At 38.6% G+C, this 71,208-nt stretch overlaps 5 protein-coding genes and 1 pseudogene across 5 annotated transcripts; 2 read left to right on the top strand and 4 right to left on the bottom strand.

Moving 5' to 3' along the window:
- The first annotated feature begins 1,112 nt into the window (after nt 1-1,112).
- Nucleotides 1,113-6,189, top strand: LOC102722148 (caffeoylshikimate esterase-like). The gene is made up of 8 exons (XM_040528378.1): nt 1,113-1,622; nt 2,498-2,527; nt 3,148-3,274; nt 3,356-3,502; nt 4,298-4,428; nt 4,528-4,665; nt 4,985-5,083; nt 5,587-6,189. Exons 1-8 carry the CDS (start codon nt 1,422-1,424, stop codon nt 5,815-5,817), a joined length of 1,104 nt encoding a protein of 367 aa, XP_040384312.1. The 5' UTR covers nt 1,113-1,421; the 3' UTR covers nt 5,818-6,189.
- A 4,212-nt stretch (nt 6,190-10,401) lies between these two features.
- On the bottom strand, nt 10,402-12,352 carry LOC102722425 (annotated as a pseudogene).
- A 4,596-nt stretch (nt 12,353-16,948) lies between these two features.
- Nucleotides 16,949-19,719, bottom strand: LOC102722705 (cysteine-rich receptor-like protein kinase 10). The gene is made up of 7 exons (XM_040528213.1): nt 18,924-19,719; nt 18,670-18,819; nt 18,370-18,548; nt 18,016-18,226; nt 17,651-17,888; nt 17,415-17,565; nt 16,949-17,346 (listed from the first exon to the last, which is right to left on the bottom strand). Exons 1-7 carry the CDS (start codon nt 19,717-19,719, stop codon nt 17,071-17,073), a joined length of 2,001 nt encoding a protein of 666 aa, XP_040384147.1. The 3' UTR covers nt 16,949-17,070.
- Nucleotides 19,720-29,282: 9,563 nt separating this feature from the next.
- LOC102716720 (cysteine-rich receptor-like protein kinase 15) lies at nt 29,283-33,341 on the top strand. Its single transcript, XM_040528217.1, has 7 exons — nt 29,283-30,057; nt 30,973-31,074; nt 31,309-31,490; nt 31,787-31,997; nt 32,190-32,430; nt 32,524-32,674; nt 32,779-33,341. Exons 1-7 carry the CDS (start codon nt 29,283-29,285, stop codon nt 33,070-33,072), a joined length of 1,956 nt encoding a protein of 651 aa, XP_040384151.1. The 3' UTR covers nt 33,073-33,341.
- Nucleotides 33,342-37,118: 3,777 nt separating this feature from the next.
- LOC102722984 lies at nt 37,119-40,160 on the bottom strand. Its single transcript, XM_006662104.2, has one exon. The coding sequence runs from the start codon at nt 40,158-40,160 to the stop codon at nt 37,119-37,121; it is 3,042 nt and encodes a 1,013-aa protein (XP_006662167.2).
- An 11,747-nt stretch (nt 40,161-51,907) lies between these two features.
- LOC102699434 lies at nt 51,908-56,198 on the bottom strand. The gene is made up of 3 exons (XM_015841437.2): nt 56,184-56,198; nt 52,676-55,753; nt 51,908-52,368 (listed from the first exon to the last, which is right to left on the bottom strand). The coding sequence occupies exons 1-2, from the start codon at nt 56,196-56,198 to the stop codon at nt 52,712-52,714; spliced, it is 3,057 nt and encodes a 1,018-aa protein (XP_015696923.2). The 3' UTR covers nt 51,908-52,368; nt 52,676-52,711.
- Nucleotides 56,199-71,208: the final 15,010 nt, after the last annotated feature.

Consider the following 71,208-nt stretch of genomic DNA (forward strand, 5'->3'; position numbering starts at 1 on the left):
ACAAAATATTATCTGACTATTTAATAATACCAATGATAATATATAGTTGAAACTCTGCTTTAGAAATATCAGATTAACTTTTCCTTTAGAAAGTAGAAATATCAGATGAACTTATCCTTTAGAAACTAGATATTTAATAGTTTGATAAACATACGTGTAAAATCGAGAATAAAAAAAATGACAATAAGATGCGTAAAAGAAAGCAGCCTTAATAAAGTACCAATGTAAGCGCATAGGTATAAGATTTCACAAACCAGGTAATTAACTTATCCTATTCCAACGTGGGCGTATTGTATGTTACTACTATATATTTGGGTAAATAATAGCCACCAACACAATCAATGGCATATGCTGTCACATACGACACGCATGTTCGGCATAGACAACACAAGTAGTTTAGTTTTATCGAGATGCATAAAAATATAATTCTCTCCGTTTCACGATATAAGATTTTTTTGTCACTCTTAAAATTAGTTAATAACAGATTTATCACTCGCTGTCTATGACATATAGACTCTCATGTGTCTATGACATGTAGGCTCAGTGACAAATTGGTTAGGACTAAATATAAGAGTGACAAAACGTTAATTATTTCAGATTCATATGGATGCTAATGAATATATATATATATATTATATACATTTATCAATTGATGAATTTAGATAAGACTAGAAAGTCTTATGATATAAAACGGAGGGAGATAGTATGGAGATCCAGTTTTGAAAAATTCAACTCAAATTCTAAGGGCAAGTACAATAGTATATGCGGTTTTTGTCTATTTGATACACACATACAGTTAAATTGACAACTTGTGCAATGACTTGTCTATTTGTTTATTTACAAAACATTTAATTTATCCTTTGACACATAAATCAAGGTAATCAATGGTGCTAGCGAATAGACGAGTGCTAACGGTATCGGTTTGGCATTGAAGCACACACCCCTGCCGTCTCTTCGTGAAGAGACGCTGTGATCGTTTGTTAGATGGGACCGTTTTTTTTTACAAATTTTATAACATATAGATGGTTTAAAGACATGTATTATACATACTCGAGAACAATTCAATTCGCCATTAGCCCCACCTTGTTGGACGAGTTCTCTACCTGTGCGTGGGTCCATGCCGTCGTAGAGAGAGACAGAGCGAGCCAGGTTCCTTGGAAACTGTATCCAAATCCATTATTATTAAAACAAATCAAAATCGAGACGAAATCTCGGCGATTTGCTTGCTTCCTTCTTCTTCTTCTTCTCCTCCCAAATTCGCCACCTCTCCTCCTCCGACGACGATCCCTTCCCCGACGCGACGGCGAGCTTCTCTCTCATTCTCGCGGTGAAAGAGGAGCGGAGATCCGTCCGGGGCTCTGACTTCTGAGGCGGTTTCGGTTTTTGGGGGGGGGGGGGGGGGGAGCGGCGACCGGGCCCCCATGCCGCACGTGCAGTCTGCCCCCGCGGCGGGGATGTCGGCGGCGTCGGCGCCCGCGCCCGCGCCGCGGAGGTGGGAGGGGGTGGACCTGGCGCTGGAGCGGATGGTGCTCAGGGCGTGCCTCGACCAGGCCCCCGACCGCCGCCGCGTCCGCGAGGCCTTCAAGGACGTGCAGCTCAGCATCGACCACTGCCTCTTCAAGGTCTCCACTTTCTCTCTCTCTCTCTCTCTCTCTCTCTCTCTTTTTACGAATACTTCTTTGCTTGCTGCCTTTCCTTGCGAACTTAGATTCGAGACACAAAGATGCAGTCTTTTTCACTTTCTTTTTACCGTGGCTTCAACAATTGCATCGATGATTAACAGCGGTTGCTATAGTCAGGATGGTAATGATGCTCATCTGCAAGATTTTGACTTGGAAAATAATGAGACATTTCTAGGCACAACCTGTTTGATGAGGACTTAAGCTTTTATTAGATTGGTCCAAACCTGGGGTCAGTATTGTGCCCACGCGAACCTGTGGTTGGTCCGGGTGGAGATGGACATATTGCACCAGACATTTTGAGTATTAATTGCACTGGCTTTTCTAGTTGATTAGGATGGTCGACTTGTGCATTGTGCAATACATTTCCAACTGATTTTGGTTTGTACTGTAGCAGACATTGTAGAAAGTGGATCTAATGTCAACCCTGCAAGTTAGGGCCTATAGTAGTGACAGATCATTACTAGGGCGTTTGATTTTAACAGCAGCATTTATGAGGTACGAGCAAACTATAGCATACATGGAATGATATTAAGAGAGGAAAAACTATAGCACAAAGATAGTTGCACTGCTTGAGTACCGCCAAAAGTTCAGATCTTAGAGAAGTCCCCTTCCTATTTTCCCTGAGCTTTTTTTGGCATTATCGGGTTGTCAATAATTTTTATCTCTTCATCAATTTCCTATGTTTTAGTGCTTTGATTTGATATGCACTCAGTCTCCTTTCCTATGCCATGATGTTTTCATTTGGCCTAACGGCACTTTAATGTTGTGAGCTGTGATGTATCATTTTTCTTACATGCATTTGTTCTATGATGCAGGGACAGTATAGCGATATTGGAACAAAGGAGGTGCTATTTCTTCGTTTAGCTATTGTTTTACAGTTTCTTCATGCGGTATATGTCTGCAGTTAAGTGGCTTAACTGCTGCAATAGATAAATTTCTGCTGCACATATGCATATAGGACTATTAGGCATATACACTGTTCATCTTCTTCACATTACTGTATGCTTCACAGCTAAGACTATGTAAAGAGAGAGGTTCCACTATGATTACTTAGCAGACATGGTTATTCATTTCATTTGGTTTATCTGCAAATGAATGTTTTGCAGAAATATTGAAGTATAGATTATAGATCCAAGGTAGGATAAATCTTTTTTTCGTGCACAGAGCATATCTGGTCTTATTTATTAATCATCCTTTGATTAAATAGAACAAGTTTTGCTTTTTATCTATACTTAACAGAAGCTTGCTATTATAATGATTATTGGTTATAATGATCATTGGTTGTGGTTTGCAAGGTAATGGCATTGTAAAATGGTATACCAAAAATGTTAGTTCTCAATAATGTTTGTAACTCCTGATTGGTGACATATCAATCAATGCTTTGCTCTTCAAAAGTTTATGCTAACTTGATGATACATGATTAGTTTCTTCATAATTGGAACGTGACACTTCCTCTCTTCGACAGTCGTATGAGAAAAACTCCAGGGGTGTGGAGATTTTCTCAAAATGTTGGTATCCAGAGAAGCATCGTATGAAAGCAATTGTTTGTCTCTGCCATGGTTATGGAGATACCTGTACCTTTTTTCTCGATGGTAGACTTTTCCTTTTGATGCAAGTTGTTTGTCTGATGCCTTGTTCTTTTGTCATATTTTTATACTTTATTTTTCGTGCAGGTATCGCTAGGAAGATTGCTTCAGCTGGATATAGGGTGTTTGCATTGGATTACCCTGGTTTTGGTCTATCAGAAGGACTTCATGGATATATACCAAGTTTTGACACTCTTGTTGATGATGTTGCAGAACATTTTACTAAGGTCAAAGGTATGATTCATTAAATCATTTCTGGTTTCTCTCTCTAATGTCTGCCGATTTTTTTTCCTGTCTTTTTTAGAAATAATTGAAAAGTGCCAATATATTTTCAGCTACTTCAGATCCGCATGTCTTTTTTTTTTATTGAAATTACCTTGGATGAAATTCATGTCAAAATTACATAGAACTCACGAAGTGACATGACACCATAATTCAGTGGCAACATTTGGCAGGCTTACCACAAGTTCTGTTTCTCTTTTACTCGGTTTTCTTAAGATCAACAAAAAGTACATATTATTTGATCTTTTAACTTGTGGAGTATAGTTTATCAATTGCACACTCTTTTAACTCGATACATTCAAAGTCATCGGTATTGATATGTAGGGGCATTATATACCATTTTATTCTCTTCCCAGTTGTGAAAGAAAATATGTAGTAGCATTTGGAGGAAAACATTGCAGTGACAGAACTAAACTGACTAGTATAGGAGTTAATCAATTGCACACTCTTTTAACTCGATACAGTCAAAGTCATTGCTATTGATAATCGTTAAAAGGAACTCGATACATTCAGTGTCATTGCTATTGATAATGGCGAAAAGGGGAAATTGATGGTAAGTTTCATAATAAATGGCTTCAATCTGAATTTAAATAGTGCATTCTGTATACAGCCTCCGCATTACTGAAACTGTAAAGGTCGTCTAATCATTTTGATATTAATGTATAGCTGGCTATAAGCTGGCATACTCCTTTTTTTAAAGCACACCGCATGTAATCTGAATATTACTAATTATTTGTATGTTAGCAGAAAATCCTGAACATAGAGCTCTTCCAAGCTTTCTGTTTGGTCAATCTATGGGTGGCGCAGTTGCGTTGAAGATTCATTTTAAGCAACCAAATGAATGGGATGGTGCAATACTAGTTGCACCCATGTGCAAGGTAGATATATCAATGAAGGACCCAGTCTCTACAAGTCATGTCTAACACATATGTGCAAACTCATGTCTAACACATATGTGCAAACTCATTTCGCTATAGATTGCAGATGATGTGATTCCACCTTGGCCTGTTCAACAAGTCCTAATTTTTATGGCTAGACTTCTTCCAAAAGAGAAGCTTGTTCCACAAAAAGATTTAGCAGAGTTGGCTTTCAAGGAGAAGAACAAACAGGAGCAGGTTAATATCTGTCTTCCACACCTGCATCTAGAAACTAATAGTTTCATTATTTTTTTTATTCATCTGACACGAACAACTGAGAAAAAAACTGATTATGTCCAATATGAATTTTAATCTGTTATCAATGAAGTACAACAAAGAACATAATGGCATATTTATGATCCTACTTTTTTTTTTGCTTCCACTATTGGGTATGAATATCCTAAAGCACGAAAGTGTAATTCCAAAGCATGCACTATTAGGAAAAATCATTGAAATATACCAAGTCTTTGCTTATGCCTTGTGAAAAAGAATGTTAACAATTGCCTGTTGGTTGCAGTGTTCTTATAATGTGATTGCCTACAAGGATAAACCACGACTCAGAACAGCTTTGGAGATGCTGAACACCACAAAGGAAATTGAGAGTCGTTTGGAGGAGGTGGGTGGATTATTTTGCTTTTAAGTGTCTCTTATACATATGCTTTTAGAGTCCTGCGTAGCTTCTTATGACATTGCCCATCCTGATATTGATAACTGAAGATATTTTGATATGGACACATTGCATGAATGGCTGTCTGTTCTTTGGGCATGTTGGTATTATGGCTAGTTTGTGCACATGGTTTCCATGGGGGAGCTTACAACTATTTCGGTAGTTCATTTTTCACAAGCTCAAGTTTTGACGTTACGCTTTGTTGTAGCTGGTGCATATATAATCTATGGTTTTATCATAAAATTGTGAAGGTTGATAGCCTTAATCAGATAGGCTTATGGCAATGGTCAACAATAAATTTTGTCCTTGATAGATGCTTATTCTCATAGGGCTTCGTAATGGTTTTTGCTATTTTATGAAACAATTTGTACAAATCGTAGATGGACACTCTACTTTTCTGTTATGTCATTTTTTTAGTTAGTTCTAAAAGCTGCTTCATCTATTGTGTTCAGGTTTCTCTGCCTATTATCATTTTGCATGGTGAGGGTGACTTGGTTACAGACCCAGCTGTGAGTAAAGAGCTCTATGATAAAGCGAAGAGCTCAGACAAGACGCTTCGCCTTTATAAAGAAGCATATCATGCTATATTGGAAGGTGAACCAGACGAGACAATTTTTCAAGTTCTCGATGATATAATTTCTTGGCTGGATCAACGTTCGACAAAGAAAGCTCCATTGTCATAAACTGGACAACCGGCATTGGAATTTCTTTTCTACTGATGTATCTGTCGTTGCCGTTGATCCTAGATCCAACAGTTGCAACCTCCATTTTGGCCCCAGCACTATCATGTTCCTTTGCTGATTGCAAACGTGTCTGTTGCTCATCAAGCTATGTACATAACTGGCCGATGTGTATTTATCCATCGCATTTTGTTTAAACTGAGATAACTAATTCGTAATAAGCTCAAATGTTTTTCTTTCTCATTATGTAATATAATTGAGATTTAATTGACATATGTTGGGTTAGAATCAGAAGTGGTATGTACTGTGCGCTGAGAACCAATTACTCTTGTCCCTCCGTCACATAATTTAACATATGATATGTCTTGATTATTGTATGTATTATCAAACATGCCAGTACGTCTTTTTAAGATTTTACAAATGTCTCACTAGAGTAGTATGCTACAAATGTCCGAGCCACCAATAAGAAGCTTGTGTAATGAACTGGACCAAATAAACATTGGAAAATCTAAAAAAATGACATTGACAAACGTCAGTCTAAGAAATATCATTGACGAATGCGAGTTCTAAGAAATGTTATCGTATAAACGAATTTGTATAAGAAATATCATCGCCGTTAGGGTTTCATTCATTTCCGCCGTTGAAAGCGCTGTTCATACTATAGCACTTAACAGAAAAAAGTTGACGGAATACTATAGCACTTAACAGAAAAAAGTTGACGGAACCCTAACGGCGATGACATTTCTTAGACAAATTCGTTTGTACAATGGTATTTCTTAGAACTTACACTTGTCAATGGCATTTCTTAGAATCAAGTGTTTGTTAATAGCATTTGTTAGATTTTCTCAATAAACATACAACTAGGTAAAATATAAAACAATTTCATAAATATGTTATTTCCAGTAGCTTGCTGTTTGTGGATGCCTTTCATTTGCACTGTCACAATTATTGTTCCTTTAATTTTTTTCGTTTAATCCTTGTAGTTTTTCGTTTAAATATTGTTCCTTTAATTTTTTTCGTTTAATCCTTGTAGTTTTTCGTTTAAATATTGTTCCTTTAATTAACTGTTTGATAACCTGCCCAAAATTTTACATGCCGTTTCTTATACTCCCACCGCTGCAAAATATATGTATCTCTGGCTATATTTTGGGACGAATAAAATATATCTAGAATTAGATGGTCTGCAGTAGAGTTATTTATATGTTTTAGAGGGTTTAACTCATTTATGCTTTCAACGTCCATAGCTTAGAAGTGAGAACCATGATTAGTCATATCAGAAACAGTAGGACTAAATTTTGGGTTTCTATTCAACTTGTCCTACGGTAGTATTTATGTGTGTATACTACATGGATAACCACACTGTTTTAGGAGCATCCATTGCATGTAACAGTCGATGTTCCCCAATCTTTGCCCTCACTTCCCCCCTCCAAGTTAACTTTAACACCTTCGTTTTTCACGCACACGCTTCCCAAACTGCTAAACGGTGTATTTTTTGCAAAATTTTCTATAGAAAAGTTGTTTTGAAAAATCGTGTTAATCTATTTTATATTTTTAATAATTAATAATTAATTAATTATGTACTAATTTATTAATACGTTTTTCGTGTTGGGTAAGTTAACTTACCCATCCCTCTACCAAACACGGCCTTAGTGTTTGGATTGTATGAGAACTATCAATGTTGCCTGCTTTGTTATGCACTTGTGCTGAAATAAATTCACTGGAATTTACAGTCGTGAAGTGTCATTTTTGGATAGCTGCATTCAACTTTGTAAACATTAGCTCTCAAATATATTTGGATATTTAGATGAAACATACGATACCTATAGTTTTTTTTTTTCTGTCAAGAGGATCATTCATAATATTATTATTCTTTAACGTTTACATGTATATAACATAGTAAAAAATTAATGTTAATGGAGGTTATATTGAAGAAGCTTGTCTTGTTGTCCAAAACGACTATTTTGTGATGGAGGTTGTACTAGAGGAATAACAAAACATCATCTTTTACCTTAAGACACGTTTTATGATTATGTAAGTGTTATCCTCAAATGGATTATTGCTTGTTGAAGTCATTAATTATGTGTATTCCCTGGTTAATGGTTAAGATGAAACAAGTCAGGGGGTTAAATTCTTTCTTACAAGGTTATTACATTAGAGTTTGTAATTGAGAAGGGAAACTTATTTATGGACTTGAAATAACCAAAATATCTAAAAGAAATGAAATTTTACGGTCCTCAAAAAATCACCTTGAGTACCAAATTTTTAGTGCAAAATTTTGATAACTCAAGGTATATAATACATAGAGGTACTAAGCTTTTATACTAGGAAATATAGTATCTCAAGGTACTATTTCAAAAATGATAAAAAAAACTCTTGCCTCTTTATATGTTTGTCTCAAAAATCTTGAATTTCACTCACAAGATGAGCCTTATCCTCGATCAACCTGAATCGGTTTCCTAGCTAGTTTTGATCTTGCAAAATCCATCTTGATTTAGCTCAAGGTGGTCATCTCCATAACACCACAAAGTTTTAGGTGACTATGTGTTTGTCAGAAAAGCGTCAACACATTCCTTAATAATCACCAGTTCAGTCTCGAGTGTCATTTCCCCCCAAAGTACAGAAATAAACAAGCCATTCTATATCTAATATGGTGGGTAATAATGAATATTAGTTTTCAGCAGGGAAAGCACATAGCTTTCAGCCAAACATAATTCGAAATGTCATGGTTATATAATTTTGGTATCAAACGTGTGCAATGAAATTTCACGTGTATTATATTAAGAGAGTATCTATAAGAGCCATCAGGCATATCTTGAGCACAATTTACAAAACATAGTGAACAAATGAAGTATGAGGAGCTAGCCTTGATTCCCATGGAACTAGGTTGAACTCACCTTTTGGTCTGAAACTAGGTTCTAGTAATAGTCCTCTAAATGTCACTTGTGGCAAGTTATTTGTTGAAACTTTTGTTGCACTACTGAAATCAGTACAAGGAATTACGTGCAACGGAGAAGCTGGAGACGAAGTTTTCAGTACGCAAAGCCAGAAATTGACATCCAACATCCCTCAAAATACATCTGCAGTAGCATTTGCTGTGACAATTAAGTGGCCCTCTCAACTGCAATTGAATGATGAATTCTTCGGCTGTTTGTACTTCCAAATGCGAGTGTCTCACAGAGGTAGCACAATTAATTCTTCATAAGAATGGTTTTCAAGTAAAATTGGCTTAACAGTTCCAAGTTCTTGTGATTCTCTAAGCAAGCCTGCTTATATATGGTTATGACCTTGCTTCCTTCATTTATTTTTGCCAGCGATGAATATAATTCCTCCCAATTGATCTCATTCACATCCGAAATAAACTCCACAGCTGTGATATTCTGACTCCGGGGCGACATTAAAAAATAACTTAAGAGCATCTGGTTGTCCTGACGAACAAACCTGCCTGAACAAGCCTGCTAATGGTTCTGGCAGACATACTGCTAATTTTTATTTTTTTACACAAGATCCTTTTTCTTTTCAGATAATGGAAATTTTATTGAATTCGATCATGAGCGCCTGGAATGTGGCCGGAGCGTTGCAGAGGCCGAACGCCATCACCAGGAACTCGTACAAGGCATCATGAGTGCGGAACGCGGTTTTGTGCACATCCTCCGGCCGCATCCGCACTCGATGGTAAGTCGAGCCTGTTGAAGAAGCGCGCGCCGTGAAGCTCGTCGAGGAGGAGGCGTGCGTCGCACACTCCACCGGCTCCGGCAAGATTTTCATTTTCCTAACATGAAACATGTGGTGCAAGACTTTGTTCAAAACTGCGTCACGTGCACCTGCACCCTGCCGGCCTCCTTCTCCCTCTGCCCGTGCCGCAGGGTGTGTGGACGGACATCGCCATCGACTTCATCGAGGCGCTCCCTCACCGTCGTGGACCGGTTCAGCAAACCCGTACTCCGCCGAGTCTGTCACCCAAGCTTTCTTCGCCGACATCGTTCGTCTTCATGGGGTGCTGCAGTCCATTGTGTCCGACCGCGACCTGGTCTTCACGTCGACGTTCTGGGGCGAGCTGCACATGACAAACTGCCTTCCACCCGCAGTCGGATGGGCAGTCCGAGGCGCCCAACAGAGTCATCATAATGTACCTTGGATGCCTAACGTGCGATCGGTCACATCACTGGCTTCCATGGGCAGAGTTCGTCTTCAACACGGGATACCAAAGCTCACTCTGGGACACCCCGTTCTGGGTCGTCTATGGGCGCGACCCTCTATCCATCCGATCCTATGAGCCGGGCGACACTCGGGTGGCCGCCGTCGCCAAGCACATGGAGGAACGCCAAGAATTCCTCGCGGACATCCGCGCTCGCCTGGAGCAAGCACAGGCGGTTCAGAAGCGTCACTACGACAAGGCCCATCGTGATGTTTCGTACAAGGTGGATGATTGGGTGCTGCTCAAACTCCGTCAAGCTCAAGCCACGCTTCGGCCCCCACCTCATCACTGAGATGATCAACGAGGTGGCTGTCCGCCTCACTCTTCCACCGCAAGTCCGTCTGCACGATGTGTTCCATGTCGGTCTCCTGAACAAGTTCCATGGCACTCCGCTAGACGCCCCTCCGCCGCTTCCACCGACCCACCACGGCGCCATTGCTCCAGAGCCAGAACGCGCTGTCCGCCGGTGCATCGCTCACGGCGTCCAGTAGGTCCTCGTCAAATGAAAGGGTCAGTCTTCTGCATCGGCTATCTAGGAAGATGTCGAGACGTTTCGGGCCCACTATCCCGCATTTCAGCTCGAGGACGAGCTGCCTCTCGAGGAGGCTAGGCGTCATCGGGCACGGGATGTGCGACGCGCGGCAGAACGTAGATCGTGCGCCAAGGAGGAAATCACGGCTAGTGGCTAAGATGGAAAATAAAGATAGCTGTCTATTATTAGTTTCGGAAACTAGAGATAGCTTTGTATTATTATTAGTTCCTTACTATTATTAGTTCCTAAATTAAAGGAGCATGCTGCTGTGATTAGGTGGGCCGATGGCCACATATATTCGTGGAACCATATGTTGAGAAATCAATCAAAAATACTATTCCCAAATCTCTCTCTGTTAAGTCTGTGGTAGAGAGGTTTAATCTCACCGGAGAAGACGGACAACGGCTACGAGCTACGTAACTGGGTCCGGCCAGTCAGGGGTTTAACGCCCTTGACACGAGGCTTCTTGTTCTCAGCTTTACAGCAATCCAATCCAGCTTGCTGTTGTCACTTGTCTGCTTCAATGCCTTCCATTGCTGCGAAAAAGATTGGATTTTGGATGTAAAATTGAAATGGAGAGGGCATGACATCATACTAAACACCATGTTACTAAAGGGCTGAACAAAAAGCCGCACTAATTGGTAGTAGACCAGTAGTAAACCGACTAGATTTCTATCCAGGTCTACGAATGAAATGCAGGCCAGCTAGATTAATTTTATCTTAATGCAACATAAAAACAAGGGACTATACCTGAAGTATAGAAATTTGTGTAGGGATGACACCGGGCGATGGTATTGCTATCAAAGAGTTTCTTGGACCGCATTGTGAGTCGGCTTGGACCATGAAGAAACTAGTATCCACCACTAAAACAAACGCATTTATAAGATCCTCAGAATACCCCATTATGTTTATATCTATTCTCTGCCACTGCACAACAGAGCTCAGCCCAAGAATGTGATGCAGATTAACAGTCTTGCGCAGCACCCATTTCGCATCCCCTCCAACGCTGGATTTCATCTCCCACATCTGGAATCCGCGGAACGACGGAACAGCGAGGCCGACATTGCCATCCTCTCCACGCATGACGCAGCAATAGGTGGCGAAATTCGACTGCGGCCAATCCGCATTGATCACAGCCAGGCTCGAAGTTTCCAAATTGAACTCGAGAATGTGATGCCCACGAACAGATAGCAACAAGTACTGCAGGTGAGCGGAGATGGTAGATGGTGGGCACAGGCCCTGTGGAGATGACCTCGCCCCATTCGCCGGTCACCGATGAGTAGACGGAGGCGAAGACCCGCCAATCTTGCTGGTCGGCGCTCACCAAGACGACCTTGAAGGTGCACGAGCGGAAGCCGCCGCCGTGCACGTGGCCGGCGTCGCAGAGCACCGCGCCATTCAGGACGGATCTGTGCCCGGTCGCGAGCTCCGGCGGGAAGGCCACGTGGCGGCGGTCGGCGGCGACGGGGTCGCACACCACGAACTGGCGAACGTCGTGGTCCAGGACGAGGAGGAGGCCGTCGCCGCAGCCGCGGAGGTCCGGGAAGCCGCCGCCGCCATGGACGTCAGCCGGCGGCGGCAGGGGATCATCTCGTCACACCATCGACACACACGTCACGACATTGGTCTCTGCCCCCTCGATCCCATGTCGACAAGTCTAATTCGCGCGCGCGTGCTAGGCGTCTCTCCTCGCGGACACGCGTATACGTCCATGAGGGCCACCAGCAGCGGACGCGGCTGATAATCAAGGACGGCCGCACCCACGCGTCGTACCAACACGTACACATTTCAACATCTATCTGCATCTCCATCTCCAAAATGCATATATATGCATGGACGTATACGGGTTCTGTGGATGGGCCGGCCCGTTTAGGCTATATATATGATTTTTTTACTTTATGGGTATAAAGTTTACACGTGTAAATTTATATGTATAAAGATTTTTCTATATTACGATTATATCAATATATATATACATATATATATATATATATCCCTTTGTGTTTGTATGTATGTATATGTATATGTGTATATATAAGTTTGCATGTATAAAGTTTACTAGTTTATATGTCTAAAGTGTATGCATATATATTAAAGTTTATGTGCATAAAGTTTGCATATTATGAATATATCACATATGTGTGGGTGCGCGTATGTATATAAGTTTATAGTTTAAAGTTTACATATCTAAAGTGTATATGTACGTGTGTGAGTGTATATATATATATATATATATAACAAATGTGCACCCCTTAATAAGCTATTGTACGATCCCCTTCCCTCATAAGGCCCAAACCCTCCCCCATCTCCTTCTAAACGCTCAAAACCCCTCTTCTAGTCTAGTCAAAGCTCTCTTACGCCGGTCAAACCCCTTCCTTTGACCTTCCTCCACACCCCACCTTTGTCAACTCCAAGTGCTCTAACGCGAAGGCAAACATACAGTAACATATCTTATAAAATACAGTAACAACGTCAAAATATAGTCATGACAGATTTAGTTTTTTAAATCACTTTTTTTAACTATTGTGGTGAAAACAGTTTTGAAAAATAATATAAAACACATGAGATATTGCTCTCTAAAGATTGGGAATACAATCTTTTAGCTCTCTCACATGCATTAGTTGTACTGTAACAATAGTATACAGTTATGATGTTACTGTATTTCTATCGTTATGTTACAGTACTTCTATCACAATGTTACTGTAATTGTGCAACAAACATATTACTGCACGTATATCGCGATCTTACTGCACTTATATCACGACGTTACTGCAATTGTGTGGTAACAATACATATATTTTATAGCAACATAGCGTTATTACTACATAAAAGACGCATTGTTACTGCACTTATTTCTTAAGATTTCAAACTTTAAACAACTTTATCTCTCACCTCATATATTATTTTTTAAAAACTTCTATACCATATTATTTGAAAAAAATGTTTTAAAAAAGTAGATCTCTCATGGGTATGTTTCGACATTGTTACTGTAAATTAGTCGTCGTATTACTGTATTTTTATCATCGTGTTGCTGCATAATTACTGTGAGGCGAGGGATAAGCTTAGATAGACATTAGAGGAAACCCATAAGGGGGTTGACCCACGTGGTTAAACCTTTGACCAAACTTTTAATGAGGTGGAGGTGAGTTTTAGGACTTGAAAAGAGGGTGGCAGGTGGGATAGGCCTTAGGAGGCCTTGGAAGGGAGGGAGTTGTAGAATAGCTTATACTATGAGGTACACGTACTAGTCTTTTTTGGACCCAACTAGCTGAGCTAGCCCACCTTGGCAACCCAAAAGGGAAAAAAATTAAATGGAAAAAAAGATGCACGAGCTAGTCTTCACGTGGGCTGGTTATGTGGGTTGGTTACGTTGGCTAGTCTTCGCGTGGGCTGCTTACGTGGGTTACATGGGCTGGTTTTCACGTGAGTTGGTTATGTGGGCTGGTCTTCATATGGGCTGCTCAAAAAGGAACTGATCGCGTGCGGAGCGCGGCCACACGTAGTCGCATATTAGCCCTCTCCATCCCATGTGTAGGTTTATGAACAGAAATTGATTCTTTCCTTACCCATCTCGATATAACCTGGGAGGCCACTTTTGACATGTTAGAATGATGGGGATAAACCTTTTCTCACCAAATACATACGTTAAGCGAGTGTATTTGCTAATGTTTTACGATAGATCTTTCTTATATGTGTCACAAACCGATCAATAGCTCGACATGATCATATGTTATTTAGCGATTTGTTAAGATATCCTCAAATGATGGTAAGTCATCCGTTGCTTTGGATCGAACAGATCTAATTTTATTATACTACATTGGTAAATATGTGCAATAGAAATTTTATGTAAGTAAAATTATGTCGTGAAATGGGCTCATCGCCGTGTCGGCCTCGATGTCGAATTGGCGACCGCTGCCCGCAGCCGCCGAACCCTTAGCCTCCACCGATCTGAAAAAGGAAGGAAGGGATAGGGATAAAGGAGAGGGGTATTTTTGTTTCTAGGAGGACGACGCCGCTAGAGTCACAGCATCAGGGAGCCAGGGGGTGGCACCATCGGGAGTAGCTAGGGCGGACGAGCTCGGCGGTTTCGTCTGGAGTCACGACCGATGACGATTGGGGCGGTGCCATGAGGGGCAACGCCTCGGTAGCCGAGGGCTCCAAGGACTCGAGCGGCGCTAGGAAGGTGGGGGCGCCGACGCTGGGGATGGGTATGCGGCCGGCGGCGCTGAGCATGGGTGTGCAGGCAGCGGTTGGGGATGGGGGCGTGGTCAGCGGCGATGGTATTTTTGTCATTTAAGAAAAAATAACACCATAGATAATTGAGGTCCCACGGATTCTAAACGATGGTAATACACTATGAAAGTTTCGCAAAATCAAGGGCATATCGTAGAACTTGGCAAACTCGATGTCATATTGTTGAAAGATGACAAAGTCAGTGGCACATAATAGATTTTCTGAAAAATAAAAATTTAGATCAGTGTTTGACATACCACACAAATCTCACCCAACAAAGATTCCCCAACCATGCAGAAATAACATTGTAACAAAGAGAAACATGTTGTTGGCCCTAACTCTAAGGGCTAACACTCCCCCTATGTGCAAAAAATTGTACTCCCCTATCTACTAACACTTGCTGTACAACAATAAGAGTGCAAGTAGATTGATTGAATTAATGAAAACTAAAAAGTAAATAGTAACTTGATGTTGCATTTTATTTATACTGAAGTTGTGTTTTGCTTAACCTAAAGTTGTCCATTTCTAGCTGTACAAATCTTGGTTAAAGCAAAACAACTACTACCTCTGTTTCTTAATGTAAGATGTTTGATTTTTTTGTTGCAATGTTTAACCATTCGTCTTATTCAAAAAATTAGCACAAATATAAAAAATGACAAGTCGTGCTTAAAGTTCTTTTCATAATAAAGTAAGCCACAAGCAAAATAAATAATATTTCCATAATATTTTAAATAAGACACATGGTTAAACATTGCAAGAAAAAAATCAAACATTTTACATTATGAAACGGAGGGAGTAGATCAAAATTCTCACATTAAAGAAAAATTTTCTGTTTTTGGTTAATATGTTCAGTTGCCGAGTTGCGTAATACTTGTGCCACTGTTGCATAAAGTTAAATATGTGCAATTTACACCAAAATTGTTGCAGGTGCCGAAATTTGGCTACCTTACAATGCATATGTCCAAACCACGAAAACCAAGAAAAAAGAAGACGACCTGCTGAAAGGAAACGAACAGACAGGAGCTTCTCTAGGTCGTTCGTCTCCATCGCCCCTCCGGTTGGCCATTGGCCCATCGTTGTTCTGTCGGTAAGTTAGCCCCAAAAATAAATTGAATAAAATACAAATAGGTATAAATATATTCATGTTTATTATACTGGATAACTGAACCATATGCATATATGCACAAAGCAAAAGTACTACCCAAAAATTGAAAGCCAAAACTAACTCTAGATGGACTTGTAAAAGCTATACCAATAAAATAGGGTTAATTTGATCTGTGCCATCGCAACTTGTGTATTCAGACCAATGTCATTATAATTTGTTTATATTTATAGCCATGCTACTCAATTTTTACAAAATTATATCTATGCCATCACTGTCACGTTTTCCATCTTCTTTTACAATTGCACATGGGATGAAGGTGAGGAGAACTAAGTGACATTGCCTCCGGCCGGTGGTGGCATCATGGGGTGGTGCTATGGTGGTTTGGGGCCGGGTGTTGGTTATTGTATCATCCAGGATTCACCATTTCTTAAACAAAATCAGCATTCTACAACCAACATTTTGTATGTGGATGCGATCAACGCTCATGCCATGTTTGGAAGAGTTAAGGACGAAATACGTATGTTTTATTCCCATGAATCTATACTACTAACAAAAACAAAAAACAGTAGTGGTGGTGGTGCTACCACCACCATCTATATTAAGTGGGCCATTATATCAGCACAACATGTGTGAGTGATTTAGCTTCTCTTTGTACTTGCGTAGCTATACAACTCAATTTTCTATGCATGGTATTTTTTTGTTTTTCAGATAACTGTTGTTTGTATTTTTTAAACACATTATAACACACATGACCTTGTTTAAACCAATTAAAAATATTTTTCCAACAAGACTTAATTTTGCTATTTTTAATAGAACCTGTTGCAATGCATATGCATTTAGCTAGTAATTGTAAATGTTGCAATATAGTAAACAAAATACTACATTTTCCCTTTTTTAATCACATACCAAAAGCCCAATGGGGCCATATTATTTTAAAAAAATTATTCGATCCATTCCACGTTATAAAACTTTCTAACCGTACCTAAATTCATATGGAAGCAGGCATATACGTTGATTTATGAATGAATTAATCAGAATCAGAAATATTACAACATAGAACGAAGGGAGTACTATATTTATAAAATATTTTAAGTACAATTGACAAAGAAGAAAAATGGTAGTCACATAATACATTAGCTCGTCTTAAAATAATGGAAATTGAAAATTATCTTGCACTTGGATCAGTTTTGCTCACATCTTGGCACTGGATGTCCCATATGTGGATGATTCATCATGATTTGTCACCCTTACATGGAAATATGCTGGATGTTTAGGCTCATCAAGGACCATACTTTCACTGGTTAACATTGCAACGACATCTGACATGGTCGGTCGGTCGATTGCATTCTCTTGTACGCACAATAATGCAATGTTAATGCACCTCATCATACACGATGACTGACAATTTGGAACCACTGATGCATCAACAAGTTCGAGCCATCTTTCCTCTGCAAATAACTTCCATGCCTGTATGACATTTTATCAGACAATGCAGGTTACAAACAGAACAAATTTATGTGTTTCCAGCAACTCACATATCCAAGGAGATTGATGAAGTCTTCACATTGATGTACACTAGCATTCCTTTTTCCGCTAATGATCTCAAGAATGATAACACCAAAGCTGAATACATCAGATTTGGGAGAGAAGTGGCCCTCGGAAGCATACTCAGGAGCCATGTAACCACTAAGATGATAATATAATGTTTGTCAAATTGTTGTTTCAGCTTGAATTATAATGACAAATGTTCAAATTTATATGATACACTTACTATGTCCCAGCCACTCTTCTTGTAGTCCCTTCATTGCTGTTTGAGCTAAATATTTTTGCTAGCCCAAAATCTGAAATTTTGGGATTCATTTCACTGTCCAGGAGAATATTACTTGGTTTAAGATCTCGATGAATGACACGTAATCGGGAGTGTTTATGTAGGTACAGAAGTCCTTGTGCTATTCCTTCGATTATCGCTAGACGTTTGTTCCAATCTAGTAATGCTGTTCTTTTTGCATCTGCACATCAATTAAATGTTAGTACAACACCAAAATATTTACACCTGAACAGAATATTGAGAAATATTCTATCTTTTTCATGCATCTGTACCATGAGAAAACGTAAGTTGAGGAATCAGGAATATACCAAAAATATAGAAGTCCAAACTTTTATTTGGCAAGTATTCATAGACCAAGATTTTTTCTTCTCCTTGAGAGCAGCATCCCAAGAGCCTAACCAAATTCCTGTGTTGTAGTTTGGCTATGAGTTGGACTTCATTTTTGAACTCTATGAAACCTTGTCCTGAATGTGAAGCAAGTCTCTTAACTGCTATCTCCAATCCCTCAGAAAGCAGACCCTGAAATAAAAAAATATTCAATGAGACTATCATTGGCAGTATGCAGAATTTTGTCATAAGAATCTATACGATGAGAATTTGAGATGACATATTATGTTTTTGTATCAATCAGACAATGAAAGATTATACATGTGTATTACTACCTTGTATACAGGGCCAAATCCACCTTCTCCAAGCTTTTTTTCTTCAGAAAAGTTATCTGTCGCCACCAAGACCTGATGAAAGTCAAAAACCGAAAACTCTGAAATCTCTCCTTCCATTTCCCAAACTAGTTCATCTTCTCCTTGGAACCTCCTACTACGCCTTTTTTGCAGCCTCTTGCCTGAATATTTGAGAATCAATCAATCTCTTCACTCTTCAATTGGCTTTATCTGATCAACATACCATTACTTCATACCAACTTAACAATAATTTGAACATTTCTCAGTAGCTAATTAACACACCTTCTCTGAACCTTCTTGACCGAAAACAGTAACAGACGATCAAGCAGAGAGCTACTGCCGCTACAGGAGATACAATCGCAGCAATTACCACGGATTTGCTCTTGTTTCCTAAATTAAAGAATGTTCCGACATAATCAGCATGCCAATTAACTGTCCATCAGCATGCAAAAGATTTCTGACTGAATAATCATATCTTTTCATAGAAAACAAAAACAGAATTTCAGATACTTTAAAAAATTTGGAATTTGAGATACTCTTGATAGGAGTGATGGGATCCGGCGCCGGAGATGAGCCAGGTGGCGTCACACGCAGCGTGGGCTCGCCGGAGTAGAAGACGAACTTCTCAAACCTGAGATTGCACCGGAGCACAAGGATGCGTCCTCCCACGCGCACCGACGTGGTGGAGTTCATCATGTCGATGAGGCGCCGGAGGCACGCCAGGCAGTCGCCGGAGGTCAGGTCCGGCGTGCACTGCGTCAGCGAGTAGAGCGTCGGGATGGACACGCTGCTGGCGTCCATGAAGCCGGTGGCGAACCGCCTCGCCGTCGTGGCCGCGGCCCGGGCAGTCTCGTTCAGCAGCTCACGGACGTTGCCGGCGACGACGCCGGCGTCGCCTAGGATGTTCTCCTGGTTCCAGTACTGGAAAAGCGTGGCGTTCTCCGTGATGTTGGGCGGGGCGAGGAAGCCGCCGTCGCCGGAGAAGCGGAGGAGGCAGTCGTCGTAGAAGATGGTCGCCGATCTGTCCATCGGGCACGTCCGGCTGGCGTTCTGGAACGAGGCCGCGACGCAGTCGCCGCAGGCGGTGGCGCTGGTGACGTCACCGCGGCAGAGCGCGAGCGCGTACACCGTGTCGGGGGCTCCGCCGGCGGTGGCCGTGGCGAAGAGGTTCGGGGAGGAGGATACGTTGCTCGGGAGGGTGGCTGCGAGGCTCGCGAGGTTGGACTGGTAGGTTCCGTTGGCCGTGAAGTTGATACCGTTTCCGCAGAACTGCGCCAGTAGTTCACCGGCGGCGAGCGGCACGAGGGCAAGGAAGAGCGGGACGCTGATCATGGCGAACGACGCGTTGACGTGTGGAAGCTTTTTATTCATATAAGCATTTCGTAGTTTATGTTTGCATTTTAGTTTTATTGGATCAAAAACTATTACTCTTTTGTTTTTTTATTTTACACGGTTGAATTTTGTGTTTACACTTCATCTTTTTCAAAAATTTTAAGCAAATATTCAAAATTATAAATTATAGTTCGAAAAATCAACGGTGTTGAATAAAAAAAAACACACTACTATCTAAGAGAACTATAAAAAACCATACTCCCTCTGAAAAAAAACAATTGTTATAATCTCAAGAAGTCACTAAGAATTCCTCGACAAAGCAATAAGAATGAGCATAAATGACCAAAATGCTTCTCACTATATAGGTAAGAAGTGTATGTCTTGTGTCTAAATTTATTTGGGTGTTAGTTTGGTCCCAAAATACCGTGGCACCTCTAAAATAACATATGGCACTGATGTGATATACCACCTATAATATTTTTTCTATTTATCTGTCTGTTTTTTCCTTCTCTCTTTTTTCTCCTTTTGTTTTCTTCTTTGCTTCTATTATCCTTTTTCATTTTCCTCCACGCCTTTTCTATAGGAGTAGGGATGGCAAACTTCCTGATGGGGCAGGGGATCCGCCGAGGCCCCACCCTCACGGGGCCGGCGACAGGCAAAAGAATTTCGTGAGGGAATCCCCGCAGGCCACGAAATATAATATTTCAAGAAAATTTGGTCCAATAGGCCACCACCCTCTCCATAGCCTCCGCCGCTGCCCTCCTTCCCAATCCCCTTCGATGCCGCCGTCCTTCCTAGTCTCCTGCACCGTCGGTGCCGTTACTTGCTCCACGCCTATCGCGTCATGGCCCATGGCCATCACCCCGCCCATCGTAGCCGGCCAATGCACGCCCACCCGTTGCCTCTCTTTGACTCTTCCTCTGCATCTTCGCCGCGGTAGACGACGACGACAGAACTCGCCGAGACGCCTTCCCTCATAGGGCCCCGATTGGGCCTGGGGATCCACCGGGGTCACGACCATTCTTGCTAAACCCGACTCCGACCTGTTCCATTGCTAACCCTATATAGGAAGAGGCAAGCAACTGTACCAATGGGGCCATCCTTTATCCAACCGCTCCTCTAATGGTGTAGTGTCCTACTCATAGGGCCCCGATCGGGCCTAGCGATTCACTGGTGTCACGACCGTTATTGCTCAACCCGACCCCGGCCTGCCCCATTGCCAACCCTCTTGCTCAACCCGACCCCGACCCGCCCCATTGCCAACCCTATATAGGAAGAGACAAGCAACTGTACCAATGGGGCCATCCTTTATCTAACCGCTCCTCTAATGGTGTAGCGTCCTACTCACAACCCATCCTTTGACTGTTGCCCTTGGAGGAAGAGAAGCTCGTGGACCTCCATCAAGAACAGGAACGCCGGCACCGCTGGCTTGACCGATGACCATTGCAAAGGCAAGGGAGATGGTAGGAAATGAGACTCAACATGATATCTGATTGATCATGGAGTAAATAAATATATAGACCTCATCCTCCCATCCACACTCATGTATGCGCAATTATCCTTCAACCGAGAGTTATTAACGATGCTATCTTACCATCCATTTGGCATGCCACATGAGCACCACGTATGAATCTGAAGGGGGCGTGGTAATTTGGGACCGAAATGACACATTTTGATAAGTTTTGATACATATATCTGTATTTTAAGGGTATATAAACCTTAAAAACACATGTAAATGTGTTTAGTCACCATACATGCACTTTGCTCGATAAAATTTATTGATTTGTGAACCAAGGATATATGAGAAAAAAGAAGCTGATTTGTTTTGGGAAAGAGGGAGTGAATATTATAACTTGTGATATATAACCATACTGCTATTGGTGTAATTGTTTTACAAAACCCCATTCTTGTTTATAAAGTGAAGAGTTAAACCAACAACCTTAATCAAGAGATCACTAATTAAAAGTATTATGTACACTTTATATTTTTAAAAATTAAATAAATATTTGCTCATATGTAGAAGTGCGAGGCTTTATCATATTTTATAATCACAGTACATAAAGTTATATACCACCAGTCAAAATACCCGAGGTTCTTATCAACTTCCATCCTAAAGAATTCGGTTATTTTCTAAAATTTACTATTATTCAAATTTAGAATGGTAATAAAAATATGGAACTTCTTGCCTAAGTGCAAAGTGAATCAATTTAGACAAAATCACACGTGGCTAATTAAAGTGGTTGATAATGCAATACTCCGGTGCGAAACCAAAAATTTATTAAGCCTAAGGCTCAAAAATAAAATATAAATCCTTTGACTAAATTTTAAATAAGAAATAGTAATTTTTCAATGCAAATTTTAGTCCGTGGGGCTTCAGCCTAAACTGCCCAACGCCTGCTGACCGCCCTTTATAGTCTCCGAATATGATGTATACCGAGTCAACCGCTGTAGATATGAGTCCACTGCGGCCTCTGTCCTATAAATTATAAGAAATTTTAGCTTTGCATTTATATTTCTAAAGTATCTTATATTAGACGGAAAAGTGGTATAAAAGACACATGCTCCGTAAAAATTTAAACTTCACCCAATAATAAAAAGGGGTATTTGTAAATTTGCCACTGGTTTTTTTAAATTATAATGATAACACTCGAATGTTAGTTTTAGTGTCATTTTTGTAATTTTTTAGTGACGATTTACAGTAATATTTTAAACCAGTGGTAAATTTACATTTATTTCCGATAAAAAACAAGTTATTCTAGATGGCTGGCAGACAGGGGGCCCACAAATCGGAATGCACCCTTTAAACAAACAAGCATCGTAAATAACGCTACATCTATTCGTGCAATGCTGATATGGTCAAATTGTATCTAATGATAAATACTACTAGTTGATTTGACGAGGTACACCAACCTCTTACGGCCTCTATTTCAGTTGTTAAATTTTTAGTAAATAGTAATCTTATATAAAAGGGTTCTCATTTGGTAAATTTAATGGTTAATTTTTATATTTTGAATTGATTAGATTTTTAATCTTCTAATTGGTTTCAAATCATTGAGATGATTTAAAACATAAAAATCAATTAAAAATAAAAATGTGTGCAGGAATGTTTCTATGATATAATATTTAAATATTAGAAATGCTTATATTTTTGAACTGATAGACAACACATAAAAGTTGGAGGTTTTCTTTATGGCATTGGTTTATGATATTTTTCATAGGTCGCCCGAGTGGTGTTTTGATTTTGGTGCCTACCTTTTGTGCATTACCCTCATGACAATTCTGTCCTAATTATCACCAACTCAATTTGATTTGATGTGTTGCTAAATATTGTTTGTTGTCCTGCCGTGTTGAGCTATTACGTCCAAACATAAAAATAATCACCTGTACTTCGGTGAGAAACAGAGTGTTCAGCTATCAGTTGCTTTCTGTTATGATAGTACATCTGAAACCGCCATTCACGGTGGTCAAACGATTGTTAAATCAAAGGGAATTGCTACACAACAGCCGGCTGAAAAATTTTGTTTGGTCAGCCGAATTCTTGGCTATTAGATCAATTTCAAGATATGTGTAAATTTTATCGGACCCATGGTTAGATTTGGGTTTAGACCTGTTTTGTGCAGGGAGAAGTGGCTACGGCAAACTTTGCGCACGGCCGCGATGCGATGAGTTTATGATAGCTTTCTGCAACGGTCGACAAGGGAGCCAAGGAGCCTTTCGCCGTTGCTTGCTAGTCCATGAGGCAACAAGCAAGCGTCTTCCTCGGCCGTCGCTAATGTTCGTATGGAGATTTGCCCCTTCTGGGACAACTCGTTAAGGTTGATTTTGTTGACAAATTCTTTTGGTAGCTCGTCAGATCAATTGATGTCGTACTAGGGTGAGAGCTGGATGATGTGTTTTTCGCTTGGAATTTTAGTACTTATATCTCTCTCTGGTTTTGTCAGTTTTTTTAGCACCTTATCAGCCAATAGAGCTTAGTTTTGTTTGCAAATTTCTTGCACTAGGTATTAGTTTTGTCAGAAAATCTCCAAGCAAATCGCTACTAGAAATGCCTAGTTTTGTGAATTTTGTAGTTTTGTTAGCTACTAATCATGTCTAGTTTTGTAAGCTACTAGAAATGCCTAGTTTTGTGAATTTTGTAGTTTCATCGGTTATTAAACATGCATTACTCCTGTCTTGTTAGCTGATACTTGAATTTATCAGCTCTAGTTATTGTAGAATCAACAATTCACCCCTATCGTAGGTCCGAAGAAACCTCATATACCTACTAATTGATGATGATAAAAAGTGCAAGGCTATGTTTTAGCAAAGCACAACTAATCCAATATACGTAGTTTTCAAGTTTGAAGAAGGTAAGGCTTCCATTATTTTTCTGTTTTAAGGTTAAGCATGTTTTATATTCGATTGCAATTTGTTTAGACTTTAGACATGGACAGGTAGCGCCCTAGTGATTTAGTACAATTTGTTCCAAAAATAGATAATTGCTTGCTGCTATTTCCAATGCAATGGCTCACATCCCATACAGCAGAACCAGCCTTTTCTTGTGAGTAACAACACATGGATATTTATAATCAATGGCACACTCTCTAGACACATGGCTTTGGTATCAGCTTGAACTTCTCTTTCATATATTTGAATAAACTGCCAGATTTTCCAAAAGAAAATGTCAACATGTTTGATTCATCTAATTATACCTCTTGTGATCGAGAACTTATGTACACCTAACTATTCAGCAAATGGCAGTGCAAATAAAAACCCTACTCCTACAAGTCAGCAAATGAAGCTGACAAATGATTCAGCAGGGTGAGCAGAAGCGCACTGGTGCGAGGCACGAACAACTCTCATGGGAGGAGAGGTGCTGAATGTTGACAAGTGTCCAATCTGATAGCTACAAATTCGGCTGACAAAATAAAAAATTTCGGCCTGCTGTCATATAGACTAAATTAAAAGGACAAAAGTACACTAAAAAGTCAAGGTCTTCTAGACCCTTTTTTGTTTGGCGTTTAGATTTATGTTTAAGAATTAATTTTATTTAAAAGTTTTGTAAAATTATAAGTTGTGTTTAAAGTACTTTAATGGTAAAATAAATCACAAGAAAAATAATTACTAATTATTTAAGTATTTAAATGAGACGAATGATCAAATGTAGATACGAAAGTCAATGGTTTGACTAGAAGTAGTATCATGTTCCCTCGTTTACTTAGTGTGGTAACTACCCTAATTTCTGTGACAGCCTATTAGATTGGAATAGTACATTTGTTTAAATACGTGACACTGTTACATTTATAAGTCTTCGGTGCAACTTGGACCATTATTTTCATAATAAAGACATTAATAAAGAAAAATCTACACACATGAAATTTATTTTTTAACTAAATAAATATTAAGAGATTTCATAATCAAAATTATTAGAAATTCACTGACCAAAATCTTAATTTGTCATGGATTTATTATATAACTCCTATTTTTCTTTTACAACATATATAACTATCTTCCTTATATATGTCTGTAATTTTGAGTCTAGATCCACATTTTTAATAATATACCTCGTTTTGCTTCTATTAACATGATAATTTTTAGTACTTTCCCGTTGTATTGACACTATGGACTATGGTGGTTCTTTTCCCGTTGTTTTTCCAGGTAATAAGGAAGTATGGCGAACAGTACTTTTCAACATAAACGGCATGGATCAGCAAAAACGAAAAAAAAAATCACCACCGATAAAGTAGGATACTCCCTCCTCTTATTTAACGACAATGTTAAGTTTTAGGTCTACATTTGACCATTGATGCTATTAAAATATTATATAATTATCATTTGTTTTCTACATAATTTGATTTTTACTAAAGAAACTTTAAGCATGGCTAATAAATTTGGATATTTAAAAAAAATTGAATAAGATTCAGAAGTCAATGGCAATAAATTAAAGATATACCTCTCTCAATGACCTTTTTAATCATTCTGTATACTGACGTCTTCTTAAAAACTATAGAAAAAAACAATATTTATCGGAAAGCTAGCTGGATATATATATATATATATATATATATAGTTTGACTAATTCGAACTTTAACTCGTTGCTGTCAAATGTCAATGTAGAAATGGTCGCTCTTTGGATGTACAAAAAGCATAGGATAACAGGAAAAAAGGAAATGCCTTTTTGTCTTCGAATTAGGGCGTGTTGGTAAGAGGCTACAGGACTTAATCTCTCTCGTTTTTTCTGTGTGCATGCTTACAAGACCGCTGTATGGTGTGATGTTTTGCTTTAAATGTTTATTTAAAAGTTATTTAAAAAGTCACATTAATCCATTTTTCAAGTTTATAATAGTTAATACTTAATTAATTATACGCTAATGATATTTCTGACTGTGTGTGCGCTATTAATTCAAACTACTTCAACTACTTATGAATGCTAATGACATCATGTGATGGGTTTCCACCCATATAGACTACGTAGTCTTTATATATTGTCTATGTCCTTTAGTCAAGTCAGTTATTAGTAGCTTTCATACTAGGAAGCGTGTGTGATGGCCTAAAATAAAGGAACTGATGTTGAAAGCAACTAATGACCAATAGTCTTCAATAAAACATTTTTTTCTCACACGCAATGATAGTGAAAAGCGGATAGATTCATTATTTTGAAGTGTAAATTTGGAAAACGGAACCCCCAAAAGTTTTGGCATAAATTTGTGCCCGTCAGACACAAGTACCATCATCTCTTATGATGGGCTCTAACTATACGCACCTGGCTTGCGGCTTTACGACTACATCTACAACAGGCTAATTTTAGGTCCGATTGAAATGACCATGTTCTGACGGCCCAAATAGTCCAGACATGTTTTGGGCCATTACAGATGAGAGGATATGTACCAGTGTAAGCATGCATTAAAGATCCATTATTTTAAAGTGTAAATAGAAACCGGCTTGAGTTTAAGGATTAAAAACTATAAATTTATATTTGTGCGGACAAAGATTTTTGAAATTAAATTTAATATATGATATTTGGGAAGACACTGAAATGTGCCACGTTAATTTTGTAGTGTAAATAGTTATGATATCTGAGTTTGTAGTGTTGAGGCATCAGGAAATACCATTAAGTATAACATCGACAGTCATGCTGCTCCTTATACCTTTTCAAAGTCCCTCAAGTTACTCAGGATTTTGAAGATGTGTACGTGTATTTAACTCACAAGGAACTATGGTCGTTCTTCAATACATCTTAGTTCCCACATATACTAATGCATTTTCAAACGCTTTTTTTTGACTAAAGGCTCGAAATATATTACTATGTCATCACGAACAAATTACAAATCTCCTATATATGGACCAGCATTAAGGACACGACACAGGTAAAAAAATCATCACCAACAATAGAGAGTGATACCTGTCTGGCGATGGCCTTTTTGAATCATTCAATTTCCTAAAAACAAAGGCAAAATGGTCCTGAAGTTTGACAAATTCAAACTCGCTGCTGTCAATAAGATAAATGGTCTCCCTGTTCGGAAATATACACGACATAGACAAGAGAAGAAAGGAAGTGCTTGTATTTTTGTCTTCGAATAGTCAAATTATTGTTACTATATATGCGTGTGATGGTCTGGAACTGTTGAAAGCAACTTTATACGATGAATACTACTTACTCCACCCCAAAATAGGTCGATGTTTTAGAATCCAAAATTTGTAATAAAAAACTTGTCCCTTTGAAGTGTTACATGATATTATTAATAATTTGTTTTCTTGCGCACAATAAACAACATGAAGCTATTCTGACAAAACCTTCGTAACTTGTTGTTATCAAACGAGAAATGTCCCCTCTTTGGAAGTACAGAAAATACAGAATAACAAGAAAAATGGAAGCGTATTTTTGCCTCTGATTTCATAAGTTAGTTTTTAGAGCTTTTTTATCGTTGAGGTACCATATTTTTTAAAAAAATTTAATACATTAAAATACAAATATACAATGTACCTAAGTACTATAGTTTTGCACAAACTATTAACATTTCAAGGTGAGTGATGGTCTATAAAATAAAATGTGTGATGGTCGACAAAATAAAGGAACTGATTGTGAAATTAAGCAACTATTGACGATCAACCATGCTTAATCGAGGATATTTCGTCCATACGAAATGATAGTGAAATATCGATAGATAACTAGATAGGTGCGTTTTCTGCGGTTTCTAGTGAGATGGTAAAGATTTATCGTTACTCTATTTAGCAGTCATATGTGCGTGAGCGTGACGTGTGTTTGATAGTGGTCTTTGAATAGTCAAGTTATTTTATTAACATTTTATACTAGATATTGTGCGTGTGTGATGGTCTAAAATTAAGAAACTGTTGAAAGTAACTTCCTCAGATGAATACTACTCAATCGAAAATATTTTTTTTCTCTCGAAATGATACTGACATGGTGATAGATAAGTAGGGGCAGACAGGCCGGGTGGAGACCGGCACTCGCAAAACTTGTGGCATTTAAATAGTACTCCCTCAGTTTAATATCATAACATAAGTAGCTATTATAGGGATTCGTCAATGAATTGATATATATGTTTTATATATATAGATTAATTAGTACCATTATGAATAAGGAAAGAAACAAAACATCTTGCAATATATAGAATTGAGGTAATTAATATGTATTAAGAAGCACTAATTTTATTTTGTAAACTGAAATCGAATGAACTTTTAGAATTGAAAACATATCCCTACTTTCTATAAAGTTAATGCCATTCTCTCTTCTATGATGAAGTCACATCAACTCAATTATTTTTAATCTTGATGATACACCAAAGGTGTAAATTAAGCCATATCATCTCAATTGATTTTTGCCTTATGATGGTATATCAAGGGTGTAAATTACAACTCTTCACATCATATCAATTGTTTTTAGCTTCTAGATGATTCATCGAGAGTGTAAATTGCATCTCTTTTCCAAAAGACACACCATACAACCCAACCATTTATAACTTATAGATAATTGATAAAGCACAAAAATATATAAACACATAAAAAATATCGTATAGTAGGTAAGAATTTTTTTTAAATTCATATCTACTATATTATCACATAATTCTCCCGCAGCAACATGTGGAGTATCCATCTAGTATACTTATATTTGTGTGAACAAAGATTTTTTAGCGTATTTCTTTATGAGATTTTGGGAAGAAGTCGAAAAGTGGCACGTTTTATAGTTCAAATATTTATTACCTAATCTTGAGGTTTCACGAAAATGCTACAAAGTACCATCAAAAGTCATGCTGATCCTCACACCTATCCAATGACACTAAAATTACTCAAGAATTTGACTTTGCTCCTAAGATGCTGTAGTCATTTCAGAAGCACATATGGTTAGATATATTATATATAGCTAAGGTTGAAGGAAATTTAAAGGTATAAATGACTGAATTAATTATTAAAAAGTGAAAATCTTGATTTAGAATGGTTAGATGAGAAATTTTTATATCTATTTTTTTTTTACAAAATACACCGGGAGTTTGAAATTTGAGTAAGGTTTGATGAATAAAAAGCAAGCATTAAACAGCTGGCCGGCACAACCCAGCAGATCGGCCATGGACATCGTCATCGGCATCCTGTTCATGCTGGGCCTCATGCCGTTCGAGGTCACCACGGCCGCCGGCGATGGTGGCGTGTTCTGCGACAACCTCAGGCTCGTGTCCGCCACCCTACCCAACAAAACCTCCTCCTCCTCGCAGCACTACGCCACCGACGCCGCCGGCCAAGATCCCGACGTGGCGTACGTCCTCGCGCTCTGCCGCGGCGACGTCAACGGCTCCGCCTGCGGCGAGTGCGTCGCCGACACTCTGAGGACGTTGAACGACCAGTGCGGCGTCTACAACGGCGGCACTTACTTCAACGGCAGCTGCACCGTCGCCTACTCCTTCCAGAACCTTCTCGAGCCTTCCAACGCGGAGGAGCCCTTCGAGAGGTGGAACGTCAACAACATCACCGGCGACGCGGAGAACGTCCGGTTCATCGCCGGCCTCATCGGCGAGCTGCTGTCGGAGACGGTGCGGACGGCGGCCGGCGAGGCGAGGCGGTTCGCGACGGGCGTGCTGGACACCGGCAGGACGTTCCCGCTGGTGCGCTCGATGGCGCAGTGCACGCCGGACCTTTCCGCCGGCGACTGCCTGACCTGCCTCCGCCGCCTCACCGGCATGATCAACTCCACCATGGCCGTGCGTATGGGAGGGCAGATGCATGTCATACGGTGTTATTTCAGGTACGAGGCGTACTTGTTCTACGAAGGCCAACCTATGGTGCGTCTCACCGGCGTGGCGGCGCCGCCGCTGGCTCCGGTGAGCCCGACCAACACCAAAAGTAAGAGTAGTGTTCTCCATCTCCCAATTATACAATTCATAAATTTCGTAAACCCTTACTAAATAAATTAATAAACCGAACTTCTGGAGGTTCATCCCCAAAAGTTTGTTTTTTTTTTGGCCGGTCATTTTGCAGGCATTCCTAGAAATTTGTATTTATTTTTATTTTGAAAGAGAGACTACATGTCAGTGACCTTCGACGACTCCATGTGTCATACATTGGTATAGCCATTCAAGAGGGTATTTTTCTCATATTCAGATATATGTTTGATCTAAAGAGAGGATATATGACTAAACCACACAGAAAAAAAATTAAATTTGTTTGAGTTTAGCAAAACTAATTCAAATTCAACAAAATCTGCCCACATTCAATTTTTTTTAATTTCTGGAATTCACCAAAATTACTTTATATTAAGGGATTGTGAATATGTCCCAATACGCTAAGGCCTGTTTGTTTCGGCCTGGAATTATTATAATCCAGATTATTAGGAGTAAGTTGAAAGAAATAGATAACTTATTGAAGTAGCTTATTATATAATCTAGAGTCCAGCTTATTATAATTTGATAAATTCATTTAGGTGAGCCTTTTCCAGATTATTGGATCAAAAATTACCCATCATGCCACCCCACTCCCTCTTTAGACTTGGAAGCCCAATAATCTAGACTTTAATAATCTAGGAAAGAAACAACTCACATGTTATTCTTCTACAGATTATAACAACCTATCTTATAGTAATCTGACTCAATAATCTATATTATAATAATCTTAAGCTGAAAAAAAACATGGCCTAAATATGAATGATTGGCAAAATAGTATCTTCTCTGTGTTATTGAGATTTTTTTCCATATATACATATATGTAAACAATTAAAATTTGTATACATGTTCTTAAACAAAAGATTATAATGTTATCATGTTTTAGGGCATAAGAGCAAGCTCTGGATAATTCCCATTGTCCTAATTCCAGTGGTGGTCTTTTTCTGCTTCATTATTTACTTTGGCTGCCAGAGAAAGCACAGAAAAGGTATGTTACTAATTTCTGAAATGTTTTACATTGTTTAAAATTACTACCAATTTAATGGCTCTGTTTATTTAGTATTGTTAGCTAGAGGTATATATGTTCATTACATATTTATATACAAGTAAAAATTGCACTAGGTAACTAACATTAGTACCATAAAAGTAAGCAGTGTTATATATGTTCATTACATATTTAGATACAACTAAAAATTGAAGATTGATATTCTCAACCGTTCAGGTAAATTAGGATTACAAGAAAGCCGTACTGAGAACTTGCAAGGAGAGGAAGATCTAGTTCTGGGACTGGAAGGAAAGAATCCAGAGTTCTCTGTGTTTGACTTTGATCGGGTACTGGAGGCTACAAGTAATTTTTCTGAAGAAAACAAACTTGGACAAGGTGGTTTTGGAGCTGTTTACAAGGTAAAAATATAAAACACATATGTGTGATGGCAAAAGTTTCTAGTTTAACCTTAATCAGTAGAATATTATACAATAAAAATACAACTATACTTAAAAAGGACTCGATTTTGGCATTATGATCATCATCAGGTACTGAATTTTAGCTTTCAAGTTCTATTACGCCTGAAACGAACCACCCTCATTTCCAAACATTGAAACAAAGAAGGGTACTGTGCCTGGATCAATTGACTTGTGCATAATAAAGCAACCTGATTGAAGCACAAAACCATTGAAGGATTTTTTTTGTTTTTTTGCAGGGCCAGTTTTCTGATGGAATGGATATAGCAGTTAAGAGACTTGCTACACATTCAGGACAGGGTTTGATAGAGTTTAGGAACGAAGTCAAGCTCATTGCCAAACTACAACACAGGAATTTGGTTAGGCTCTTGGGATGTTGCTCTCATGGAGAGGAAAAAATATTGGTCTACGAATTCTTGCCAAACAAAAGCTTGGACTTCTTTATCTTTGGTATATAATATCTGTATGACTTTAAACTTTCAGCATAGGTTACATATTTGCATATAAAGATATATGCTTGAGAATTGCTGGAATTTGTTGGAACACAACGAGTATAATTTCATTCCCTCAATAGTTGAAGTGCCCAGCTTAATAATATTTATTGGTATTTTTTTGTCATACTGATATTTTACTGATGTGCAGATGAAAATAAAAGAGCTTTGCTGGATTGGTACAAGCGTCTAGAAATAATTGAAGGAATAGGACATGGACTTCTTTACCTACATAAGCACTCACGGTTGAGTGTCATACATCGAGATCTTAAACCAAGCAACATTCTATTGGATAGTGAAATGAACCCTAAAATTTCAGACTTTGGTCTAGCGAGAATATTTAGCTCAAATAGCACGGAAGGAAACAAAACAAGAAGAGTGGTTGGTACATAGTAAGTTTCACATACATACATTAGTCACTAATGAGCATTTATGTTATAGCTCAACTGCTCGCAGAATAATTTTACTTGCATATATCGTTTTAGTGGCTACATGGCTCCTGAGTATGCTTCCCTAGGCCTCTTCTCTATCAAATCAGACGTATTCAGCTTTGGCGTTCTATTTCTTGAGATTCTTAGCGGAAAAAGGAATTCTGGTTTCAATCATAGCGGAGACTTCATCAATCTCATTGGATTTGTGAGTTTATCAACACATACATATGGAATATTTAAAATTGTTTTTGTATGAGTGATGTTCTCCCCACATTTCCTTGCCTACATTGTTGTTGAAATCTCATACAGGCGTGGTCATTATGGGGAGAGGGAAGATGGGTTGAACTCATGGATGAAACATTAGTTTCTGAGAATCATTCTGCAGAAATGATGAGGTGCATCAACATCGCATTGCTGTGTGTACAGGAGAACGCAGCTGATCGACCAACCATGTCAGATGTTGTTGCAATGCTAAGCAGCAAGACTATGGTCCTTTCTGAACCTAAGCACCCGGCGTATTTCAATGTAAGAGTGGCGAATCAAGAGCAATCTGGTGTTACTAGTGTTAATGATTTGACCATATCCGTCATAAGTGCTAGATAGCATGGTCTTCATGTGTCATGTTTGGTTATCCATTGTAGTATTGAAGATATCATAAACAAATTATAATTTTCTGTCATTCTGAGGTATGTCAATTGTGGGAGTAGATCTGTATTTATTTAGTCGGAGTAGCAAATCAAAACCATAATTAAGGTAGGTCCCCATTTTGACAGGATGTATAATTTCCTACCCAAGTGAAAATACTGGGTATGGCCTGGTTCAAAATTAAACATTGGTTACAATAGTTAGCTGAATGTACAATTCGCTTAAATCTAAATCAGGTCGGTACATGAATTGCTATGTCGTCTATACGGACAACTGTGTTGGATCGAAATTGATCAGTAGCCATCAAGGCAGAGATGTTAGCGATGGGCTCCGCCTACGCCGAGTCACCCCGCTGTTAACTATGTCAGCAAAACACTCTGAAATCCTACTCACTATTGCTCACGTTTTGTGGTTAACTGAAGACTTTCAGACGCGCTACAGTATCAGGTGAAACTGAACACACTGAATACTGAGAAAACGAGACAGGATCTGTGCAGCGTAATGCTCTGATGCTTTTCGAGCTTTTCTATCTATTTATTATCCTCCTCTGAAGAAGTTTGTTACATGCATAATTGACCTATTATTCAGCTATATCCAAACTGTCATACTCTACTAACTCAGTCAGCTTAAACACAGAAAAAACGGCCTTTGAAAGCAGCCACTACTTCTAACTGAAAAATACCTTCTGAATTCCTGTAGAGCTGGACTATTTTCAGAGCATCTACATACAACAATGCAACAATAAAAGACAACTACTAAATGACTGAAATTTGCGCACAAGATTACTGCTTATATCGAAAAACTATAGTGAACAAGTCAAAACGTTCGTACGCAAGATCGTGCGATGATCGGCAGAGAGTACTTCCAAGGGGTGCTTTTAATTTTCACATCAGCTCCTCTTATTTTATATTTAAGTCCACATGTTCCTTAACTTTACATGCAAGTCTAAAATTATTTGTACCCCAAGACTAGAAACTAATACTCTATCCGTTTTATAATGTACGATGTTTGACTTTTTTGCTTGTAATGTTTACCCATTTGTCTTATTTAAAAAATTATGAAAATATCATTTATTTTTCTTGTGACTTACTTTATTATGAAAATAACTTTAAGCATGACTTGTTATTTTTATATTTATACTAAATTTTTGAATAAGACGAATGATCAAACACTCAAACATCTTACGTTATGTAACGGAGGTAGTATAAAATACAGCTCCCAATCTCCTCTTCCAGTTGTTCACTTCGCCGTTTCCCTCTCCACTCGAAACTAGGTCACCAGCGATTCTCTTCTCCAGCTAACACCGATGTTGACACCTCTTCCTTAGCCGCCACCCCACCTCTACCCTCATCCTTCCTGGGAGCCCCACGACGACGTCTGCAGAATGAGCAGCTCTCTTTGACGAGAACTCGTCCCTCCTGGGCCAACACGGTCGTCTCCCATCTCTAGCAATCGAATCTGAGCGACGCTGCCAATAAGCTCCTCTACCAGATCCACCTTGACACCGCTGAGGACCTCCCTCACCAGATCCAGGATGTCTACTTCCACATCTATCACCATCGCATCTCCCCCATATCTGTTCACTGGATATGAAAGCAACCAAAGGTAGCGGCAGCTGACAGTAGGTCCATCCTATCGCCTGGTCCCCTAGATGGTGGTATCTCCAGCGCATGTGCAGGGGCCGTCTCCAGAAAGTGGAGGCCTGTGAGTGAAACACAAATTGAGGCCCTAAAATTCAAATGCAGGTGAGATACGTAGCCGTGCGGCGGTATGGACGGACATCAGAGCAATCGCTGAGAAGCTACGTTTCACTTGTGTCCTACTGGCATGGGCTGAATCATAGAAATCTGGGCCTTTATCGTTTGGTTTTTCCCTAAAAAGCCGAATGACATAGTTGCAAATCAAAAATAATTTATAAATAAAAATTTTATATACGTGTTGTTAACGATATAAAAATAAAGGCTAAAAAATAAACAATGATGAAAACCCCAAACTTTTATATACATGTTTATATGGTTGAAAATTTAAATTTTGGTTTATAAGCATAAATAAAAAAATGAGACTGACTAAGCCCTCGTCGTAGGTTAGGGGCCCTTCAATTTAGGGGACCTTGAGCGGTCGCGCGGACCGCTCACGGCCATAAATGGCCCTGAGCATCTGGACGTTCCGGTGGCATGGGTGGAACTGGTGTAGGTTGGCGGAGCTTGCAGTGGCACGGATCTAGGCGGTCTGGACTGGTCGAGCTCTGGACAGCGGCGTGGATCAAATCGTGGTACTTTCCTCGGTCATATTTCGATTGATGAGTGGGCGACATGCATACTAGGCAACTAAGGGTAGGGACCACATGATAGATGTTTTTTTGGGTTGTATTCGGGTGAGTCTCGGCAAGGCTACATGCGCCTTCTAAACCGTATATAGGTCTTGCAGAAAGCCAGTAGTATAGATCGCTCTACCGGGAACGGTGTTACCGTAATGGCTGAACACAGCCTATTACCGGTAAATTACACTGTAACGGGTCGTAATGAGGCCCGTGCCTGATATGGTGCACCATATTAGACCGTGACGGATATAGCATTCTCTGTCACATGCCATTTAATAGAGCCATGAACAACATATCAGTAACGGTTCCAAATCGGGAGCCGTTATGGATACCAACATATCCGTTACGGGTATCGATATGTTATTATCAGTCATGACTCATTTGTTATCAGCTGTGAGAGATTTTAACAATATTTGAAATTGTTTATTTTGTAAGAACCGTGACCCATATTGTGGCACTATATATATCCGCATGAACCAAAGGTTTGGCTATCCCAACCCATTTGACTGTTCACATTTTGGGTGGGGAGACTGAGGGGGCGAATTTTTTTCAAAAAAAATTACAAAGTTAAATTGAACAGAGCAAGGTACTACTGACTACACCTTTATTCCATAATTCATAAATTAGCATTGTAATTTTGCAAGAATTATATAATTGATAATGTTCTCCATTGATTGTAGATGAATCGAACTTGGATGTACAACATGAATCGTTTGAGCCGTGAATATAGAAGTGGACTTAGGGAATTTCTATATGCAGCAGAAGATGAGAAGCATGCGAGAAATGCTCGGTTCATGCGTTGCCCATGTATGGACTATAAGAACGAGAAGTCTTGGTTGTCTCCAAGAAAGGCAAAGCTAAATAATTTGTGCTAGGTTGGCCATTGGTGAACTATCTAACACTAAAATCAATTGGTCAAGCATGCCAGGACCTCCACGCATGGTACATGACCATGGCCGCTTCTAAACGGAAAAATATGGATGAGTCTATGGTCGGTTCACATGGGTGCGAGCCTTTCCTATCTCCATCAGCCATGTTTGTTGTGAGCTTCAATGATCTATGGGATTTGTTTAACCAAACCTTTCCCTGATTGAGTCTTGAGCATGACATGGTCGACACACACACACCATTGGGATTCAGTGTCTTGTGACCACACGCTATTTCAATCAAATACAAGCACACAGACAACCAGACAAGTACTAGAGAATGGGATGGTATACATTAGTCTCATATATTGAGACATGCACGCATCTAGATTAACAAAGTACCAAACACACCAACTTGGTACCATGATGCGCAGACAGCATCAAGCATGAATGTATTCTTGATAAATAGTACAAACACACACGAAATGATTAGCAACCATAACCTTGATCCTCCTTACTGCAGCAATCACAGCAGCAGAAAACACATCATAAATCTTGGCATTACCAAACCTAAAAACACGCAATACATTTATAAGTAGAGTGAAAATAGTAGCACTGTATGTGTCAGTAATTAAAGGTACTTTAAACAAGTCTGTATGTTTATGTGCACAAATATTTGTACATAAGCTGAATAGTGAAACGTACTAATTAAATAGAAAAATCAAAGGTATCAAATATGTTTTAAAAAAAACGAGGAGAATAGAGAATATATATATACATACCTGGACACAAGTGATCATCATCATATAAATGTTGGGTTACCGGAGAAGTGTGCCTCTCGGGAGCGGATTCTTGTAGTAGGATGACGATTGGCACATCTCATAGAGAGAAGGGTGGTGGGCAACTTCCAGGCCGTCCCACTCCAGCTTGTCCCAGCAGTCCTTCTCGCAGTTCACAATAGGGCGAGGGTGGCAGTCGACCGCCGGAAGGTGCCTGAGGGACGAGCAGCCCCTGAGGTTGACGCATTGGAGCTTGGGGGCGGACATGGAGCATCCCTCGCATATCCCTTCTAGGCTGGGGAGCTCGTCCAGGTAAATGTGCTTCAGCATCTTGAATTCCTTTACTGTATGCTGTGCTGCAGCTTCCCGCGGGAAGATATGCCTCAGATGAGCACAGTGCGTTATGTGGAGAGTCTCCAAGCTGGGCAAGGTGAAGTCTCCGAATGGGTGGACATACTTGAGCATTGGACAGTTGTGCAAGTGTATGCTCCCTAGTGCAATAAAAGTGGCGTAACTATTCGCGATTGTTTCTTTATGCCAAATGCAACCAGCTGCGAGGAGGTCGGATGCCCAAATGATCTCCAATGACTCAAAACTATAAAAGACCTCACTATTGTGGGAATCAAACACTGCCTGTAACTTTGGGCATCTCTCCACACGACACCATTCTAGATTGATATATCGGTGTGCTCTTACTGCACTTGGGAGCTTGGGGTTAACGCTAGCCATTCTTGAATTATCATGCACATGCATGGATTTCATCCGCTGACATATCATCAAATCTATAGCTTGGATTCCCTTGTTGCTCTCCACATTAGTGAGGCTGATCCCTTCACCAACCTCGACATGAAAATCTGAGGGTGCAGGCCATGAGGTGATGTCATGCTGATCATAAGCAGTACCAACAATCCCCTGATCAAGATGAAGCAAGACATCATTGTAGCAGCTTGTTTTGGTGGTAATAACAGCCTCACCGGTGCTGCTAATGCTTTTCCCTTTATATCTGCGGCTAGAAGTGGAAGGTGGTATATACAAATATAGATACAAGCTCCTAGTAATCAAGTCATCAAAATCCACCAGCAACGACTGAATGATCCTTGCATCACTTGTAATCACATATCCATCGTGGTTTTTTTGTTGGATTCTGATGGACGAAGGATCAGAGCTAGGAGCTCTTCCTTGGTCGCTACTGTTTCTTTCATGGTTGTCAATGCATAGCACCTCCAGTCTCCTTGTTGGGTGTTTCCACCATAGTATTGCACGAAGCTGCTTACAGTCGATCAGAAAGACTTTCTTCAGTCCTTGCACTCGCACCACCTCATCACTAAGGTCAACTTTTCTGATTGAGGTTCCTGATAGGTTCAATTCCTCAAGCTCTGGCAATGCTCCACACAGCAAGAAATTCTTTAAACGTACACAACCAGCCAAAGAGATCTTGACAAGTTGGGCTGCAACCATTGGATTTGATCCTGCATCGAAGCGAAAAGTTTCAAGTAATGGAGGTAGACCTTCAGGGCTAATTTTCTTCAACCTGACACAACCATCTAGGACCAGATTCTTGAGGCCAGCTACCCTTGCCAACGTCGGCAGAACTTGTATTTTACTGTTTCCAGAAAGGTCAAGGTGCTCCAACTTTACCATATCTATGAATTCGTCCATTTCTCCTGTCCCCCAAGAGCTGGTAGGCTCAATTACTCGAAGCTTGTGAAGGTTCTGCAATCGCCTCCATGCAAGATTTTTGTGCCAAATCCTACCATTCTTTATATGTATCTCTCGAATAATTGCATGCATTGTCTGTTCTGTTTCCTGAGGAAAATCCAATTCCCAGTCTGTATTGCAAATATCTAGTACCCATAGCCTTTGAAAAATTTCCAACGCACCTTGGCTATCTTCTCTTCCTTGGGGTGAATCCATGCAGCTATCTAGTCCAAGGAATCTTAAGTTATGACAACAATGGAAAGGTGGTGACAAAAAATTGAAGGTGCAATGGCATAATTTGAGCACTCGGAGTTGGTCTGCTTGATGAAACATGTCAATGGGTAATGATACTAATGGTTGATGAGATGTAGACCCACTTTTGGATGCAAGAAAAATGGACGTTGTGTCTGCCGTAATGTGTATATTAGACTTGGTGGTAAAAATCCAACGATCTAGAGGAGTATACAATTGATCACCCCAATCATTTGGCCTAGAATTAGATGAGTAGTCCTCTAGACGTATCTCCTGATGAAGAGCACGGGCAACCTCCCACACTTTTTTGTTGTCTTGGCCTCCTTGCACAATGATCCCATCACAAACCCAGTAGTTGGCAGCATGTATTGTCCAATTGTAGTCTATGATATTGCTTCCTCGATTATGGTCCAGTGACAATAGGTACAAAAGGCACTCTCTAGTTACCTCAGGTGAGACACCAAGGCCAAGCTTATGTGTGTACAAAGAGATTTCCGTAGCCTCTTCCCAAAGTAAAATGCTACAACCTGTATACATTTTAACTGCAGAAATAAATAAGTGTGACTTATTTAGCTTATTTGTAGTTTCACTGACACGACGAAGCCTCCCTCCGAAGGTCCACAATACCTTATTACCAAATGCTCCGACTGGAGGAAGACCATAGTCATATAGGTCTACAATATCATTACCTCCACTGTGAAAGAGAACTAAACAAGTGTGTTGTAAAAGGGACAGAAATATCACTCTTGTGATTTCTCCTATCTCAGCTCTGGAGCCTTCACCTACCATGCTGAAATCATCCTCCTCGTCTTGCCTATCAAAAAGAGCCATTGCATGTTGAGAAAGCTTGAGCTCATCAGCGATTGTCCTCTGCAATGCTCTTCGGCTCTTCCACCTCGAGCAATCAATGTGGATGATCTTGTCAAATTTCTTTGTTAAAGATTGAGGAGGGTCCTCTGCTATGGCTCTAAGAACCGCAGAAGCACCCACTCCGCTGAACCATCCATTGAAGTATATGGACTTGTATACGCCCCCTCTATCCTCTGCTCTGGCCTTCTCTCGATCGTCCAAGTAAGGGATAATATCATATATCGCCCCCTCGATGCTCTCAGCCCAAATGTGCTCCTGCATTAACTAGATGGGGTCAATTTCTGCCCATGTACGTTCTAGTTATTTATGCTAGCAGAGTTGCAGTTTAATCAAACGTACACTAATTTTTTTTGGGAAAACTATCTAGCATTTGTTTAATTATAGGGCATATCGGAATATATAGAACATATCTTGATCTATAAATTGTCGGGAGCATTGCTCCAGCTGAGATCTAAAGCTATATGGTATATAATTAATGTCCTTAATTTGCCTATTGAAGAGAGTATATGACCGATTGTAAAATTAGTTGTGCGACAGCACATGGTTAATTATTATGCTAGTTATTACCATGGAAATGAAAGATTCCACTACCATTGCTCATAATAATAATAATAATAATAATAATAAATTATTATTATTATTATTATTATTATTATTATTATTATGTAGAACGGCAGCGGCAACAACTTGCAATCGAATGGGCGAAAAGGAAAAAAAGGAAATGTAATTTATGTACATGATGCGTCCAAAATACAGTGTTGTAGATCATTTAGTGTATATCAGAGCTGTTATAATTGTATAATGAAATACAGACACATTTTAAACAGATATATGTTGATAATAAAAGTGATTCTAATTATATGTATCGGAAACATGTAGCTAGCATGCATGAATATGTATATATGTGCATGAAGGAGAAACAAACCATCCTGCTCGTGCTGGTTGTGGAACGGCGACAACTAATATTTTATCACAGTGTTGTAGATTAATAAATATATATCAGAGCTGTTATAGTTGTATAATGAAATATAGCCATATTTTAAACATTTATATTGATAATAATAAATGAAGTAGTGATTCTAGGTCTGTGTACCGGAAACGTGTATCATGTATATATGTGCATGAAGGAGAAACAAACCTCAGTAATACTCATCGTGCGAATATCAAACGTACGAATTGAATGAGAATAATTTATGCACGTATAAGATGGAAGGGCCAGCAAATCAACGGAAGAAGCTCCATAAATCTAACCCATCTCTGCAGCAAGCAAGTTCCAGATGTACGTAAGTTGCTAGCTTAAAGCTAATTTAATAACAATTAACCTCCCAAATTAACGAGACCAAATTAAGTCAGTTATACGCATTAATTGATTGACGAACATCAAAGATATATATGTCATTACTACGTATGGAAAGTAATATTAAGAGCTAATTAGTACCTCGATTGGTAGCTAGCAACAATACTGCTCCCTTCCTTCGATCAGAGAATGAAGACGAGAATTAGATGGATACGGCGGTGTAATTCTTGAAAACTTTCTTGAAGAGAAATGGTGTGTGTACCTGATGATCGAGAGCTAGCTACAGAACGAGCTTATATATAGGTGCTGCGGCCGGAGATATATGCAAGCAAGATGAGCTCATTGATCGATAAAACTAGTGATGGCTAAGCTAGCTATTAAAGTAAAGTAATGCTAGTAATTAAAATGAGCAATCAACGTTCTCTGCTATGACTCTTTCATCCACTCAGCCTGTCCATCCGGATTATCGAAGTATATATATGGACTTGTATACCCTATTGTCGAAAGTCTTTAAAGCCGCGTTCAATTGGAGATTAGTAATTCGGCGTGGAATATATTAGTATATAATTAATTAATTATTAATTACAAAAAATTAAAAATATGTTAATATGATTTTCAAAGCAACTTTTTTTATAGAATTTTTTTCAAAAAAATATATGGTTAAACAGTTTGGCGTTCATTTGGAGATTAGTAATTCGGCGTCGAATAGATTAGTACATAATTAATTAATTATTAGTTATAAAAAAATTTAAAATATGTTAATATGATTTTTAAAGCAACTTTTTTATAAAATTTTTTTAAAAAAAACACGTCGTTAAATAGTTTGGCATTCATTTGGAGATTAGTAATTCGGCGTGGAATAGATTAGTACATAATTAATTAATTATGAGTTATAAAAAATTAAAAATATATTAATATGATTTTCAAAGCAACTTTTTTATAGAATTTTTTTCAAAAAACACACCGTCAGTTTAGAAAGCATGCGCATAAAAAAAGAGAGAATTTGAGCAGGTAGGAGGGGAATAAGAACTAGGCCTAAGTAACTGAATATAAGATGTATCGCCTCCTGGATGCTAGCTGCTTGAATGTCCTGCAGCATTAATTAGATGGGGTCAATTTCAGCCCATGTACGTTCCAGTTATTAGTGCTAGCTGATTTGCAGTTTAATCAAACGTACAATAATTTTTTTGGCAAAAATATCTAGCATTCGTTTAATTTATAGGGCAGATGGGAATATGGAACATATCTTGATCTACAAATTACCCGGAGCAGTGCTCCAGCTGCTATCTGTAGCGATATGGTGTATACTGTCCTTAATTTGCCTATTCAAGCGAGTATATATGACTGATTGTATAATTAGTTGTGCGACAACACAAAGTTACAAGCCGCTGCTAGCTGCTTGCAATCGAACGGGTGAAAAGAATAAAAAGAAAGAAAGAAAGTAGATTTATGTGCATGGTGGGTCCAAAATACAGTGTTACAGATCAAGTTTTATATATATATATATATATATATATATATATATATATATATATATATATATATATATATATATATATATATATATATATATATATATATATATATATATATATATATATATATATATCAGAGCTGTTATAGTTGTATAGATACATTTTAAACATTTATATTGACTAGGAAAAATGACCATGTGTTGTATTGGGTCGGTGAATTTTATTTCTGCAAATAAAAATAAAATTTAAAAATAAGTTTTGAAAACAAACCGTGTCGAGTCGGAAATAGTAAATATGATCAACATACAATTGATTGAAAAACATATGGTGTACCTGCAGGCTTATAAGTAAAAATAGTAAATTGTACTCAGCAAATTCAATAAGATCGGTCGACAATGATGAAAGATATAGACGCACACCAAACCTTGTTATATCATTTTCATTCAATTGCTCTTAGTATTACTCCCTTTAATTCTTTTTTGTGCAAAAATTCAATTTTAAACAGTACACAGTGATGGCTAGAACGTACATTTCAATTTCTAATTATCTTAATTATTTTATTACAGTAAACGGTGGTGGGTGATGGTGTCGGATTAGGACTAAAATCCAAATTGGACGTGAATTTTATTGGTGCTGAGAAGATGTTGTGTTGCTGGGAGAAATGCATGTAAGTTGTGTCCCTCCAGCTATAATCGGCCACTTATATGGCAAGCTTTACGTTGACCTCTTCTTCTACATGACACCAACTTGTCGTCCAAGTCGAAAGATTTATCGTATTGACAACTATGACAAACATAAGGTTCTCTCCAACTAAGGTGAACCTGGTTGTACGATAGTGGATTTGCACTGGTTAACATATGACATAATTATTTTTTTATTTTTATATAGTAATGACAAAGATATCATTCTTTTAGATATTTACAAAATTATATTTTTATAAATTTACACAAATATACCTAGCCCCTATTGGAGGTTATTTTTAAAAAGCGCATATTCATTTTATGTGACATGGCATATGATTATTTGAAACTTGAAAAAACAATTTGTTTCAAACTTGACAATGCAACAACAGAAAAAACCTAAAAATTCCTAAGATATTCCAGAAACTTAAGAATGTAGAAATAGAAAAAACATAAAAAGAGAAATTTCAAAAAGTAGCAATAGAGAAATTTAGAGATTGTGCAGAAAAATAAAAAAGAAATTTGAGAATGCTTAGGAAATCGCAAAGATTATCTGTGTACAGAAACACACAAAGAAATTAGACATTGCATAGAAAAGGACATAATAAAATGAGAATGTGCCAAAAAAACAAAAAGCTTCTACACAAATTATTTTGTATAGAGGAAAACACAACAAAAATAAATTTGAGATTGGATAGGAAAAGACACAAAAAATAAGGAACTGTAAAAAATATAAAAAATTATACACAAAAAATTAAATTAGAATATGTAAAGAAAAACGAAATCTCTCCGTAGATAAATAACACAAAAGTTGTTGTTAATTGCCCATGCAGGTCTCTAACCTGTCATTTGCGTGCTAGTAACTCCACACTATAACCAAGCGAGCTGATAGGATTTGTTTGGTAATATCTAAGAGCATCTAGTTGTCTACGGTGTTAGTAAGAGCTCAAAAAATATTAGGCTAAAAAATCCGAAATCTCCGAGAGATACCTAAGGACTGAATGGTATCAGCTGCATCCATCCTAGAGAACCAAGTGCTGGGAAAGGGGCAGCTTGCCCTGGCCAGCAAGCAACAGCAGCACCTATTGAGACACGCCTTATCCATTGCGCTATCAATCGGTTCCGTTTCACCGTTGAGCGCGAGCAATATTTTTCCACGCGTTCGACGGCATGGTTAAGTTATCTTACCTTTTCCCGCGCGTACGCTTTCCGAACTATTAAACATTGTATTTTTTACAAAAATTTTCTATAGAAAAAAGTTGTTTTAAAAAATCATATTAATCTATTACATATATATTTTTAATAATTAATAATTAATTAATCATGTACTAATCTATTACTCCGTTTTTCACGCTAGGTAAGTTAACTTACCCCCTCACTCGCCGAACACGGCCTTAGTCATTCGGTCACGCCGTGGGTCAGTCGTCAATGGAAGCACCGGTTTGCAACGGGATTTTATATTTTAAAAATATCATTAAGTGAGAGTAGTTAACACATGTAATCCTGTTAACGCCAGAATTTGGATAATTGCCATTAGAGATTAAACTGTGATTAAAGACCGAATCGGACAGGAAACAGGGTAATCGGATAGAAGACCAGGCGGAATACGACTCGGATTCAGCCGATGGAGTCTGGATCGGATAAGAGATAGAGCCCGATTGGACCTGGAATGTTACATATAGATTCGGGAATAATCAGAGTCCATGTAATTTAATTTTATCTTTTAGTTAGAATTAGTTTAGATTTTTTCTTTATCTCTAAGAGAGTTAGAGTACGATCGGAACTTGTGTGTTAGATATAGAATCCACATAGGAGTTTATTATTTCTTTTTATCCGTTCGGAGTTGTATGTCGTGTCCAACACGGCCTAGCTAGCGTCCACCCGAGGGTACAAAAATGTGTGCCCGGGGTCATTGTTAATCATCTACTTCTCAATACATAGATCAATGACCTTCGGCGCATCGCCACCCTCCTTCCCGAGGTTTTCAACTTCAGCGGAACTTGGCACATGACGCGGGGCTGCATCGTCTCGATCTCCGGCGGACGGGTAAGTCCTACATTCCGCCGGGCCACGGTAATCGTTCGACTAGATTGGAACTGTCTTGGTTCGGTCCGATCTTCTAATCTAGTTGTGCGATTGCTAGTTATCGTATCAGTTTCGGCCTGAGTTACTTCTGTATCTTGGGTCGACCACTTTGGGTGATTTACATTGGTTTGATATTTGCTGTTTGATATATTCAATCTAGTACTGTCTCGGTTAGGTCCGATCTAGTAGATTGCGTTTGTCAGATGGTTTATGTCAGATTGGTGTATCTTGCTCACAGTTTTATCGGAGTACCAGCCGATAAGTAGTAATCTGTTGGTTTATTCATTAAGTTCACCGATCTTCATATTCCTATGAATCATATCGAGCTAGATCGCATACTGTCTTGGTTAGGTCCGATTTATGAATGTTTAATTCGATCTGCTTATAGGAACCTGTCCGATCGGTTGAGATTAATGAGTAAGTTGATAGATTATGTTGGTTTGATATCCTGTTATTAGTATACTGCAATACTCGATCGACTTCATACATGATTACGCTCAGATCTATACTGTATTTGTTGAGTCCGATCTTCTAGGTCTAGCATGAGTATGCATGCAGTTAATTATTATTGTTTTATACTAGTAATTGGTATAGCATTCCAGTTTATATCAAATTCTCATCGGCTCGTTGGCTTGATAGCGATCTAGATATGTTTAGTATATATCTTGACATTGGTAGGCATAATCTTGAATTGTCTTGGTTAAGTTCGATCTTCTATGATTATTCTTACCAATCTAGGTTAGATATTTTATAGATTTTGATCGTTTCTTAGTTGTTCATAGCCGATGATATTTGTCGATATACATGCTTATCATATTTACATCAATAAAGTAGTCGATTGCCTTATTATATTATTTTTATACCAATCGGCCGGATTTATTTAGATCAGCAGTTATTTATGTTGCATCGGCTTGTGAGAATTACATGCAAGTTGGTTTTAGCCGATCGTAACACATAATTCATTGCTTATTTAACTATTTGAGTATATTTGTATCGGATTCTCGGCCGATCCAAGCTTCCAACAGCCGATCGATCAGACTATCGGCTAAGCGCTACTACATCAACATCTAATAGGCTGGATTTTCTGTTACCTATTGGCTCGATGGCCGATCGACTTGTTTTACTCTTCATCTTGTTAGTTGCAGGATCAAACTAACTGGCACGCCCACGCACCTTCTAAGAATTTATGTCTGGTACTAGAGCGTTGTAAGAAGTGACTCTCAGGCCTTCGTGTGTGACACGTCAGATCACATTTTGACGTTAACAAATTCTCGGTTATTTTTTCTTAAAAAACATAATACAAATAAAAAAGAGGAGGCTTTATAAACTTTAAAAACCTAAAAAATAAAAGCTCACAAAGCCTATTTAAAAACTCTAACCCTACTCTCTCTCAACCCCCTCTCTCTCTCACTCACTCACTCCCTCCCTCCCTCTCTGTTCTGCAGTGGCGGTGCCGTAGCAGGCGCCCGCGCGCCGGCGAGGAGGGTGGCTGGCGACGTGCTGGCGGTGGCGGTGGCGGCGGCTGCCTGGTGGCCGGCGGCGGGGCACGAGGGCACCCCACGCGGCGACGGCGACATCGTCGCTCCCTCTCCAGCGGCAGTCGGTAGTCCTCCTCCCAGCCTTGTCCGGGCCCACGCGGGGCCCACATGTCATCCTCTCTAGGCCGCGTTTGGCTGTAGGGGAGGAGTGGTTAGTTATCCCGCGCGGAAAACGTAGTGATAGATTAGTACATAATTAATTAATTATTAATTATTAAAAAATGTAAATAATTAATATGATTTTTTAAAACAACTTTCCTATAGAAAATTTTTGCTAAAAATACACCGTTTAATAGTTCGGGAAGCGTGCGCGCGGGAAACAAGAGAGTTAACATATCTAGCTCGGTCTGCCGAACGCGGCCCTAGTGGTACTGCCACCACCACTACGTTATAGAGTAGAAAAAAATGTTCAAGAATTGTACCCGGGCAACTTAATTTTAATTGTCTAAATTAAAATAAAATTTGAAAATAAATCTGAGAAGCGTACATGGCATCGGCAAGCTTATAATTGTGTTCGCGAGCTTATCGACCGCTTCTATGGCAAGATCTCTACGGAGCTTTTCTCTGGCCGTCAAACCGACTTAGTGTCGGAGTACGAGTATTTGTTTACTGTACACATCACTTAAATTGTCCTGCTTTTCTCTTAAATATACCCTCGCGTAGGAGGTTGGATATAGATATATAACTTTATAAAAATATGCTTTCATAAATATTTAAATAAAATAGCATCTTTACAATTATCTCTACCATTATAAATAGAGAGTGTCAGCGTGGTAAGTGAATCCGAATGCAGGCCTTGCATAGGAATCAAACTTGTGCCTCGCATTCCATCTATTTATCGGGCAAAATTCCCTACGTACCCTTGAAAATTTGCTCAATTTCTCCTGTACCCCAACATACTCGTCAGTTTTTTATCCCCTCTACCATTTCCGTTAGTTGATTATTAGTTGATCGTTAAATATTTTTAAAATGTCTATATTACCCCTTTATACATATGTGTTGCGTACTTGATAAATTTTCATGTAAAAAATAACTTATACTAAAATAAAAGGGATATAATCATTTAATGCGAAACTTCAAAAATAAAACTTAATTTTTTCAAATTTGTTTAAAAATTATAGTTAAATCCATACATTAGTTTCACCATAAAATAGAGAACTAAAACTATTTTTGGGAAGCTGTATGAAATTCGTCAAATTTGATTTGAAGTATATTTAAAAATTTTAGATATGTTTTTTAGTTTGTGATGCAACAATAACATTCCTTTGTTTTCTAGAATGAATTTTCCACTGCATATTCATTGAAAAGTAATTTTCAAATTTGATGCAAAGCTTTATTTGTTTACAATAAATATTTTTTGAATTGTTAATGAAATTAATTTTTATTTTTAAAAAATATTTAGTAATTTATTTCTTATTTTTTTCACAAGATGAAAAAAATTTACACATCAAACATTTGTAACTTTTAGCAATAGATACAGAAATTACATGGGTATACGGAGAATTGGTCCTATTTGTTATTGGCGTGCATGCAAGTCTCGAACGCTAAGCAAGTCTTGCACCCTCATCATTTCACTCATTCGTATGCTAGTAAACAATTTTTTAAATTTTTAACCTCAATTTTGGTGTTGATTTTCGGGGGTTTTACTGAAGTTTATTTTTCAGCTTTGGCTTTTATATCGCTAAGAATAAGTAGAGAAAGTTTTATTCTAAAATTATTTTTTGGTTGCAAATATATTCGGATTCATGCATGACATCAGCACTCACTATTTTTATAATAGTTCAAGTAAAGATACTATGTTATTTTGATATTTATAAAAGTATACAGATCTATATCCAACTCACTATGGTGTGTGATGATCGAGGGAGATTATATAGTAGCTAGCTAGCCGTAGATCGAGCTATAGCTGCTGCGGCCGGAGATATATATATAGGCATGCAAAATGAGATCATTGATAGATAAAACTAGTTAGTGATGGCTAAGCTCGCTATTAAAGTAAAGTAAAGCGAGGTCGTCATTTAACACGGCTTTCAGAAAAGACGAATATATGCATAGATCGAAGTGACCATCACGATCATTCTCTTTGCGCTTTGCTTGTGACCGGAGATCAAGAATAAAGATCCATGGAAGGAACTGCAACTTGTTGGATGATTGAATACATCTATAAAAATAGATTACGAATTTAAACATAATCTATACATGATCACTAGTTAATTTGGATGCGGAAATTAAATATAAATCTGCAGATGAAGCCTTCTGTCTTTCTTCTCTTCTTTCCTTGATTTATGTGTTTCCTTCCATGTCCTTGGCGAGATCAGATACGAATTTAGATTACGGATAGATATTAGGTAGTTATATCTCTCCTGAAAATAGGCTAAACCGATAAATCAACCAACACAACTCTCACCCCGGCCTTCCAACATTCGCTCGCTTTAATTATACGTAAGTTTGTACCCATTGCAGAATATATAATTGTCCATATATATTATTTATTCTACCTCACTCGCAGAGTCAAACTCTCTTTGATTAGTGACAGTGATAGTGCGGTTATTTAGATACTCTTTTTGTTTTTGATTATTCTTATAAGCAAAATTTTGAAATTTCATGCTTAAACTTGGAGTAGATTTTGCTATTTTTCAGTTGTAGTTTATATTTAGCCTTGGCTTTTATATCACTAACAATACTTGTATAAAAGTTTTATTAAAAATCATTTTTTGTTCGCAAACCATCAATATGCCAAATGATAAACCCCTGGATCGAGTTTCAGAGGTAGAATCAACTGACGTATGAGATGACATCATGGGTTTGCCTTTCACACTTAAAATGGTAGACTCTTTAAAGATTAGTACATGAAAAAATTACTATGTGTATTTGATACGATGGTGTGCCCGACCTTCACAGAGTAGAATCAAAGATACTGGTGAAACCTGACAAATCTGGTGCGGCCAACCATTGCATGTGCAACAACTTGCAGCACGCACGCATGCAGTGTTCGCCCAACCTCATGTTGTGCACTCAACCAAGTCAAGTGGATTACAATCCTTGATGCAATCACAAAGAACTTGCAAGAACAACGGGAAGGAATGCACAATTCCCATAGATGATTTAGCCTATCGCTAGCTAGAACACTCAAGAATAATGTATATATATAGCATATTGTTTCACATTGAGCAAGATCCTCTTATATAGAAGGGGTGATGGATAGAGATGGTGAGATATCCTGATCTGATTTATATGCTTTTGAAAGCATTAATGTTAATTGGTGCACAACACCCTAATTAAGGCAAATTTATAAAAAGTTTGGCAGGCAGTTTCTTGGCTCGAATATAATTCGATCATAACTTGCTGCTCTACTGGAATTATTGGGTCGAGCCAGATCCATTGGAAAGCAACTTTCCAAGATGTGGTTGAACACTTTTATTGGATTTAAGATGCAATTTCTATGAATATGTTATTCCCAGATGTTCACTGAAAATCGAAATGGCCTTCATGACATTAATTACTTGATTGATGAATGTTGATGACTCGGTGTTGCTCCCTTTGGGATTCTCCATTGTATTCATATCTGAGAATAACTAAATTATGGGCATTAGGAAGCAGCTTATTTGCTTGTGTAATATATGATTATTAACTAGGAGCGAGTTCACCTGTTGATTTATTTGCTTTGAACGAGCGCGTGTTATTGCTCCTTCATAATGACTTGATATATCATGATCAAAATGAGCATGATGCTAGGTTGCATGTATCAGTGTTTTAAGTGCTTGTGTGTTTGTGTTGATGTTGTTGCCTTTAGTGCCCTAGTTTACCAATGTTGGATAATCATGTGTACGTCTACATGAGTGTGTTTTCTAGTTTTGCATGCATCCTCACGTTCTTGGTGTCAATTCATGCAGGTGTGAGTGGATGCTGCGAGTGGGCATCCTGGCGCGTCGTGTGCACTGTTTATGGCATGGCTACCAAGGCCATGTTGTACCTGAATCTACTATAGTTTCGCTTTGTAATGCATAAAAAAACAAGAAAATTAAGCAACGCTTGTGCACAGGCTGCACCAAAATCTCTGCTCGAATTTTGATATTTTGGTCATTTTAAGAAACTTATTTTACAAATAAAACCTTTAAAAAACTTATTGCACGAATGAACACTTTTGACCACGCCAACGTTATTAGCGTCGTCGTCGTATAGAACGGCGTCAATGATATTAGCGCCATCCTCCAAGTCATTATGACACGATTACATGGCTGGACGATGGTGCCAATGACGTTGGCGTGGTCAAAAAAATCCAATCGTGCGATAAGTCTTCTAGAGGTCTATTTGTAAAATAAGTTTTCAAAAAAGACTAAAATGTTAAAATTGCTCACTCCTGCCCTATTTTTCAATTGAGAGTGCTTTGCAGGTACCGAGTTACCTTTTGTGCTGATTGTGAAAAAAGTGAAACAACATATTTACAAACAAATAAAAATTTATACATAAAACTTTTATATGTGTATTTATACATCTAAAAACAAAGACGGAAAAATAAACTTCGTTGAAAACCCCTAAAACTAATTTGAATTTTAAGATTAAAAATTCAAATTTTGGCTTATAAGTATAAGCTGAACAGAAAATACGAGGGTGTTTGACTATAATGAACTAGAGAAAACCCTGTACCTATTTACACAAGAGATAACTAACTACATGGATCCTAGATTATGCTACCAATGGTTGTTACACCAAACAGTGGAAACCAATAATATAACAAACTTTTCCTGCTTTTGGCTGGCTTACAGTAACTCGTGTCAACCGTCGAATTCAGAGGTTGATGGGCTAGTTCACAATATCTTGATAACGTCAATGCATCCCATTGCTATGGAAGATAAACACAACACAATGATACAAACACTATGAAAATAAATTAACGGAATAATAGAATAGAGATTGGAACAAAATACTCGGTCAACACCATGCAAAATCACGCCAAGTGATTTTCATTTTACTTCAGATAGCATTAAGAAGAGCTTGATGTCACATCAATCACACACTTCACAAAATTCTCCCTCATTGTGTTTTGAGCATGACATGCTCGACACACACACACCATTGGGCTTTAGTGTCTTGTGACCACATAGGCACATGTACACCCCCATTATTTCAATCAAATCCAAGCACACAGACAATCAGACAAGTAGTAAAGGATGGGATGGTACACATTAGTCTCATATATTGAGACATGCATACATCAAGATTAACAAAGTATCAAACACACCAACTTTGTGCCATGATGCGCAGGCAGCATCAATTTATTCTTGATAACTAGTGCAAGCACACACGAATTGATTAGAAGCCATTACTTTCATCCTCCTTACTGCAGCAACCATAGTAGCAGAAAACACGTCACAAATCTGAGCATTACCAAACCTAAAAACATGCAATACATTTATAAGTAGGCATATGGAAGGGGAGAAACATGGCAGAATATACTACATACAGTTTTAAACAAACGACAGCATAGGCTTTCCTTCTTACACGTTGACCAGCAATATTTACTCAAAGTAGAGTGAAAAGAGTAGCACTATATGTGTCACTAATTAAAAGCACTTTCAACAAGTCTGTATGTTTATGTGCACAAATATTTGTACAGAAGCTAAATAGTGAAACAAATTAAAAAGAAAAACCAATGGTGTCAAGTATTTAAAAACAATATGGAGAGTATATATACACATACCTGGACACTAGTGACCATCATCATATAAATGTTGGGTTACCGTAGAAGCGTGCCTGTCGGGAGCGGCTTCTTGTAGTGGGATGACGATTGGCACAGGTCATAGAGAGAAGGGTGATGGCCAACTTCTAGCCCGTCCCACTCCAGCTTGTCCCAGCAGTCCTTCTCGCAGTTCACAACAGGCCGAGGGTGGCAGTCATGGCCGACATTGGGGAGGCGCCTGAGGGACCAGCAGCCCCTGAGTTTGACGCATTGGAGCACGGGGGCGGACATGGAGCATCCCTCGCATATCCTTTCCAGGCTAGGGAGGTCGTCCAGGTAGATGTGCTCCAGCATCTTGAATTCCCTTACTGTATGTTGTGCTTCAACTTCAGCTGGTACGTCGACATCCCGTGGGAAGACATGCCTTAGATCACTGCAGTGTGTTATGTGGAGAGTCTTCAATGTGGGCAAGGTGAGGCTTCCCAAAGGGAGGACATACTTGAGCCTTGGGCAGTTGTGCAAGTGTATGCTCTTCAGTGCTTCAAAATTTTTCTCGCTGTTGCATATTGTTCCTTTATGCCAAATGCAGCGAGCTGCGAGGAGATCGGATGCCCAAATGGTCGTCAGTGAATTGAAAATATAATTGACCCGACTATCGTAGGAGACAAACACCGCCTGTAACTTTGGGCATCTCTCCACGCGGCACCATTTGAGAAAGATACGGCGATACAGTTTTACTCCATCCAATCTTCCCAGCTTCGGTGTAACACCAAGGACTGTTCTTGAATTGTCATGGACGTGTAGGGAATCAACATACAGTCTCATTATAAAGTCCATAGCTTCGATTGCCATTCTGCTCTGCATGTCACTGAAGCAAATACCTTCACCAACCTCCATATGGAAATCTAACGGTGCAGGCCATGTGGTGACGATCTCATCATCAGAAACATTAGCAAGAACCCCCTGAAGTTGTAGTAAGACATCACTATAGCAGCAAGGTTTTGTGCTAGTGCTTTGCCCTTTCGATGCGTTGCTTGTAGTGGAAGGTGGTACATGCAGATATAGGTACAAGCTTGTAGTTATCGAGCAATTCGGATTGAGCAGCAAGGACTGAATGATCCTTACATCGCTTGCAATCACATAGCCATCGTAGTTTTTTTGTTGGATGTTGATGGATGAGGAATCAGAACAATGCGTTCTTCCAAGGTCATCACTGTTTCTTTCATGGCAGTCAATGCATAGAACCTTCAGTCTCCTTTCTAACTTCCACCACATTACTGCACGAAGTTGTTTACATCCCATTAGAAAGACTTTCTCCAGTCCTGGCACTTGCACCACCTCATCACTGAGGTCAACTTTTCTGATTGATGTTCCTGATAGGTTTAATTTTTCTAGCTTTGGCAGTGCTCCACGCAACAAGAAAATCTTCAAATGTACACATCCTGCCAAAGAGATCTTGACAAGTTTGGCTTCAACCTTTGGGTCTGACCCTACATCCAAGGAAAAAGTTTCAAGTAATGAAGGTAGACCTTCAGGGCCAACTTGCTTCAACCCGACACAACCATCTAGGACCAGGTTCTTGAGGCTAGTCGCCCTACTCAAGGTCGGCAGAACTTGTATGGTACTATTTCCAGAAAGGTCAAGGTGCTCCAACTTCACCATATCTGTGAATTCGTCCATTTCTCCTGTCACCCAAGAGCGGGTAGGCTCAATTACTCGAAGCTTGTGAAGGTTCTGGAGTCGCCTCCATGAAAGATTTTTTTGCCAAATCCTTCCCTTGTTTATGTGTATCTCTCGCATGTTTGGACCAATTTGCTCATCTGTTTCGTCGGGAAAATCCAATTCCCAGTTTGTATGGCATGCATCCAGTACCCATAGCCTCTGAAAAATTTCCAACGCGGCTTGTCTATCTTTCTCCTTCACTTCTCCTCCTTGGGTTGAGTCCATGCATCTGTCCAGCCCAAGGAACCTTAAGTTGCGACAACAATGGAAAGGAGGTGTCGAAAAGCTAAAGGAGCATTGACAGAGTTTCAGCACGCGAAGTTGGTCCGCTTGATGGAACATGTCACTAAGTAAGGATGCGGCAACTGGCTGATCAGATTCAGACCCATGTTGCCATGCGAGGAAAAGGGACGTTGTGCCTTGACCTGGAGGTGTTTCGATCTGCATATCATGGTTGGTGGTAAAAATCCAACGATTAGGAGGACTATCAAACTTTTCACCAGAAAATACCCGCTCTCTAGTAGACGAGTAGTCCTCTAGTTGTATCTCCTGACGCAGAGCACGAGCAACCTTCCATGCCTTGCTCTTGTATTGGTCTCCTACAATAATACCATCACAAACCCAGTAATTGGAAGCATGGGTCGCCCAATTGTAGTCCATGATTTCGCTGCCTCTGTTGCTATCCAGTGTCAACAGATACAAAAGGCACTGTGTCACTATTTCCGGTGTGATGCCAAAGCCATACTTATGTGTATACAATAAGATCTCCTTAGCCTCTTCCCAAACTAGAAAGTTGGAATATTTAGACATGACAGTGTTCATACTTAGAACAATGTTTGATGTGTCTATCTTATCTGTAATTTCATTGGTAGGGCAACGTAGCCTCCCTCCAAAGGTCCACAATACCGTAGTACCAGATACTTCAAGTGGAGGAAGGCCACAACCATATAGGTCAACACTGTCATTACTTCCATTGAGAAACAGAACTAAACATCTGTGTTGTAAAAGGGATCCAAGTATCACTCTCGTGACCTCTGCTATCTCAGCTCGCGAGCATTCATCTATCTTGCTGAAATCATCCTCCTCGTCTTGCGTATCAAAAAGAGCCATTACATGTTCGGGAAGCTTGAGCTCATCTGCGATTCTCCTCTGCAATCCTCTTCGGCTTTTCCACCTCGAGCAGTCAATGTGGATGATCTTGTCAAATTTGTTTGTTAAAGATGAAGGAGGGTTCTCTGCCATGGCTCTAAGTACCGCAGAAGCACCCAGTCCACTCAGCCATCCTTTCAAGTATATGGCCCTGTATAAACTATCTAAACTCTCTGCATAAGGGATTATAAGCTGTATCGCCTCCTCGATGCTATCCGCGGCTATGTTCTGCAGCATTAATTAGATTTAGATGTGGTCACTTTCAGTCACATATATAAGTCGTAATAGTTACTTAAGCTTGCAGCAGAATTGCAGTTTAATCAAACACTAATTTGTTTCTGTGAAAACTATATATAATTATATATATTACATTTCATAAATTAGAGTACTCTAGCAGTACGGCGTGGAGATGAGTTTAACTTAAACATATCATGATCCTTCTGGCATCTTAAGCGATGGTAATGTCCTTAATTAATTTGTTTATATACTAGCTCCCTCCAGACATAATTAATAACGTTTTAGACAAGCAATTAGCAAAGAAAATAGGCTAAAATATTTGTCTGAAATGACAGATAAAGATGACCGGAGGTAGTATATATGACCAGTTAAAAAATTACTTGCGCGACTGCACGCGTGTTATGCTGCTAGTTTTATTAACCTTGGCAACTACCATCGCTCTGCATCAGAGCCAAAAAATTAGTACTACGAAAGGGAGTCTGTAGCAAATAATCAAGGTATTCAATTAAACGCGAGGGGGGATTTCTCTATAACATTTTTAAAGCAGATTTTAAACATTTACATTGATAATAAAAAGTGATTCATCCTATGTATATCGGAAATATGCAGTATTCATCTGAGTGGATCAGAATTCAGAAAGAACAAACCTCTGTACGCATCCCGCTCGAGCTGGTAGCCAGGCGCGATAATCACTAATCACGAAGGAGGTTAATTTCCGCAAGGAAGACTGCAGCAAACTGAAGAGCAAGCTCCCAAATGGACAGCAGAGCTAGTCAGTACACATTGATCATTCACGAATATCAACATACATATATATGGGAATATTAATTAGTAGTAGTACCTCGATCGGAAGCGAGCTCCAATACCGCTTGCTTCCTTGCGCGAACAACAGAAATGGCGGAGCTGATTAATTAACTTTGTCGAATAGAAATGGTGTGTGGTGGTAGATGGAGATAGCTAACTAGCTAGCTAGAGTGGTCAGTAACCTCCTTCCGGCGAGCTATAGCAATTAAGCAAAATGATCGATAGCTAGTGGCTATAGTAAAGTAAAGCAAAGGCAGAGCTTCACGTGGAGCTAGCTTTAACACGACGTTATTAATAATGTGAATATGATCATTTCATATGTATATATATTCTTCTCGCTTTGCTTAGGAATGGAGATCAACGGAAGCATGCAACTGCAACTCTCACCCGGCCAGCCAGTTAGCTTGAAATTAGCTCGCTTTGTTGTTTTTGTATGCAGTACAGAGTGTGTATATTTGTGTATATATCACACGCAAGTGATTATTGCACGTACCATTACTCTACTTGATTGTATTGGCGTAAATGCGGAGCACCTGCAATTAAGAATTTAAGATTTGCTTTGATTTAACAAAAAGTATCTCGAGATACCAAATTATTTCTCACAGTTGAATCTAGCTAAGTAGGATGTGCACTATTAGATCCAACAATCATAAATAATTTGGTACCACGAGATACCGGTACATCGAGATACTTTTTGTTAGACGGAAGCAAATCTTTAATAATTTAGCTCACTACTCTCACTCTACATACTTAATACTCTGTCCGTCCTAAGATATATAGCGATTTCTGACGTTTAAAATTTATCCAACCAAGTAACAACTTCTTCACTTACTGCCTTATATCAAACCAATCATAAGTATCTTATCTCACATTTAATTTTCCCAACCAACTTTTATGATGTCAACCAATCATAATCATCCTCAACATCTAATGTTCTGTTGCCCAATTTCTAATTTTGTTTAGTGTGTATGTAGAGATGTTTTAGGGTGGCCACGGTCACCTATAAATTTAGAGATGTTATTTCAAATTGGGATCGATGGTTCCTCAGTTAAACAGTGCAGAATAATAATAATGGTGATAGGTGCTTTATGATGGTCTATTTGGTTAGCCAGGAATAACATGATGTTTAGAAATAAGTTGGAAATAAGTTGGTTACTTGTTGATTTACAGAGGAGTTTCTTTTTTGGCGCAGTGGGACAGTCTAACAAAGCAAGATGGAGAGGCACAGGGGGCGACATGAGGCTGAAGATTCTGGAGGGTGTCAACAAGCTGAGGCCGGGAAGGGGTGTGGGTTAGCGTAGTTGCTTACAGATTTAAGTTTGGTCTGGGTTTCTTTGGTGTTTTGGTCTTTACTGGTTTCTGGGTTGCTGTCAATTGTTGAAATGGGTGGTTTGTGCCTGACTTTGTAAGCTGGTATCCCCAGCAAACCTTTTAATATAGCATTTAAAAAGCAGGGCCTTCCGGCCTTTTCTCTAAAAAAAAATCATCCTCCATTTATTTTAACACACTTCCTCACTCCGTCAGAAAAACCACATAAATCTTAAACCTAACACAACCGTCTAGGACCAGATTCTTGAGGCCAGTAGCCCTGTACAAGATCGGTAGAACTTGTATGCTAGTACTATTTATATTTTCAGAAAGGTCAAGGTGCAGCAACTTCACCAGATCAATGAATTTGACCATTTCACCTGTCACCCAATAGCAGGTACGTAGGATCAATTACTCAAAGCTTGTGAAGGTTCTGCAGTCTCCTCCATGCAAGTTTTTTGTGTCAAACCTTCCCTTGTTTTTTATATGTATATCTCGAATGTTTGCATGCATTTGCTCTTCTATTTCCTAGGGAAAATCCAATTTCCAGTCCGTATTGCAAATCTCTAGTACCCATAGCTAGCCTTAGAAAAATTTCCAACGCACCTCATCTACCTTCTCCTCCTTGGGATGAATACAGCCAGCTATACAGTCAAAGGAACCTTAAGTTGTGACAAATGGAAAGGTGGTGAAAATAATATGCAGGAGCAATGGCATAATTTGAGCACTCGAAGATGATCTGCTTGATAATCTACGACATCAATAGAGGTGAGAGATAAGGGACAACACAGACATCGACATGGTAATATATATCTCATCACCACCGCTTTTTACATAGTGATGGATATACATCTCATGTACACTGACAAGAATATATGCAAGACACTTCATCGACGACAGCATGGACCACGTCATTGTTAACACCAAAATTTGGTAAAATTCCATAGTGGATTCGGTTCAGAAAATGTGCAATAAACCGATGGAAATCTTATCCGAAACAGTCCGAGTACAAGAAGGAATCGTGAAGACCAAGGCATGACAGTTTAACTTTATCTATTAATTAGAGTCATTTTAGAAATTTTGCTTTATCTCTAGAGATAGAGTCCGATCAGGACTTGTTATTTCCTTTTATCTATTCTGAAACATGTCGTATCCAATAGGGACTAGAGTTACAGTCCGATTAGGACTAGTGTGTGTCTTTATTATCTGTTAGGAAACATGTGTCGTGTCCAATATGGACTAGTATCCACCCATGGGTATAAATATGTACACCCGGGGTCATTGTAAAACATCTACATATACAGATCGAATACAAATTTTGGCGTATCGCCACGCTACTCACGGAGGTTTATCACCGACAAAACTAGACACCTAATACGGGGCTACATTGCTTCGATTTCCAATGCTGGGGTAAGTCCTACATTCGGCTGGCCCCTGGTAATCGTATCGCCTAGATTAGAACTATCTTGGTTTGGTCTGATCTTTTGATCTAGTTGTATGGTTACTAGTTATCGTATCAGTTTCAGCCTAAGGTTGATCTGGTTGACCACTTTGGGTGATTTCATCGATTTGATATTTGTTATTTGATATATTCAATCTAGTACTTCTCGTTTTAGTCTGATCTATTAGATTGCATTTATCAAATAGTTTATATCAGATCGATTTATCTTGCTCATTGTTTTATCAGAGTTATAGCCGATAAGTTATCAGTCGCCGGCTCATCGGAATGATAGCGATCTAGATCTATTTAGTATCTTGCCTGACATTACTAGGCATAATCTTGAATTGTCTCGGTTTGGTCCAAACTTCTATGATTATTCCTAGTAAGTTAGGCTAGATATTTTATAGATCTTAATCGTTATCAGTTGGTTATAGCCGATGATTCCTTGATGGTTTGCATGTTCATTGTATTTATATCAATAGAATAGCCGATTGTCTTACTGCATTACTTTTACTCCACTCGGCTTTATTTATTTACATCACTAGTTATTTGTGTTGCATCGGCTTATAAGGTTTACATGCAAGTTAGTTTTAGTCGATCGTACTAAAGGATTCATTGTTTATTTATTTGATCGAGTTTACATGTATCGGATTCCTAGCTGATCCAAGCTTTCAATAGCCGATTGGTCAGACTATCGGCTAAACGCCATCACATTAATATCCTATCAGCTGGATTATTAGTTATCTATCGGCTTGATAGCCGATTGGCTTGTTTTACTCTTCATCTTATCAGTTGCAGGATCAAACTGACTGGCATACCCGCACTTTCTAAGAATTTCGGTCCTGCACTAGAGTAACACAGCGACTCCCAAGTCATATGTGTATTCAGCACGCCAGATGAAACAAATTTGGCATCAACACATTTTTGGCACACCTGGTGGGACTACAAAGTATTTACACAAAAGTTTGATCTGAAGTCGACGATGTCTCCCGAAGAAGTCAATGCCAAAAACTTAATCACAATGGAAGATTAGACAGAAGAACAGATGCAATTGGTAGGGCAATCGATGGGTGATTTTCAAAGGTGTTGTCTTCAATCTTTCATCATAACACCAGAGGGACTAATTCAGAAGATTTAGTTCCTTAAGCCTATAGATGAAACACTTCAAGATGTAGTTAATGAATCAGTTCATCATGCCTTGTTCGATCAATCTAGAGTTTTAATGAATACATTGAAATTTTTGATCAAGAGAACAGCTGAGGAATACATTGTTCAAGGAATACGACTCATAGGGCAATATGATCTAGAAGAATCTTATCAGTATTGGCACGGTGAAGACAATGCAAGGTAAAATGAGTTGGCCGATAGAATTGCTAAAACAATGAGAGAACAATTTGAGATCAGACCAAAAGAACAAACATATTTGTATCGACGCCCATATCCTAAGTGGTTTAATAGGGTGTCATTGCCTTGCCAATATAGGATCCTGAAATTCTCCATATTTTCAGGGCAAGATGATGTTTCTATAATTAAACATGTTAGCCAATTCCTAGCACAGTGTGGAGAGGCATCGGCTCATGATGCTCTAAAGGTTAGATTTTTCCTGTTGTTACTTTCCAGATCGGCTTTCACATGGTTTTCATCATTACCTCCAAATTCTATTAGAAGTTGGGCCGATCTAGAGAAACAATTTCTCAAATACTTCTTAGGTAGCATGGATGAGATAAAACTTACAGATTTAATTCTCGATATGCAGCAGAAGGTGAATTGACTATGGAATATATACAAAGATTTCGTAATGTTTGCAACCAATGCTTTAGTTTGTGCCTAAATGATAAACAATTAGCAGATCTTGCATCTGGAGGAATGTTAGAACATATCAAAGACAAATTCTTTTGCCACGAGTTTGAATGTTTGGCACATCTATTTCATGAAAGCCGATTGCAAGAGGCAAAGGAAGAAAAGTTTTGGAGTCGTCAAGGCTAGAGAACTGAAGATAATTTTGAAGCATGAGTTCTCATACTCCAAAATTGGGGGCATGTGTTAACACCAAAATTTGGTAAAATTCCTTAGTGCATTTGGTTAAGTAAAGACGCAATCAACCGATAGAAATCTTATTGAGAAGCGTCCGAGTTCAAGAAGGAATTATGAAGACCAAAGCATGACATTTTAATTTTATCTATTAATTAGAGTCAGTTTAGGAATTTTGCTTTATCTATAGAATTAGAGTCCGATCGGGACTTGTTATTTTCTTTTATGTATTAGGAAATATGTGTCGTATCCAATAGAGATTAGAGTTAGAGTGCAATCAGGACTTGTGGGTTTCTTTTTATCTGTTAGAAATTGTGTGTCGTATTCAATATAGACTAGTATTCACCCATGGATATAAAAATGTACACCCGGGGTTATTGTAAAACATCTACATACACAGATCGCATACAAATTTCGGCGCATCACCACCCTCCTCAACGAGGTTTATCACTGGCGAAACTTGGCACCTAATGCGGGGCTGCATCGCTTCGATCTCCAGTGGAGGGGTATGTCCTATGTTACTGCCGGTCCTGGTAATCGTATCAGCTAGATTAGGACTATGTCGGTTTGGTCTGATCTTTTGATCTAGTTGTACAGTTGCTAGTTATCATATCAGTTTCACCATACTGTTGATCTGGTCGACCACTTTGGGTGATTTACGTTGATTTTATTTTTATTATTTGACATATTTAATCTATACTATCTCAACCGGTTCAGACTGACCTATTAGATTGCATTTATCAAATAGTTTATATCAGATTGATATATCTTGCTCATTGTTTTATCGGAGTTCCAGCTGATAAATTGTCAGTCGTCGGCTCATCGGATTGATAGCGATCTAGATCTATTTAGTATCTTGCCTGACATTACTAGGCGTAATCTTGAACTGTCTCGGTTTGGTCCAATCTTCTATGATTATTCCTAGTAGGTTAGGCTAGATATTTTATAGATCTAGGTCAGTTATTAGTTGGTTATAGCTCATGATTCCTTACTGGTCTACATGTTCATTGTATTTATATCAATAGAATAGCCGATTGTCTTACTACATTACTTTTACACCAATCGACTTTATTTATTTAGATCACTAGTTATTTGTGTTGCTTTGGCTTATAAGGTTTACATGCAAGTTAGTTTTGGCCGATCGTAGTAAAGGATCCATTGTTTATTTATTTGTTCGAGTTTATCTGTATCGAATTTCTAGCCGATCCATGCTTTCAACCGGCGATTGGTCAGGCTATCGGCTAAACGCCGCTACATTAATATCCTATCAGTTGGATTAACAATTACATATCGGCTCAATAGCTGATCAACTTTTTTTACTCTTCATCTTGTCAGTTGTAGGATCAAACTGACTGGTATGCTTGCACCTTTTATGAATTCAGGTCCTGCACTGACTAGAGCGGCGTAGAGACTCTCAAGCCTTCACGTGTATTCAACATGCCAGATCAGACAAATTTGGTGTCAACGGTCATTTACGATGTAGAAAGACTGCATCGACCTAGCATCACTATGTTGATGATCTCCTACACGACATAGAGAGTTCAACCGAAACCGGTGACCTGATGTCAATAACATCCTGTAATATATGCAAACATACATCTAATGGCATCCTTGTGACATCTGCAAGGTGTGTGTCATGAATGATAGTGATGACATGGACACTTTCATTGTGATAGCTGAGGTCATATTAGTTATGGTAGTTGATGTAGCCGCACATTGCCAAATGTTAAAAAAAAATGGCACGGAGCTGTAATCGTAGATGAGACATCTTGCAGATGTTAGAGCATACCATTAGATGTGTCTTGCATGTCAGCTAATGTCTTTGAGTCATCTTGCAGATATCAAAGAGCACTGTTGATGACAGGTCACAAATTTTTTATTAAACTTTGTATGCCATGAAGAAGATCATCATTGTAGTGATGACATGTTGATGCAAACTTTATCCGTCCTAGATAATGTGGTCAATGCTATTGTTGGTGAAGCGTCTTGCAGAGATTTCTTTCAGACAACGCGAGATGTCAATCCTTATGAACAAAGAGACGACAAGGTGTCACCATGTGATATAGACCATCAGCAATGTATAATCGTGTTACTACGGTGCATGTTGTGGTAGAGGGGAAGCTCGGGAAAGATGTCGCCCATTGATGCAATGCTTGCTTGTTGGTTGATCTACTTCAACATTCTGGTGCAAGCATGTACGTGGTTGTGATGATGTGCTAGCAAAACCTAGTGATCTCCTCCTCTTTCTTGACTTCCTATGTATTGGACATCTTGATCGGCTGATAGTAAAATACAATGAGGTAGTGATTTCAAACTCCGAAGTGAGAGAGGTGGTCGATGGTGGCTTTCTTGGCGTCGTAGATGTCCTCGTAGAAGATGAAGGTGGTGCCTTGTGTGTCCTTAGTGTTCCTCAGCCGGATCTATCTGATGGCGTTGTACCTACTGTAGATGTTGTACATCTACCTACACGGTTGTATTGCTTAGGCCCACTGCTGTAATGGCCAGTCCTCCGCTTCCTCTGCTAAGCTTTGGGGGGGGGGCGGGTTATAGCTACAAGAAACTAATGTACTTCTAAATACTTATAGAAATATAATCTAATCTATGGATAATTCATGGTGGCTAATTGATGCAACGTCTTACAGAGATTTACATAGAAATCATCTCCTCGGGTAGGTGAGAACATGAGTTATGGCGATCAAACGACGTTGGTCTTTAGCTTTGATACTATGTTGAAAATATTGAATAGGGAGAATTCTATATTCTATTGTGTGTATTGCACTAACGACCTATGGGATGTATATATAGCATATATAAGAGACAGATACTTGTAGGACAAGGGAAATGCTCTATCGTATCTCTCTATTATTCTATCTAGCTTAAGATAGTTTCTATTCGACTCTATTATCTCTAACCATATACGACCATATCTCTAATAGATAAAACATGACGTTGGGCAATGATGCACCCAGTCCACCTTCCCATCCATCAAACTATATGGCCTTTGATATAGTAATGTTTAAACTCTCTAAGAAAGGGATTATACCACTTATCGCCACCTTGATGCTGCACGTATTTTCTGCCGCACTAATATAACTAGTTGTAAACCGTGCAATACATGACCAATATTCTTATGAAAATTATAACAACGGTTTCATCACATTAGATATTAAGATTTATTAAAATGTGATTTATACACTTTGTTTTCAATTTCAAAAGGAAAAAGAAGTTTTACATAGTTCCACAAACAAATTAGTAATTCCATATTTAATATTTTATTCCATTGCTTTCAATTTTTCAATTTAATAATTAAACACTTCAAAATTCATAGGCACCCATCTCATGTGGCAAATTGGCAATTTTAATTTTGTATTTGCTATAATCAATCTTGAGTTTAAATCGATTTGATGTCCGATATGTAGAGTTCGTAATTTCACGTCATACTTTGGTTGAGTCTATATCCTAAATCATATATTTTCGCTTGGACGTCGGGAATCTCGGGATCATGGCATCAGCGTGCTTCGCGCATGGCCTCACTGCAACGACGCTTGGGATTCCATGTGTGGATGGAGTTCTGATTGTCCTCTGAGATCGAGATGCTATAAGATGCTGAGATCCATCACCACCGTCCGGGATCATGGCATCAGCCATCAAATTCAGAGTCAGCAGTTCTGGTATACATGCTAAGATCGATAGATACATTGATCCGGTATGTGCATATATTCGATGGCACATATACTCAACTGTTTGGGCTTTAAATATTTCATTTATACTATAATGCAAACAATCTATGGTTATGATATCTTGATACATCTAATCAATGGCCGGATCTTTCTAATTAACGTGGGAGCTCATAAAAAGTACCCAATTTATATAGGTATAGATAGATTTGGTAGGGTCACTTTCAGCCCATGTACATTCTAGTTGTTTGTGCTAGCAGAGTTGCACACAGTTTAATCAAAGAGAAATTCTAACAAATGACAGCGACAAACACTTAATTCTAATAAATGACATTGATACGTGTGAGTTCTATAAAATATCATTATACAAACGAATTTGTCTAAGAAATATCATTAACGTTAAGGTTCCATAAGTGTTTCTCCATTAAGTACTATAGTATGAGTAGTGTATTTAACAATAAAAATGGAGTAGTGAACTCTAACGATAATGACATTTCTCAGTCAAAGTCATTTATACGATAGCATTTCATTTAACTTGTACTTGTCAATGGCATTTTCTAGACTGAGACGTTTGTCAGTGGAATTATTTAGATTCTCTTATCAAACGTACACATTTTTTTTGAAAACTATCTAGTATCTGTTTAATTTATAGGGGAGATGGGATAATGGAATATCTTGATCTATGAATTGTCTGGAGCAGTGCTCTAGCTGCCATCTAGAACTTGGGTAATGTCCTTAATTTACCTATTAAAGAGACTATATGACCGGTTCTAAAATTTATTGTGTTACTGCACAAGTTATTCTGCGAGTTATTACACGACAATCAAAGAGTCCATTGCCATTGCTCTCAGAGGCAAATAATAATAGTCTCTAGTATTATAAAAATTGGTAACGTTTTTTGTCCGTCTATCAGCCACAAGACGCGGATTCCGTTTCCAACATGAAGAGTTCACATCTTTCTGTCGTCCCATTCCGACGGAACGCCATGCATGAGTCTCATATGATGATGTCTTCGTGCGTAGAAATTTCCACGAGATTAGCAACTACCATTCAACAATTTTGATATTTTGGTCCTTTTTAAAAACTTATTTTACAAATAGACTAAAAAAACATATTGCATAAATGGACCATTTGACCGCGCCAACGTTACTGGCATCGACATTGAATAGGACGGTGACAATATCGTTGGCGCCATCATCCCAGTGTTATATACGCCATTAGGTTATGCTAACGTGGCCGAAGGATGGCGCCAAAAAGGGCAATCACCACACCGTCCGGGTTGCTGCAACTGCCATGAAGATGCGTTGTTGTGGTTGTGCTGGACACAATACCTAAAACGTATTTGACACTGGAGAACGTACATCAGGACCTCTTGACCCTACAATATTGTCTAGTACTCCAGTATATATGTAGCCAACTGATAAACGTAACATAAACCAGCAAAAAGGGTTGGACAAATTTTTTCGGTTCGAACAATATCATCTCGTCATGAGCAAATAGCCCATCATAAATAATTAATCCTTGTTAAAAATGGTGGATGTTGTTTTTTTGTCTATTCCCTGCAACCATAATCCAAATAAATGAGAAATGCGATGAGGAGGAGAGATATTATAAGCAATATGAACAGTTAATTAACTACTACAGAAACGGTTTTCCCATGTGCACCCTCCTTGACATCTCATGGGGACCGTAGTTGTCACCACCTGAGATGGGTTGGGTCGGGTGGGCGGAATACGAATCATTGAAGGCAGTTGTATTAGCTAGGTGGACGGCCTAGAATGATCCATCACTCATCGCAGGTTATCTGGTTAAGCCGACTGCCTGCGATTAGCCTTCTGCCAAACGAGGTCGGTTTAAGCAGCCGCATGCAATGATGTACAATCACTTTAACTTGCTTGGACAGAGCCGAAACATGTCATTTTCTCCCAAAGTTTCTCTCTTTGAGAAGCACATAGGGGGAAGCTTTCAAAGTTGATTTTTTCAGTTTATATTCATATAAGAGGTTTGATACATGTATCTCCCTTCAAAGGAATCATTTTTTTTATTTTGTCGGTCTAAGTTAGAGAATTAGCTATGTATTATGTGGATGCATAGTTGAAGTTGTTTGTGATTTTTTTTCCTTCACTAAAGTAGTTTCATGAGTATAATTTTACCTCATAAATTGTTAGGAATCGTTATTTCTATATGTTAAGTTTTTTAATTCAATGGTAACTGACATGACAAAGAATTGTATGGAATGAAATTGAATATTTTGGATGAAAAACATCCTTTCACACAAACAAACGTAATATTTCACACCAACCACACCGCTTTGCATGAGAAAATATATTATTTCGCAGGACTATCGTGACCTCAAGAACCACATCGTTTTCGCATGAATCGAACCGTTTTGCACGAACAAACGTATTCTCTCACCCGAACCATTTAGTTCTCATACGAGCCACCCCGTTTTCACACGAACCAAACCATTTCGTATGCCTACACATATTCTCTCACAGGAACCATAGCATTCTGGCATGGACCACTTCTTTTTCGCATAAAGTACAATATTTTTGCACACATTTTTCTTGACAGATGTCTCGAAAGCCCATATTAACTATATGCATATATTATCGTCTTACAGATGGATAGGTCATGCATATACGATACGCCGAGATTTCATCCATCGTACATATCAAAAGTCAACAGATTTGTTACATTAGCCAAGACACGTGCTTTGAGAGAGAATATGAACGAAGTATGTTGTCCATGTGTCAATTGCGGAAACCAGAACATCTGGTCTAGTATCTATGTAATAAGGTCACATCTAGTGAAGTGGAGGTTTATGAAAGAATATAAGGCCTGATGTTATCATGCTGAAATCGTTGTGTCTCATGAAGAAGGTTCTATGTTTTCTGATAAAAAAAAAGGTTCTATGTTGTCGTGTGATATGGATAAAGATCTTACAGAAGAGGCCAGTGGAGTCGGTCCAATTGAGCCACACATTTTAAACATTTATATTGATAATAACAAAGAAAGTGAATATAGGTCTCTGTATCGGAAACGTGTAGCATGTACGTGTGCATGAAGGAGAACAAACCCCAGCGTGTTCGACTATCCTGCTCTAGCACGTAGGGGCGATAATTAATCACGTACGAATTGAATGAGAATAATTTTTGTACATATAAGATCGAAGGGCCAGCAAATCAACTGAAAGAACTCCACAAATCTAACCCATCTCTGCAGCTAGCTGAAACGAGAAGAATGTTAGTTATACGGACTAATTCACGAACATCAAACATATATATGTCATTCATACAAACGGAATGTAATAGGAGTATTAAGAACATATATACTGCTTCCTTCCTTCGTCAAGAGAAATCCAGAAATATATAGATGGGGATGTAATTCCTTTAAAACTTTCTTGCAAGAGAAAAATATAGATCGTTCGGTACGTGATGATCCAGGGAAATAATTAATTAGCTAGCTAGAGAACGAGCTTATATATAGCTGCGGCGGTCGGAGATAGATATATGCTAGCAAAGTGAGCTCATTGATCGATAAAACTAGTTAGTGATGGCTAAGCTAGCTAGTAAAGTGAAGTAATTAAAGCGAGCTTATTTCACACGGCATTCAGGAAAGACGAATATATGCATGGATCGATATGATCATTTCGATCATTCTCTTTGCGCTTTGCTTCTGACTGGAGATCAAGAATAAAGATCCATGGAAGGAACTGCAACACTCACCCGGCCTTCCAAAATTCACTCCCTTTAATTATACGTAGTTATAGTAAGCACTAGCCGCTAACCCGTGCATTGCACGGTTATTATGAATAATGTTTTAGATATTTGAAGAGATTAAAATTTAAATTCTAATAATACATGTGATTCAATAAATTGGTTAAATGTTTTATTCTTACAGTCATTAATTTAATGGATGCTACTATGTTTAATAAAATATTAATTATGTAATCTTTTTATTGAACTAAATCACCTATCATTGTTGTAATTCTTGAAAATGCATTACGGGACTAATGTAATCAAGGTCAATAGTAATTAATGATAATATTGTTTTAAATTGATAATTATATATATATATACATTTGTGTGTGTATATATGCATTATGACATGCAGACATAGATGTCCTCGTCGTTCGCTGCTATAAGATCCGTTAGATATTGTTGTCATGGTGGCAATCTACAGTCATCAAAGTGTGATTTCTCCTTCTCATTACCTTAGGTCTATGCGGAGATCTCTGATAGGCTTGAGATGTATCTGGATACATGCTTGTAGCATATGGTGGGGTCGGTATAAATTTGTAGATACAGATTGATACCTTTAAAACCAAGTATGTACGGCGGTATAGATTTCTATGTAGGGGGTATAGATTAGATGAGTTGAAAAGGGCCAGTGACGTTAAACCTATATTAGATTAATAATGGATTATTGACTTATTAATCAATTGTTAAATCGTCCTAGTAAGTTGGGGGCTCCTAAAAAAAGTATCCCATCAGTATTGTTACGTATTGATAGATTGATATAGACATGTATAAGTTGAAATTATATACTTTATGTACATGTAAACTTTCAACGTACTTATTGTTACGTATAGATAGAGTGTTAATTCTATTTTCTTCTACTAAAATACTATACAAATTATGACTTAATATATAAAAAGTTAAATTGAATATATCTTGTGTTTCCTTTTTCTTCTTCATCCTGTCTATGCCCACATGATCTGGCAGAAATAGTTACGGAACGGATCGTTATAGAGAAAGGATAGTAAAATAGATAATAGATAAACATACGGTGGCCTTTAACGTCATATACATGGCCTTTTCTTGTAAAAGTGGGCTTTAACATATGTATCGTGTTAAATGATAATTAAAAAACCCACATTATTTTAATAAAATATAACGGTCAAAGATGTTACGATTTTATTGAAGAATGGACGGAATTTTCTGGTTAACAGAAGAGCTCTTAGAAAGTACCTAATTAATATAGATATATATAGATTGCATAATATATAATCGCCCATATCTCACACCCAGGTAAGGGATTATTTCTTCTACCTCACTAGTAGAGTTAAACTCTCTTTGTTAAGTGACAGTGCGGTTATTTAGATACTATATATTTGATAACATGTCCACCGCCTCGCATTTAAGCATTGAATATCTTAATGTTTAGAAGTAAAAATCAACTTGGTAGAATATGACATCGTGGGTTTGTTGTTGACACTTAAAATAGTAGGTCCTTTAAAGTTTACTACGTGAAACAATTACCATGTGCATTTTAATTTGTTGTGTGTGTTCGTGCTAGGGCTGAAAACGGAGCGGATAGTTTCCGTCCGCTCTGGAAAAAAATGGATACGGAGGTAGCTCGGAGCGGATATTTCTCGGATAATTCGAATACGGATAATTTTCTTTGGATACAAATACGAATACGGTATAACAGTTTCCGACGGATACGGATATTCCGACGGATATCCGCAGATTGTAATGAGCAGATATCCGCGAACACCTAAAATCAGTTCAGCCCACTTGATTTCAGGTCTGGCCCATCAAGGCATCAATCAATTTACTATAAATTGCTTTGTGCTACTAGACTATCAGTATTTGTTGAACTCATTATATGCTATAGGGTGAACTTATGTCACTTATCTGTTACCTATGAAACTAAATGTAACATGTTTAATCTATGATGAGGCCTAAAATGACCACTATCTTGATTAAGTTAGCTATATATATGTGGTGCTATTTGTCTTTACGAACGGTTTGACTGGTTTATATGTTTCGAGAAATATTTGTTTTCGTATTCGTGTTCGACTACATCCGATCCTTATTCGTATTCGAGATAATTCGTATTTGTTTCCGTATCCGAGATATTCGTATCCGTTTCCGTATCAGTCTAAAAATATGGAAACAAATACGGTACATGTATTATCCGTCCGTATTCGTTCCGTTTTCAGCCCTAGTTCGCGCTAAGGTTGGTGCTTTTAGTGGCCTAGTTTAGCAATGTTTGATAATTATGTGTCTGCATGCATGCATGTATTTTTTTTTTAGTTTTGCATGCATCCCCACGTTTCTTTAATTTATGTCAGTTCTTGCATGTGTGAGTGCATCGCGGTGCGTCGTGTGTACAGTCTATGTGTCGAACGAGTTGCATTGGCCACGAAGGCCATATTGTACATCTACTTATATGCT

This window comes from Oryza brachyantha, chromosome 10 (genome assembly GCF_000231095.2).
Source record: "Oryza brachyantha chromosome 10, ObraRS2, whole genome shotgun sequence".
In the NCBI taxonomy this organism is placed as follows: Eukaryota; Viridiplantae; Streptophyta; class Magnoliopsida; order Poales; family Poaceae; genus Oryza; species Oryza brachyantha.

What these genes read in the sequence shown, in the direction of transcription:
- LOC102722148 (XM_040528378.1), top strand. Translation starts at nt 1,422, where the DNA reads ATGCCGCACGTGCAGTCTGCCCCCGCGGCGGGGATGTCGGCGGCGTCG. An exon ending in TCGACCACTGCCTCTTCAAG is followed by an intron (nt 1,623 to 2,497) that starts GTCTCCACTTTC and finishes TCTATGATGCAG; the next exon opens with GGACAGTATAGCGATATTGG. An exon ending in CTGTACCTTTTTTCTCGATG is followed by an intron (nt 3,275 to 3,355) that starts GTAGACTTTTCC and finishes TTTTTCGTGCAG; the next exon opens with GTATCGCTAGGAAGATTGCT.
- LOC102722705 (XM_040528213.1), bottom strand. Translation starts at nt 19,719, where the DNA reads ATGATCAGCGTCCCGCTCTTCCTTGCCCTCGTGCCGCTCGCCGCCGGT. An exon ending in GTCAAGAAGGTTCAGAGAAG is followed by an intron (nt 18,549 to 18,669) that starts GTGTGTTAATTA and finishes TCAAATATTCAG; the next exon opens with GCAAGAGGCTGCAAAAAAGG. An exon ending in TTTGGACTTCTATATTTTTG is followed by an intron (nt 17,889 to 18,015) that starts GTATATTCCTGA and finishes ATTGATGTGCAG; the next exon opens with ATGCAAAAAGAACAGCATTA.
- LOC102716720 (XM_040528217.1), top strand. Translation starts at nt 29,283, where the DNA reads ATGGACATCGTCATCGGCATCCTGTTCATGCTGGGCCTCATGCCGTTC. An exon ending in CTTGGACTTCTTTATCTTTG is followed by an intron (nt 31,998 to 32,189) that starts GTATATAATATC and finishes ACTGATGTGCAG; the next exon opens with ATGAAAATAAAAGAGCTTTG. An exon ending in TCATCAATCTCATTGGATTT is followed by an intron (nt 32,675 to 32,778) that starts GTGAGTTTATCA and finishes AATCTCATACAG; the next exon opens with GCGTGGTCATTATGGGGAGA.
- LOC102722984 (XM_006662104.2), bottom strand. Translation starts at nt 40,160, where the DNA reads ATGCAGGAGCACATTTGGGCTGAGAGCATCGAGGGGGCGATATATGAT.